The sequence below is a fragment of the Dama dama genome, chromosome 3 (genome assembly GCF_033118175.1).
Source record: "Dama dama isolate Ldn47 chromosome 3, ASM3311817v1, whole genome shotgun sequence".
Taxonomy (NCBI): domain Eukaryota; kingdom Metazoa; phylum Chordata; class Mammalia; order Artiodactyla; family Cervidae; genus Dama; species Dama dama.
The window spans coordinates 67,368,735-67,440,823 of NC_083683.1; positions in this window are offsets into that span (position 1 = coordinate 67,368,735).

The following is a 72,089-nucleotide window of genomic DNA, read 5'->3' on the forward strand; positions in this document are numbered from 1 at the left end:
TATTTCTCAGGAGAACCCCTATATATACATTGTATATACATGTATAAAGAGAAAAAAGTTATAATGATAGTGTAAGGACTCTGACAGAGAGAAAATGCCCATACAAAGTGTGCAGACACACTCAAACCTTTATGATTCTTGACAAGTAGAAGTGTAGGCCTAAGAGGATAAACAGTTTCATGATAGTCACCAAATCTGATTTTTTACATAAAATGTTCTGTCTTAAAATGTTTACAGATTTTTAAAAAAATTTGTGCCAAACTTAGATTTGGCATATCGATCATAGGCTTATGATCTGTGTAATTATTTGTTTCAAGCTAATGTCTAATTTTTATATTTAGGTGCTTCCCCATGATTCAAGGAATATGCATTGCATTCTGGAGGATTCCCTTATTGATTACCATCAATGTCAAGGAGAGCTTGAAAGATAAGCTCTGATGTGATTACTAGCTGCTCTGGCAACATACAAAGGTCTGATGTGAGGGAGGGGCAAAGAGATGAATTGTCAGTAATTAGTCATCGTTTATCTCATCTGAGAAATCAAGGTCAGCCCAGCATGAAATCATGAAGGTATTTCCAATGTACTGGAGACCTCTTTTTATATTCTGGGAATGGATATGGACACCCTATATTTATGATCAGGTCATCAGAACTGGTCTCCTTAAGGTGCAAGGGTTCTTTCTTACTCAGGGGCCCAAAGTTCCTATATCAGAATTTTGAAAAAATGATTAGAGTGTACAAGTGCTATTTGAAGCAGGTAGGTCATAGAAAAGCAGGTAGGTCATAGATAAGTACCCACTCCAGTATTCTTGCCTGGAGAATCCCAGGGACGGGGGAGCCTGGTGGGCTGCCGTCTGTGGGGTCGCACAGAGTCGGACACGACTAAAGCGACTTAGCAGCAGCAGCAGCATAGATGAGTAAAACTCTCCAAGGAGTTATTTGCTTTTAACAAGTAGGGAAGCTTAACTTGTGATACATTCAGACATCATCTGAGATATTACTAAATTAGTCAAAAATAGTCATTAAAAAGGAGCAGAGAGAGGAGGTGACTCAAAGGCAGGTAGTTTAACCTATGATCATTTAAACTAAAAACTGTGCTGTCTCATTCACATCCATGTGTCTCTCCTTTGACCAGTTGAATTGACTCTGTTGTTAGTTACTGAGAAAGGGGGCCGTAGAGTGGGTTTCCTCTCATTTCTTCTATTTATCACTCGAAAGTCACTGTTTCTGATCTATATATTGCTGAGCAACTCTGATTGTGGAAATTATAAACCATAGTTACAAGTCCAATGTGTAACTGATTTGATAACTGAAAGAATGCACAATGCTTGATAGTAATTAAAACCAGTCCTATTTTAACAAATACTCAAGAAAAGATTTACAAAAAAGTTTCTAATAAAGCTAATGTATATGTAAAATGGGTACAAAGTATGGATACATAAAAGTTATGCCAAAGTTAGGCTTTCCACAGTTCCGACAAGGTCAAACATATATGGGTCCTGGGTGTTAACAATGACCACCACTTTGTACTGCCGAAACTATTTCTTAGAGATTTTGCTCTGGAACTTTTCAACCAAAAAAGTTTTCAACAAAACTATGTAAATTAGACTTTTTTTTCCCCCTAGAAAATGGAATTTAAGGATAAGCTGAAATCTGTCAAACCCTGATGAGCACTGGGTTCATAAAACCGTTTAGTTCTGAGACAAAAGTCTACCTAATGGCAATCCCAAACAACGCGTGAAAAAACCAAAGACTTGAACCTTACAGAGGAAGGAGGATAATCTGCAGAAAAGTGAATGGGGCAGCCTCAGAAAAGAGGAGACTGAGAGCCTTCTTGCTGTATGGATTTCTAAATCCTGTGAAATCTAAATGTGCTTTTAACAGGTTTGATACTCTTAAACTAAGTCTGCCTTTTCCTAAGTAAGTTTGAGTATGTTTATCACACTAGTATATCCTGTAACATTGCAAAAGATAATTAAAACAGGAAATTGAGAAGATAGTTAAGGAATTAGAGATGCAGTCTTCATGGATTTTATGTAAAAGAATAATAAAATTGGTTTCATAAGAATATTCTCACCAAAGCCCCCATTCAATAAGACTTCTTCACTCCCACTCTCTCTCCTCTGAATAGATTTTGATAACTGAGCACACTGCATTTGATGATACATGTATAATTATTTGAGATAAAATGTTACTTTAAAATCATAAGAAAAGGTTGAATATTCTGTACATTAGTGCTTTGACCCTAAGAAAATTCCATAAGGCTTTACATTTTTTGAGAGAAAAATCACCCTTTGTAATTTGACCTTTAGTATGTTACATTTTGTTTAACTCTGAGTTAAAACTGGTTTATGGAATAAAGTCATGCTAATACACTTGGTATTTGAGGCCTATGTAAAATACTCTTGGGTCATTTTTAAAATTCATAATGAAACTTATATATTTGGATGTGTTCTATCTGTATGCTATCAATCATTTTATGTACAGTCATGTGATTTAACACAATGTGACTGATGAAATCTCTCAGGAGCAGATGTAACTGACAGAACCTAAATTGATGTTTTATGAAAATGTACTCTGGATATGCCTGAAAAGATGTCTTTGATATAGCATCAGGCATTAGCATGCTATCTTTATAACTTATGACTTAAAAGGTTAAAAAGTTAAAATATATCTCTAGAGAAGGCAAGATCTCAAAGTAACAGGAATGATTTAATTTTTTTTTTCTGATGCTTCCATCTAGACTCTTATTAAATTCTTTCTTTCTATGGAGGAAATGTTCCTCTATAAAACCAATCATTTGAATTTACCCAATCCTTATTAGTAATTATTGTTTTTTTTCCTTTCTACTCCCATTATTTATAAGATGTTCTAGATATTTGACACCTCAAACCTGTATAAGTATTTGAATATCCTAATTGATCTTCTGACTCCAGCATATATCCTCTGTTACATATTCCATATAGCAAATATATACATTTAGTGAAACCCTGATCACACCTTCTATCACAAAACCTAGAGAGAGACTTTTACCAAAAGTTTCCATGAATAAAAATAAAGGAATCAATCTTCTTGAGAAGATATGCATGTGCTTTAGGTGATGGCAAAGATGACAGGGAGGGAAGGATATATCTCTGTATATTTTGAAGCTGAATTAAGCCGTGATGATATAACAAATAGGTAACTGCTCTCTGAGAAAGGTGGATGTCATCCAACAAAGGAATTTTTTTTTTTCCCCTTGAGAATTCTCTATGCGCTTGGATAAGGAATTAACTGTGGTCCTGGATATGAGTGTGAGAACTGAGGAACTGAATTGTTCTGTATGTTAGATTTGGAAGAAGTCAGAGTTCAAAAAACGCCTTAGAAAGCAAGTCATGAGGCTGAGCCTGAGAAGCATGTCAGGAGGCTATGATTTAAGGAGCAGAAACAAAAAACAGGGACATGAAAATTAACAGGTGTAAGGAATATTTTATAAATTCACACATGCTGTAAAATGGCTCATTTGTTTTCATTGTGTAGTATCATAATGTGTATTATCCCTTTTATGACTCTGTCACAAATTATCTTCACTCATTCTGCTGCTGATAGATATTTGACTTATTTCTAGATTGAAATTGCTATTCATGAAACTGCTATGAACATTCTTGTACATATATATTTATGGACATTTCTACTCAGTATTTTTGGAAATATATTTGTAATAGTACTCTGAAGGTACCTCCTAACACCTATCCTAAGTGATTGTAGCAAGTTTTGCTCCCACTGACAATGTAAGTTTTACCTGTTTCGTGTCCTCATCAGAACTTAGTAATATCAGACTTTTCAGATGGAGCTATTCCGTGGCTGCCTTTCTCACATGAATAATGATGTGAACCATTTTTGTTTGCTTTCTGGCCATATTGAAACTCACTTTTGCCAAGCGCCTGTTCAAACCTTCTGTTTGTTTGATGAGGTTAATGCTATTTAAAAGAATAATAATTTCATTAGAATTTTAAATATATTTTGGGTATGAGATCTTTTTCAGATATATGTACTGCTAATATCTTCCACCAGTATGTAGTTTACATTTATCTTAACTTCTTTAATGGCAATTTTGGTGGATAGATTGCTTAATTTTACTGAAGGCTAATTTATCATAATTCTTTTGTTATTGAATTTCATGTCTTGTTTAAGAAATCTTTGTCTGTATCAAAGACGTAAAGGTATTCTAATGTATAGTCATTTAAAAGTTTTTTGTCTTATCTCTTAGATTGGATCTATCAGACAAGTCAAGGCGGGTTTTTTGTTGTTGTTGCTCGTGTAAAGAGTAGTAAATATACAATTTGCTCTGCACTAGTTTTGGGGAAGATCAGCTTTCCACGTTGACTTGCAGTCATAAATCAGGTGATAATATGTGTGTGTGGATCTGTCTCTGTGCACACTATTATGTTTCATGGCTCTATTTTGTCTGAATTTGTATTTTGTAATTAATAACAGTAACTACCCCTTATTGGAAAGATTTGCAGATTTTCAAGGTAGGAAAATAATAATGTTTATATGCACATAGGAATGGTCCAGCAGAGTCTTAAATATTAATGATTCAGGAGACAGTAAAAATTTTCTGGAGCAAACTATTTGAATAAGTGGGAAATGTATAGGTAAAGTGATTGGCTTTAGCTATGAGAAGGAAAGTTCAAATTGAGTAAATGGACTGAAAGTAGATATATGTGTGGTGAGAGATTCAGTGAAATAGGCAGCAATGTCATCAGTTTGATGTGATGATGGGAAAGGAAGCAATGATGTTTGATTTAAGAGGATAAATTAAGAAATAATTAACTAAGAAAGTGGAAAATGTGAATGCCTAAATTCGGTACAGTCTAATTGCTAGCACATTAAGGGCTTGATTGAGGTTTTTGATCATGAACTTAAGATGAAAGCAGTCCACATGTTTTTCTCATTTATGTTCACCTGTGTAAATGTATTTTTAGATTTAATTACGATTGTGATTTAAGCCAGTGAGTACTATGAAGCTAGGAAGAATTTGAGAGCCTATGTGAGGGATGACTATGGTGATTTTCCTTGTGATGTAGGTAAAGAGGGAAGTAACAGTATGGAGCAAGTCATAGACAATGAAAACCAGAAAGGATCTAAGGATTGAAGAAGGTCCAGATTTATTTTGAGGATTGTTTGAGTGGGGCTATTAGAGGAAATGAGCTGGAAAATAGGAGGTAATGATCAGAATATGGAACTTTAAATTGAGATAATACACACTCTGCATCTTTCCTTGTCTCCTAATGTTCCCTGCAGTGTCCTGTGTAGACAGTTAACTTAAACACTGTTGTGTATGAGTGTGTGCCTGTGTATGTGTGTGTCCACAGAAATTAAAGGGCAGAGTTTTATCGCTGGGCAAACATGGAGGGCACAGACAGCTCAAATGTAATGGCATATGATTGCTAAATTGAACTAATTTAGCAGAAGCAGGATTTATGAACCATACAAGATTATAAGAACATATGCCTCTTGAGAATGTTCAGAAAGTCTGTGGAGGCAATATATTTTTCAATATTGCTGCAATAAAAGTTTAAGGACATTTTTTCTTCCTATCTCAGAAAATCAGTTTTGCTGATATCTGGGGTACATTTCGAATTTCCAACTGATCCATCAAAGTAAGTCAGTGTCTTTTTAACAGTAAAGCCCAAATGAAAAAAACATAGATAAAATTAAAATAGTGCTTTACACATAGTAATTATATTATCTGTCAAATGATGTTTTCTAAAAACTCACAGAGAAGGTAGCTTAACTTTATCTGGTACTTTGCATATGTGTATCTTCACTAACTTGAAAGATAGGGTCAAGGTTGAATAATATTGGAGAGAGTTGTCTTCCTGAACATTTTTGCTTGATTAAATATTTTTCAAAATTTCATAATTTAATAAGTTTTCATGGTGTTTTAGGTTAATTTTCTTTGTTGTAATAATAATGGGATATTATTTATGTAACATTTGGAAGATAGAGAAATATATAGACATATTTGCTACATTAAATATGAGAACTCAATCATATTGGCCACCAAAAATCTAAAATGTAAGAAACAATGAAAAACAAAAGGACAAATAGTACATCAGAAAAATACTTACAACACATGTAGCTGGCAAAAGGGAACATTCCTAATATACAATGAGTTTCTGCAAATTGATGAGACAAAGGTATACCGTTTTATAAAAGTGAGTAACTTGATATTATAGAATGTATTTTGTGTGTAAATTTTGAGATTTTGACTTAATTTTTATGAACCACAGGGAGCTTTAGCATTGCTTTATGTCTTTCCTTTGGAAAGTGTTCAATCATGTCCCATACCCTTGGTGCTTTTGAGTTGTTTGTTCTCTTCTCTTATTGTTTCTGCTTTGCTGCTTTCCACTATTTTGTAGGGTGTACTTTTGTATAGGTTGATATTTTTTTCAATTTTGTATCATGAGAATTTACTCCCAGTAGTAATTCATCTTTTAGTTTTCTTTGGTGTATTTTTCTTAAGATAGAAAGTTGAAATTTAATACATCTTTCTTCATATGAATAATACTTTCCATGTCCATTTATTGAAAGTCCTTACTTGCCCAACCTATCTGACATGTTATTAAAATATACATTTATCATAGACTCTCATTTCTATTCTGTGGTTAAGTTTATCTATCCCTGTGCCTTCTCATGCTATGCATTTTTTTTAAATAAATAAAACAACCCAACTTTATTATAGATCAGAAATTTGACTCTAGTCTCTTTGGACTGAATTAGGATAGGTTTATAACAGATCTTGACATGTATATAAGGCAAGTCCTAACTCCTTATTCTTCACTTGAGAAGTGTACTAATTAGCCAAGAAAAATGGAAATACCTATTAAAGATCTCACATATGACAGTATCTATGGAGACAACTATGCATAAGAGCAAAAAACACGAAATACTCTAAATGCACTAAACTTGAAGAATAAGCTGGGAGATTCAGTCAGTGGCCTGTCACACAGTGGTCCGAATGAATGAATGAGAGACACGCAAGCACAATGGGTAATGTTTTCTATCACCTTGCCCTGGCCACGTCACCCAGTTCTGTCAGACACCATGCTTGACGCTACCATGAGGTATTTTGCGGGTATGATTAGCATTTACAGTCAATTTACTTTAAGCAGTGCATGTTACCTTCCTCATCCAGTCAGTTAAAGTCCTTAAAAACAGAAACCGGGGTTTCCCAAAGAAGGAAATATACCTTAAGATTGTAAGTAGAAAGCCCGCCTGAGCTTCTAGTGTGCTGGTTACCTTATGAATCTCAACTCAGTACTGCAGATTTGAACAGAATCTCAGTTAACAACCAGTAGACCTGCCTTATAAATTTCAGACTTACCTGTCCTCATCATCACATGAGCCCATTCCTTAAGATAAATCTCTGCTTCTTTATATATATAAACCTCCCATTTGCTCTATTTCTCTGGAGAATACTGAAAAATGTATGATAAATTTTAGAAATGTAACATAATAAAAGCAAAGAAAACAGAATTTGATGAGTCACAAAAGAAGAAATGCAAATGATCAATAAATTTAAAACCGATACCTCAGTGACCAAAATGAATTATTTTCTTATATTGAAAGGATAAAACAAAACAAAATATGATAATCAATTCCATCTACTAGTGTTAGGAAATCAGGAAAACGGGCAAAATAAGTGTTTTCCTATATTGCTGGGAATACCGTGAGTTACTACAATTTTATTGGAAATGATTCTGGAATGATCTGTTAACATTAGAAGTCAACTTATTTTTGAACCAACAACTCAACTCTTGAAAATAATTGTGAAAAAAAAAATAAACAATGGGACAATTATTGAATAAATTATATTTACTCTGTCTACTCTGTTATATTATGTGGCTGTTAAAGACACAAAAAAAGTAGTGATTACTTTTATTAATATTATTATAATGTTTCTATTATACTATATACATATACTATATATATACTATATATATTATTATGTTTTTATTATTTATTTATTTATATATAAATATAATTTATTTATTGTTATAGTTAATATATACACATATATAATATATTATATATATAATGTTTATGTTATACTATATATATATACTATATATATTAGCTATATGTTAAATATACCAATATATTATATATATATGTTAAAGATACCAAAAAGTGGTGATGTGGAAGGTGGTAGTGAGATTATTTCTTTTTAGATAAATAGCATTAAAGATTATATGAAATTAAATGTAATAAGAATTACCTACAGAACTATTAAAATATTTAAAATTCACATTTAAGGTAATTTGTCTAATTAATTTATTGTTAAAGAATACTTTGTTCAAATAATTTTGATTGCTTTCCCTAGCAATAAAACCTGTAGGAAATATTGCCATCTTGAATGTGTTTTTATCTTTTCTCCTTTTATTTCTCTTTTAAATTTTTTATTTTATATTGGAGTATAGCCAGTTAACAATGTTGTGATAATTTCAGGTGTACAACAGAGGAACTCAGCCATACATACACAAACTAAACTCCCCTCCTATTTTATTTCTTTCTTATTTCCCTTATTTATTTCTTACATTATTTAAAAGTTGTTAGTTTCTTTTGAACATTCCATTTTTGTTTTTATTGTCATTTTTAGAATGAAAGTCATAAACTGAGGAGAAAGTAGCAGAAATAAAATGAAAAATATAGGTTGCTCAGATCAGATAACATAGCTCCAAATAGGCACTGTGTCATTCAGATGTGTTCTTTTCTCTAAATCAACACAAAACATTCTAAACTTCCATGACACTGTGGCTTCATTGCTTGTTTATCTAAAGCTGAATTCTTTTGTCTTGTGCCTTTTTGCATAATATTTAGTAAAATATTTTTTAAGTATCTGAATTTAGATAGTAATTTGATCAGAAAATAATTTAATTAGGTGCTTTGTTTTCAAAAAGTTATTCAGATGTTTTTCCTTTAAATAACTTCCATTGATGTTATTTTTATGTTTTAATTTATAAATACTCTATTTCTGTTGGGAAAATATATCTCTAGGTTTTTATGTTAAAACCATCATAACATTGACCTTTACTTTTAGTGACTAAAAGAAAAATCTCAAAAAAAAAAAATTAGTTTTTGATGTAAAAACCTGTTTGAAAATGGAAATGTGAACAATATCCTTATATTTGTCTAAGCCCTGAAAGTTACAGAAGCACATTGTATATGATGAGATAAGCAAAGTTAAGTATACATGCTTTAAACAATTGTTGACAACTGTGATTTAATATTGTTAAACAAAAAGCCTGATTATCTAATTAATAGCAGATTAAAAAATATATTTGTGATATCTACCTACATCATTGTTTTAATCAAGCATGCTTTTCACTATTAAAATTTTCATTATTATAAGGCAATCTATAGGTGAGTAGATGTTCCAAATAAGTAAATACATGATGGATTTTTAATGTCAATTTTAAGTTTGATAAGGAAAATATTGAATTATGACTAGTGTAAATAGCTAAATCTTTAACAACTACAAATGAGCACAATACAATAGGAACCTTTTGCTTAGAGCTGAAACATTGCTCATTTCAATTAGTAGCCAGAGACTGGATAGAACCCATGATTCTGCACTAGAATTTATGGGAAATGGCTCTTATCTGATCCAGTTATCTGATGGACAATTTGCTGAACATAACTATGCTACCTTTCCCCCAAATGTCTATAGATTCTTCTTCAGTACTTTAAAATCATACTAACAATAATATGTGTTTTTACGTTAAGAAGTTTAACTTTATAATGGTTATAAAATGATTTAGAATAGGAGACTTTTGGGGTAAGGGCTATATAAACACAAAGCAATATGAACAATTACAAGCTTCATTTTCCTTTCTTCTCACACATTTTCCCCCTCTAGAGATAGTCAGTTTAGGAAATTGAACAATTAGATTCATATATTGATAAATAGATGGCTGAATTTTTTTACAGAAAAAAATTGTTCTTGTGCTCTGTTTCATTTTGATAAACCAGAGTCAGTGGCGTGAAATGCATGAAATTTTATCCTGAAGGTCACTCACCAACCTTTTATGAAGTTAAACCAATTGTTCAAACGGAGAAAAGTAGGTTTGTGAACAAATAGCTTTGTCTTCCTGCAAACCTCCTGAGAATTCGTTCCTGCTGACTCCTTATCTTAACATGTAACACAATCACCAATTAGTGTCAAAGTTACTGGAGCCATCACATTCTCAACTGCATTAACCTTATGTACTGGTTCAAGGAAAATGTAATTATTCTTCTTCTAAACTAATCAGTAATTTCAAAGTTATTATTAACTAATTTAATCTTTAAATCGGCATAACCTATCAGATTTATTGCTGAAAGAAAAGGAAGACTATTTAGATGGAAAACCAAAGCAAGTGGAAAATAGCATTTTTTAAAATTCAGTTGCAGAGAAACCATGCTTTTAACCTTGTCCAGGTCAGAACCATTGGAAGGGAGAAAAAAAAAAGACATTATTCATGTCACTGAAGACTAGGGGTAATTTTTCTAATTCCCTGGCATATTAATAACCAACAATGAGTGAGCCCCTTAAGTACCTCATTTATTGTCTTAAATATGAAAATGTTTTAGAGATTAGAGAGGAAATTGTTTGAATTAATTAACTGAACTGGCGCTCAAGGGATCTAGTACAAGATTTTCAGACAAAAGCTGGAAATTTACAATAATGACATTTCTTTCATGGTTAGAAAATATAGCACCAGTGGGATTTGGAGGCACTCTTAACATTTTAGCTGATGTCTGTTGAGGGCTTAAGAACCCTCTGAAACCATTTATTTTATTCATTGGAGACTTCTCTCAATTACATTATAAAAGGCGTCATATTAAAATAGCCATGAGGCCCACAAATTTCACCATATAAGTGGAATTGGATAACTGGCACAATGAAAATTCAAAATGCAAATGGAAGCTATTAAAGTAATAGCATCATTTAAAAAAATTTCTTTTGCAGGAAAGGTAATGTGTAGATAGATAAAAGCAGAATGGTGTTGTACATGGTTGGCTTAATCACATTTCTTCCCAATTCTCTTGTGGGTTATCAGTTGCAAATGAGACTCCTCTGTGCTTAAGAATCCATCCATATGGTATGGTGATTCTTCAGAGCAATTTGAAAAAGCGTTTGGTTTAACCTGGATTATATAAATACCCAAAATATACAAACTTCAAGATTAGATTAAAATGTGCATTTACTGATTTACATATCTATCTATATTTCTCTATTCCCCCATTCATCTATTCAATTTATCTATCTGTCCCCATCCATCCATCCACTCACCCATCCATTCATCACCTATCTACACTATGTCATGTAAAACCACATCTGATATTTTCATTCTTTCTAACAAATGAACTATTTAAAAGTGCTAAATGTTAAAGCAGAATCTGCCTTGCATGCATACATTCTCAGTCATGTTTAACTCTTTTGCAGTACTATGGTTTGTAACCCACCAGGCTCCTCTGTACATGGGATTTTCTTGGCAAGCATACCAGAGTGGGTTGCCAAGCCCTCCTCCAGGGGATCTTCCTGACCCAGGGATCGAACACAAGTCTCCTGTGTATTCTGCATTGTCAGGCAGACTCTTTACCACTGAGCCACCAGGAAAGCCCAGAATCTGCCTTACTGAACCCAATTTGGTAAGCAATAGTCAAGCATTTACAGGTGTCATTTCCTACCCTGTAATGATAATTTTATTATCTATCTTTATATACAAAAATCTAAAGTTTAAAAACTGTTAAGTCTCCAAACATCATTTATTCCAGTTTTAATAGTTTATGAGCATATACTTTATATAAATTCTGCATACTTAAAATGTAAAATTTTTAAATATTGATATGTGTACATATCCATGAAAGCATCACCACCATCAAGATAACATATTAGTCACCTCAAAGTTTCCTCATGAACTTTCATAATTCCTCTCCTTCCCTTCACTAGAATCTTACCTCACCCTATCCCTAGGCAACTTTTGATTTGTTTTCCATCACTATGGATTATTTTACAAAATTTATTCAAATAGAATCCTATGCATTCTTTTGTCTTGTGTCTTTCATTTTCTTGAGATAGATTTGTGTTGTAGTTTGTATCAGTAGTTCATTGTTTTTATTATTGTGTGCATAAATAACAGTTCACTTATCCATTCTTACACAGATAGGAGGCTGAAGTTTTATAAGGGTATATGCTTTTCTTTTTCTTTTATAATTTAAGGTTTTCCATAAGATTTGTTTTGACTTGTCTTTGAATATGGTGCCAGGCATAAATCAAATATTGTGGATTTTTTTCTTTGCATGTACAATTTTGCATAAGCCAATTCTTCAGTGAAATACCATGGGGCTTCCTAGGTGACTCAGTGGTAAACTCCTGGGTCTGAAAGATCCCCTGGAGTAGGAAATACCAACTCACTCCACCATTCTTGCCTGGAAAATTCCATGGACAGTGGAACCTGGTGACCCACAGTTCATAGGGTCACAAAGAGTTGGGTGATTTAACCTGTAGGAATTGCTTCAGCAACATTTTTTTTTTTTAACCTGTCCTTTCTCCACTGAATTGCCTTTGACCTTTGCTTAAAATCATTTCGTCATACATGTATAATCTGATTCTGTTCCATTTGTTTGTTTACCAACATCATGCCATTATACATAAGTTTAAGATTAGTTGCTCAGTCGTGTCCGACTCTGAGACCCCATAGACTGTAGCCTACCAGGCTCCTCCATCCATGGGATTTTCCAGGCAAGAGTACTGGAGTGGGGTGCCATTGCCTTCTCCAGAGGATCTTCCCAACCCAGGGATCAAACCCAGGTCTCCCACATTATAGGCAGATGCTTTACCCTCTGAGCCACCAGGAAAGCCCTGAAATATAAAATTTCCTATTATAAAGCTGTTATACATAGTACAGTTTTATAATAAATCTCAAAGGTGGATATTTCTAGTTATTTTTAATTTTCAAAATTGCTTTAGTTATGTATACTTTGCTTTTCTATGTACTTTTAGAATCAGTTTGAAAATTTCTACCAAAAATGTCTTCTGGCAATTTAAGTAAAACTGCATTGACTCTGTAGTTCAATTTGAGGAGAATTTACATCTTAAAGTTACTGAGTCCTCTAGTTCATGACCATTTATTTAGGTGTTCTTTTATTTTAGCAGTGTTTTGTAATTTTCAGCATTCAGGGCTTTCATATCCTTTGTCAAAATAGATTCCTAAATATCCCATATTTTTTGGTACTTACAAAAGTAGTTCTCTTTAATTTGAATTGTTGGTCATTGCCAATAGAGCTATAATTAATACTATATGTTTATTCCTACAACTTTACCAAATTCCTTTGTTAATGTTAGTAATGATTTTATAGATTCCAACAGATTTTCTCTATAATGATTATTTTTCCTGTGAATAAAGACAAGTTTATTTTTTACTTTACAAAACGGATATTTTAAAACTATATTTCTTATCCAGTAGCACTGACAAGGGCTTTCCTGGAAGCTCATTGGCAAGCTCCACCTGCCAATGCAGGAGATGCAGGTTTGATCTCTCATTCTGGATGATCCCCTAGAGAAGGAAATGACATCCCATTCCAGTATTCTGGCCTGGAAATCCCACGGACAGAGAAGCCTGGCAGGCTGCAGTCCATGGGGTCGCCAAGGAGTAGGACATGACTTAGTGACTAAAAATAACAACAAAGCTGACAAACAGCAAAAGCTGACAACAATAGGCAGTAAGATGTTGAATGGAAGCGATAAAAACAGACATTCTTGGCCATTTAATCTTTGTGATGCTAACTTCAGATTTGTTCACAAAAGTCCTTTAGTAGACTATGGAAGTCCCCCTTTATTCTAACTTTGCTGAGAGGATTTGTTTGTTTTAAACCGGCAAGAGTTTTTTTTTCCCTGCTAAATTGACTTGATTATATGGCTTTCCTCTTGTAATCTGCTAATGTGTCAAATTAAATATATTCATTTTTGGACATCAGATCAAACCTGCATTTGTGGAATAAACCACTTGATCGTGTTTTTTTTTGTTCAGTCACTCAGTTGTGTCCGACTCTTTACGACCACATGGACTGCAGCACTCCAGGCTTCCCTGTCTTTCACTATCTCCGAGTTTGCTTGAACTCGTGTCCATTGAGTCAGTGATGCCATCCAACCATCTCATCCTCTGTCGTCCCCTTCTCCTCTTGCTCTCAATCTTACCCAGCATCAGGGTCTTTTCCAATGAGCTGGCCCTTTGCATCAGGTGGCCAAAGTATTGCAGCTTTAGCACCAGTCCTCCCAATGAATATTCAGGGTTGATTTCTTCTAGGACTGATTAGTTTGATCTTCTTGTTGTCCAAGGGACTCTGAAGAGTCTTCTCCAGCGCCACAGTTCAAAAACCTCAGTTCTTCACCACTCAGCCTTCATTATGCTCAAACTTTCACATCCATATATGACTACTAGTAAAACTATAGCTCTGACTATAGGGACCTGTCTATACAGAGATGTTTTTGTTTTTTAATACACTGTCTACCTTTATATATGATGGTAAACTCAATTTGCTAAAATTTTGATTAGGCTTTATTCTCTAAATTTAAGAGAAATAGTTTCTTATATTTATTTGGTTTTGGTAACAGGATAATGTTGGCCTAATACAATAAGTTGAGAATTATTCTCTCTTCAATTTCTTGAAAATTATTGTAGAAACCACCTGTACCTATATTTTTTTCTTTTGGGAAAGTTTTTAAATACAGATGAATTATTTGATAGATATTAAGCCAAGTGGATGATCTACTTCTGTTTAAGTGACTGCTGATAGTTTGTGTTTTGGTGGGTATTTACTGATTTCATCAAAGTATAGGCATGAAGTTGTTCTCAATAGCTACTTATTATGTTTTAATATCTATAGAATTTGCAAACCTGCAATGATATTACTGCTCTAATTATTGATATTGGTAATTTGTGTTTTGTCTATTTTTCCTTGATCTATCTGCCTACATATATTAATTTTATTGATATTCTCAAACCACCAACTTTGAATTTAATTGGATTTTCATACTCAAGTCAGTTCCCCTTCCTCCCTTTGTTTTCTGTCTTTAAGGTTTTAAATATTTTGCATATTTCATGTAAATATAATCTTGTCCTATATAGCCTTTTCTGTCTGTTTATTTCATTTAGCATAATGTTTTCAAGGTTCATCTGTGTTGTAACTTGTATCTGTAATCCAGTCTTCTTAATGGCTGAATAATATTCCATTATATGAATAGACCTTGTTTTGCTTATCCATTCCTCCAAAAATGAAGATCTGTGTTCTTTCCACTTTTTCACTGTTTTAAATAGTGCTTCTCTTGTCATTTGTACACAAGTACTTGTTTGAATACCTTTTCTTTTAGGTATATACCAATGAGTAGAATTTCTGAGTCATAAATTTACTCTATGTTTAGCTGTCAGAGGAACCATCAACCTGTTTCCACATGGCTGCACCATTATACATCTTCACCAGCAATATATGAGAGTTCAGATTTCTCCACAGTGTTGTTAATACTTGTTATTATTCATTTCTTAAAACTATAGCCGTCCTCAGTTCAGTTCACTCTCACTCATGTCTGACTCTTTTTGGCCTCTTGGGCTGCAGCCTGCCAGGCTTTCCTGTCCATCACCAGCTCCCAGAGTTTGATCAAACTCATATCCATCAAGTCAGTGATGCCATCCAACCATCTCATCATCTGTTGTCCCCTTCTCCTCCTGCCTTCAAACTTTCCCAGCATCAGGGTCTTTTCCAATGAGTCAGTACTTCACATCAGGTGGCCACATTTTGGAGCTTCAGCTTCAGTATCAGTCCTTCCAGTGAATATCCAGGACTGATTTCCTTTAGGACTGACTGGTTTGAACTCCTTGCAGTCCAAGGGACTCTCCAGAGTCTTCTCTAACACCACAGTTCACAGTTCACAAGTTCCCACGTTTAGACACTCTGTAAAGAATGTAGAAATAAAGATATGTAGATGGCATTTATTACAGTAAAATTTGGGATAGGACAATAAGAGATGGAGGCTCTATGAGTGGTGAATATAGTGGAGTAAAGTGCACTAATTTTTTTAAAAAAACAGTATAATTTTCAAATGGAATTCATAGAATTAAAATGGAAATATGTCAAGAATTATTGACAAGTTAAGAAAAAAAATGCACAACTATTCTCAGAAATTATAAAACTAAATTTAAAATCTTCTTATGCCAAAAATCTTTCATGTCAAAACATGACAAAATTTTGGATAAGGCATAAAAGCTTAATTTTTAAAATGTTTCATTGAGTTAACAATAATGTAAAGCTCTCTGAGAATCAGAACATGGTGAAGGCACTTCCATGGTGGCCCAGTGGTTAAGATGTCACTTTCCAATGCAAAGGGCGCAGGTTCGAACTTTGGTTAAGTAGCTAAGACCCCACATGCCTCATGGACAAAAACACAAGACATAAAACAGAAGCAATATTGTGACAAATTCAATAAAGATTTAATAAATGGTCTGCATGAGTTCAGTTCAGTCACTCAGTTGAATCCAGCTCTTTGCAACCCAGTCCATCACCAACTCCTGGAGTTTTCTCAAACTCATGTCCATTGAGTCAGTGATACCATCCAGCCATCCTGTCAGCTCCTTCTCCTCCTGCCTTAAATCTTTACCAACATAAGGGTCTTTTCCAGTGAATCAGTTCTTTGCATTAGGTGGCCAAAGTATTAGAGCTTCTGCATCAGTCCTTCCAATGAATTTTCAGGGTTGATTTCCTTTAGGATTGACTGGTTTGATATCCTTGCTGTCCAAGGGACTCTCAAAAGTCTTTTCCAGCACCAATGTTCAAAAGCATCAATTCTTTGGTGCTCAGCTTTCTTTATAGTCCAACTCTCACATCTATATGTGACTACTGGAAAATCCATAGCTTTGACTATATGAACCTTTGTTGGTAATGTCTCTGCTTTTTAATATGCTATCTAGGTTTATCATAGCTTTAAAAGATGCTGTCTTTTAATTTCATGGCTGCAGTCACCATCTGCAGTGATTTTGGAGCTGAAGAAATAAAGTTTCTCACTGTTACCATTGTTTCCCCATCAGTTTTCCATGAAATGATGGGACTGGATGCCATGATCTTAGTTTTTTGAATGTTGAGTTCTAAGCCAGCTTTTTCACTCTCCTCTTTCATCTTCATAAGAAGCTCTTTAGTTCTTTGCTTTCTGCCCTTAGGATGGTGTCATCTGCATATCTGAGGTTAATGATATTTCTCTCAGCAGTCTTGATTCTAGCTTGTGCTTCATCCAGCCCGGCATTTCGCATGATGTACTCTGCATATAAATTTAAATAAGCGGGGTGACGATATACAGCCTTGATGTACTCCTTTCCCAATTTGGAACCATGTTGTTCCATGTCCGGTTCCCACTGTTGCCTCTTGACCTGCATACAGATTTCTCAGGAGGCAGGTGAGGTGGTCTGGTATTCTCATCTCTAAGAATTTTGTGATCCACACAGTCAAAGGCTTTAGCGTAGTCAGTGCAGCAGAAGTAGATTATTTTAGTAAAGTTTTGTGTATTTATTTGACAATAGAAATCTAGATGGTGTATTTTTAGCATGTCTGTAATAGGTATTATATAGAGAGTGAAAAGGTAGAATAGAAATATTATTTACAAAGTTGATAGCAGATACAGTCTAAGCATTTTTGAAAGACATGAACGCTTAGATTCAAGAAACAAATGAACCACTGGGTAGCACATAACTAAAGGAGAGTACATAAAGTTTTGAAGTGAAACTTCAGGGAAAGAAAAGACAAGAATATGTTTTTAAAAAGTCAAAGAGTATGCAGACTGCCAATAAAACAATATGTATTAACAGATTCATCAAACTTAGCAATAAAATCTTAAATGAAATAAAATTACAAATGCAAAAGTTCCTTAATTTCTATATTCTTTACTCACTCAAGCTTCTTTCAGGCCCAAGCTTCAACTGATATCACTCTACTTAAATGGAACCATTTAAAATTATAAGATTCTGGGACTTCCCTGGAGGTCCAGTGATTAAAAGTCAGACTTCCACAGCAGAGGGCACAGCTTCACTTCCTGGTTCACAAATTCCCACAAGCATGGCATGGCCAAAAAATTGAAAAATTTTAACCCTGGAAGGGACTTTACAGTCATCTAGTCTTACTTTCTCATTTTAGGACTTAGCCTAGAGCTGAAAATATTGGCGCATAATCCCAGAGTTAATTTGCTGAATAGTGAAGTCTGCAGTAAACACAAGTCATCTGACCCCCACTCCTGTTCTCTTCCAACCACACCACATTGTCTCCATTCATATGGAATTTGTCCTATTTACCATTCTTGCTGAAAAAAAGAAAAGTAACCATTAGCATATTATTATATGAAGAGAGACCTGAAAATTTTAGATGAACAAAATATGAAGCTGCCACCCAGTTATAATTAATTGAAGATTAACTTTAAGAAGAAGGCTATTGAACTCTGGATGGACTGTAACAGTAAATGTTGGAATGAAAGATAAATCAGTCAGTTAGTCTGGAAAATATTTAATGTTAGCTGGTGAGAAGCACTGTGGAAGAAAATAAAGCACAAGAGGAAGATATAAAAGGGGTGTTTTTCGATTTTAAGTAAAATGAGCAGGTAAGGTGCTTACTTTGAAGGTAATGCTTAAGCAAAGAAAAAATACAATAAACTATATGGATAATTGAAGAAAGAACATTCCAAGAAGGAAGTGCTGTGCAGATCAAGAGGAAGGCCCTAAAGCAGGAGAACCTCTGGTGTGTCCCTGAAACTTCCATGAAGGCAGATAGTCTGGGAAAACTGGGAGAGCAATACTAGGGAACAAAATGGGAGAATGAAAGGCACACCAGATCTTGTCGGCACTTACGGATCAAAGTAAAGATTCGTTTTTCACTAAGGCCAGAACGGGAAGAGGCTTTAACAGTGAATGACAGTGTCCCACTCTTCAGAATATAAAGGACCAGGACTGAAGAAGGAGACTGATTAAGGGGCACCTGTCACATTCCAGGCAGGAGATAATGATGGCTCAGAATCAGGTGGTGGCAGTGATGGAGGTAAGAGGTTGAATACATACTGTATATCTGTTTTTAAGCGGTGTTGATGGTATCTGCTGAAAGAGTGTATGTGAGGTATAAAGGATAATTCCATGAGTTTGGTCCTGGGGAACAGGAAAGAAGAGATGAAGTTGACACAAGCTGAAATGGAGAACCCATAGGAAGAGCAATTTGTGGGCTAAATATCGGAAGCTCCGTTTGGAGCATTTTAGTATTGAGATATATGATAGACATTCAAGGTAGTGATTTCATACAGGCAAAATGATTTTTAGACAAGTCACTAAAGAGGAAACCCAATTAAAATATCAATGAGGTAGTATTTGGACTTGTTGCTCAGTCGCTTAGTCGTGTAAGACTCTTTGTGATCCCGTGGACATGCCAGGCTTCCCTGGCACAATCTCCCAAGTTTGCTCAAACTCAAGTCTATTGAGTCAACGATGCCATCCTGCCATCTCATCCTCTGTCACCCTCTTTTCCTCCTGCCCTCAGTCTTTCCTAGAATCAGGGTCTTTTCCAATGAGTTGGGTCTTCTCATCAGGTGGCCAAAGTATTGGAGTTTAGCATCAGTCCTTCCAATGAATATTCAGAGTTGATTTCCTTTAAGATTGACTGATTTGATCTCCTTGCTCTCCAAAGGACTCTCAAGAGTCTTCTCCAACAGCACCACAGTTCAAAAGCAGCGATTCTTCGGCCCTTAGCCTTCTTTATGCTCCAGCTCTAACATTGGTACTTGACTACTGGAAAAACCATAGCTTTGACTATATGGGCCTTTGTTGCCAATGTGATGTCTCTGCCTTTTAATATGATGTCTAGGTTTGTCATAGCTTTTCTTTGAAGGAGCAAGTGTCTTTTAATTTCATGGCTGTAGTCACTGTCTGCAGTGATATTAGAGCCCAAGAAAATAAAATCTCTTGACTGTTTTCATGTTTTCCCCACCTGTTTGCCATGGAGTGATGAGACTGGATGCCATGATCCTAGTTTTTTGAATGTTGAGTTTAAGCCAGCTTTTTCACTCTCCTCTTTCCCTTCATCAAGAGGCTCTTTAGTTCTCCTTCACTTTCTTCCTTTAGGGTGGGTGTTGTCACCTGCATATCTAAGATTTCCACTGTAGGTAATGAAAAAAAAAAATCTGAATCACACACATTACAAAGAATGCAAACAAGAGATTATTTTTACTTATTTGGAATATAAATTGTTACACCTTCACTTAAGTATTTGGCAGAATCCAGAAAGCTGCAGATTTTTCCTCATGATCCAATATTTCATTCTTTTGTCTGAGATATTTTATAATGATATAAAATTAAACAGGGGCAAGCTTGGGAAGAAACAAGTTTTAGAATGTGGACATAATTAAACCTCTCTTAATTACATGGAATTAGTGGATACCAATTGTTATAAAGAGAACCATAAAAGTGTGTTTTCAAGTACTATATTTACTGCAACAAAGATAAATGTTTGAGAGGATACATGTGAAATGTTTATTATTGGTTAGTTCAAGATGATAGGATTACAGAATTGGAGATTATAAGACTGAATTTTTATCTATCACTCTACTAATAGAAAAGTTGTTAATCATTTAGAAATATTTTGGAATGGAAGGTATATTTTAATACACTGTATTTGCAACATAATCATTTGCATTTTTATAATTAAAAATAAAACACAATTTTAAAAATTGTATTTATTATGCTCCCCTTCATAAAAATATAGCTGAAATTAAACTATAAACAAAACAAAAGGAAATATTATTTGTAAATCTGCTAAATTTATTTGATATGATTAGCACACTCAATTCCAAAAATATGTTAATTATTAGAAGCTGGATAAATTGTTTATTGATATTTGATGTATTTATATGATGAAAATTATGCTTATATTCCTAAAGACCTATTAAGACTTCCATCTTGTGTTGTTTTCCCAAGAATTCAACTTTAGATTTTGTTGACTAATGCTGATTGAGCACCTAGGTCCCAAGGGATGTTTTTGTAAAGAATCCTTTCTATTTAATGTGTTAGCAGAACTAAATTAGTTGTGAGACAAATTCAATAATGTTACATATTAAATTTTTAAAGGAAACAGATTTTAACTGTCTTTTTCTTTACCCAAAGCTGGGTAAATTCAGAGTTGATAGAGATTCACTACAATGCTACAAGGAAAAATTTTGGTCCGTAGCACTTAGAATTGAATAAAACATCATAGTCTGAGCAGTATCTATACATGAAAGGATATGCCAGAAAGACTTCACCACCTACTTTGGGGGAGTCTGCCAATCAACCACAAACGCACACCAGGTAAGACTGCATGCCTGAAGCTCAGTGAAGTGATGTCCTATTTTTAGCTTAGCTTTTTTCTCAGTTAAAGAGGCATGCCTGAGCTTTGTGTTCATGTTTTCATGAAGTGATAGCTAAATAGCACCAGCTAGAGCCAAGAACAGAGAAGGCAAGCTTTCCTGTGTCCCTGTGTGTTTCTGCCAGCAGTGCCTCTGGTATTCCCATCTTGGACCTATTTTTAATAATTCTTGCCAAATATTCAGAACTGTGCCAGACTAGATAGAGGCTCTTCTATGAACCATTGACCTCCCAGACTCAGGATTATGTCCATGAATGACTAGATCTCTAAGGCAATATCTCTTCTAGCATTGTGGTTAGTGAAAAGAAATACTGTCATGTCTAGGAATCAACAAATTGGAAAGAATTTTTAAAAGTCACTCATTTGAATCACACTCTATATGTGGTCTTTAAATGAAGGAAAATATCACTCTAGTGCCCAATTTGCTTGGCTATATTCTTTTGCCCTATAAATAGTCATTCTGAGTTCTTAAAAATAAGAGAAACTTTTAAAAATCTTGGTCAAGAAATTGTTATAGACAATCTTCTTAATTATGATCTATTTATCCCAATTAATCAATATTGTAGGATTTGATCTTTGATCAAATCAATTTTCTAAATGAGTCTCCTAAAGCTATGGACCAATTCATAAATGTTTGTAGTTTATTAAAAAACAAAATCCATCAATAGCATAGTTCACACTTAATTACTGTGTAGTGATTTTTAAAGAATAGTAACATTTTATTTTAAACACATTGAAATATTTTGTTTTTCATCAATTTCATTGGTATAATGCATCACCATTGGTTTTGTTACATTTATGGAAGTTTGATCTTTTACAGTATTTTCATTCCTTTGTAAATTCTTAAATGTGATTCTCACAGTTAAACATGAGCATTTCCTTCAGTAGCAATTTTATTGAGTGACTACATTTTGTTATGCAGTGGAGTATGCAAAAAGGTTGCAACCATTAATATTAATGTTTTGATCATTGTGTTTCAGAGAAGCATAGTTTGATTGGAGAGAAAAATATGTAGCAAAATGTCAAAGTCTCAATTGCTCTTGTGAACAGTTCAGTTCAGTTCAGTTCAGTTCAGTCGCTCAGTCATGTCCGACTCTTTGTGACCCCATGAATCGCAGCACGCCAGGCCTCGCTGTCTATCACCAACTCCCGGAGTCCACCCAGACCCATGTCCATCGAGTTGGTGATGCCATCCAGCCATCTCATCCTCTGTCATCCCCTTCTCCTCCTGCCCCCAATCCCTCCCAGCATCAGGGTCTTTTCCATGGAGTCAACTCTTCACATGAGGTGGCCAAAGTATTGGAGTTTCAGCTTTAGCATCAGTCCTGCCAATGAACACCCAGGACTGATCTCCCTTAGTATGGACTGGTTGCATCTCCTTGGAGTCCAAGGGACTCTCAAGAGTCTTCTCCAACACCACAGTTCAAAAGCATCAATTCTTCAGTGCTCAGCTTTCTTCACAGTCCAACTCTCACATCCATACATGACCACTGGAAAAACCATAGCCTAAGACTGACCTTTGTTGGCAAAGTAATGTCTCTGCTTTTTAATATGCTATCTAGGTTGGTCATAACTTTCCTTACAAGGAGTAAACGTCTTTTAATTTCATGGCTACAGTCACCATCTGCAGTGATTTTGGAGCCCAAAATAATAAAGTCAGCCACTGCTTCCACTGTTTCCCCATCTATATCCCATGAAGTGATGGGACCAGATGCCATGATCTTAGTTTTCTGAATGTTGAGCTTTAAGCCAACTTTTTCACTCTCCTCTTTCACTTTCATCAAGAGGCTTTTTAGTGCCTCTTCACTTTCTGCCATAAGGGTGGTGTCATCTGCATATCTGAGGTTATTCATATTTCTCCCAGCAATCTTGATTCCAGCTTGTGCTTCATCCAGCCTGGCATTTCTCATGATGTACTGTGCAGATAAGTTAAATAAGCATGGTGACAAGATACAGCCTTGACATAGTCCTCTCCCAATTTGGAACCAGTCTATTGTTCTATGTCCAGTTCTAACTGTTGCTTCCTGACCTGCATATAGGTTTCTCAAGAGGTGGGTGAATAGTTAGGAATCATCAAATGAGTAGAATATACCACTTCTTCCAGCTGCTTGAGGAATTTCTTGTGGGTTAAATACATTCCTATTTTCTTCCTTTAGAATAAAGAAACTTATTGACTTTTTCCTCTTTTTTCATGTCATTATAATAATTGAATTTTGTTTTAAAGAAATCAAATGGGACTTTTCAGTATTATTCAAATTAAAACACTACTTAGATCTCAGGATGGTTGGCGATGGCAATTGTATGAGCCAAATATAAAAATGCTCAGACGTGTTAAAAGCATCATCATGAGTATTCATGGATGAGCTCATCAAGAGAAGTAGGTGGGTTTTAGATTGATACGTGTATGTAGCCACATCATTCCTATATGTGACCTGCTGAGACATGACAGGATGTGTAGAGGGTAACAATAAGAGTACAGTTGCATTATACTGAAAATTTGAAAGCGGTTACTTAAGGGGAAATAAAGGTGGACTGGGCTTACTCTAGCAAATCATCATTTTTTTTTTAACAGTGGTGTTATCCAAAATATCCTCTGTTGCCAACAAAAGTTAAGAGATGTCGCAAAAATGTTACCAACATGTAATTTCATGGTCAAGTAACTTCAACCTGTGTTAAACAATTGTGAATTGTTTTCTTTAAAACAAGATTTTAATAGATTATTTGTTATAATAATTTGAAAGAGAGTATATAGGCTCTCTCTTTCAAAGTACAGCCAAACCTTCTACAGGTCAAGAAGAAAGATTATTATTACCGGAGTTGCTCCAGCTTGCTGAGAAGAAGCAAAACTTTGTAGCAAGAGCTAGCCACACCATCAGAAGGGTAACCACGTACACACATCGTCCCCAGGGTGGGTACAGGAGAACCAGTGAAGCTAGCAGAAGGCAAATCCTGGAAGACATCAGTCAGTAGTGAAGATTGTATTGAAAGGGACCCAGACAGAGAGCAATGACTAAGCCTTCCGAACACATGTATTTAAGTAACATTTTCCCTTTGTGCCTTGTAACACCTACACTAACACCATTGGCGTGTATTGATTTATCCTTTTCTTCTATTCTCAAGAAGGTGCTGTGTCATGGGCTACAAATATGAAGTCTCTGTTAACCTTTTCAGTCTCGCCTGCAAGCTCCCCTCACTCCCTCCACCCAAACACATTCACTTGGTAAAGAATTCAAGTTCCTTCACAGACATACTCCAACTTTGCTACAGTTAACAGGGAGGGGTAATTTATAATTTATATTCACTTTGTCAAAGAGAAAGATGAGCTACTTAAGTTTAATTTACATGAAATTATAGAAAATTAAATATTATATAATAGATAAGTATATAATATAATAATTATGATTAATATGATAACTATACAATATAATAATTATATATAATATGATAATATATGTAATATAATAATTATATATCCTTGGCTTTGGGTATCATGAAAATTCATTTCCTTGAGTAATGATTGTGTGGTCTAAATTTTATCCATATAATGTATGTGAAAATGCAAAGATGACAAAAGATTTCTGTTAAATCAGATAACAGTTTTATTTCATGATGCAGAAAACAAAAATTAGCATTTTATATGTCTCTTCTATGGATGCTTATGTTATGTCAAGGAAGCTCAATGCTAAAGCAGTAGTGCGTTCTGTAAATGCTGGGATTTTGTTCATTTCTGGACTGTTACAAGTATGAGGCTATTTAACTTGGAGAACCATCCTTCAGGCTGTGTTCCCAAGTGTAATAACTATATTTACACTTTGTCGTTGTTGTTGTACTTTTGCTAAGTCATGTCCGACTCTTTGCGACCCCATGGACTGCAGGACTCCAGGCTCCTCAGTCCTCCACTATCTTCCAGACTTTCTTCAAACTCATGTCCATTAAGTCAGTGATGTCATCTAACCATCTCATCCTCCGCCGCCCCTTCTCCTTTTGCCTTCAATAAGTATTTATACTTACAAAACAACAAATATTTTAGTTAATCTGAACGGAAGGATATCAGAATGCCCAGGATCTGGCTATCTCCCAGAATGGAAAACACAATTCATGTCGTATTTTTTATTCCTTTCTTACAAATATGGAATTTATAATATATTATCTTGGAGGTTATCAACATTTTTCTAATATCTGCCTTTATTAGAAATTATAATTTCCTAGCCTTTTTCATTAATAGGGAAATTTCAAAGCATAATTTGTTAGACAGTTAGAGAAATAAGCACCTGTTTGTTGAAATAGTAAATACAAAATAATAAAGAGGCAAAAGAGCACTCTGAAAAAAACTTTGCTCTGTCAACTCATGGCCATATTTTTTGCCATTTGGATCTTCTTTCTTTCTGAAAGAAGTTGCTCTGAAAGTGAGTGAAACATAAGATGCTATGAGATGCTAATGTATGAGATATCCCCTCTGATTTAGTATTATAAGACTCTTTTCTGAGGGCTGGCATAATGATTTGTCAACCACTTTATTCTCTATAGATTTCAAATACTTCTCCCACGAAAGATAAGTTCCTTTACTTTTTCAAAGTTGGTAGGGCTGTTGTTTTGAATGACAAGATTTAAAGGAAAAAAAATAGATAATGATTTGAGAGAAAATACAAACTCAGAACTTCTTGGACAGTCTGCTTGCATTAATCATATCTATATAAGGGACAAATGTGAATTTTCATATCTTTAATGAGATGTTTTTCTTTTCTCTCTCTCTCTTCATAACTCTGTACCATAAAGGATATTTTAAGAGTGATCCTTGAAGCAGTTATTCATGTCTGAATGCACCTCTTTGCCTTCCCTTCTCCCCACCATAGATTACAGCACTTTTGAACAATGTGAAAAGCACATGCAAGTATGTGACTGTGGAAACAAATTCCTTTTTTATCCTTTTTTTAATGCTAGTGGTTCTCTTAAGTTTTGAATTAAGAGAAATGTTTTATACATTCTTGCATCTGAATCCTATTAAATTCATATGATCAGGCTAAGCCTGCACATGCAATCATGACAGTAACCTTGAGTGCTTGGGATAGAGCAAAATTTCCAGAAAATGAGGATATTTAATATCATTGAAATTGTTGTTTGTCATACTTAGGCATTCACTTGTTAGGATAGTAATAATCAATCCTATTGTTCCTTCCAGATAAGAGGTTGGCTCCTTATCTTTCAAAATGCATTAAGCATTTTGAAATATTTTTAAACTTTTCAGATATTTATGGGACAACGACTTCTTAGTTTGGCCCTAAATGACAAGGATAGAATCAGTATAGATATAAAATTATTACCTTTTGTGCCTTTCCAGACAGCCTGAATACCGAGTTATCCACCCGTGACATGGTAGAAAGAACCATGTAATACCATGAGAAGTATACACTTTTGCTTTGTGACACTGGGTGCATTACTTGCATATTTGTAGGTCTTGTTCCCTTATTTTGTACTAATAACAAAATGATGGCCTCACATGGATATTGTGAAGATTGAGTCAGAAAATATACGTGAAGGAAACGCTTCAAATAGCTAATATGTATTAATAGAGGCCATCGGGGCTTCCCTGGTGGCTCAGATGGTGAAGAATCCGCCTGTAGTGCAGGAGACCTGGGTTCGATTCCTGGGTCGGGAAGATCCCCTCGAGGAGGGCATGGCAGCCCACTCTAGTACTCTTGCCTGGAGAATCCCCGTGGACAGAGGAGCCTGGCGGGCTCCCGTCGCTGGGGTCACAAAGAGTCAGACACGACTGAGCAGTGAGCACAACACATTAATAGAAGACAATAAACACACTGTGCCTTATGAACATCAAATGAGTGCCTTACTGTGTTTTTTACTTTCTCTTCACTGTCACAAGGGCAGTAGCTGATATAACACATATTATGCAGGGTACTTTTACATTCTTAAAGTCATGTGTGATTAAATAGATAAGCTGTACGATGTGCTTAAATTTGTACCTATAATATAGTACAGGGTACTATATACATTTAGTATATACAGTATACTATATAAAGTACAGTGTACTAAATACACTCAAACATTAATTTATTGATTGAACAAATATTTCTTGAGCACCTGCCCTGTGTTATGTTTTCTAGTCACTGGACCTACAAAGTCATTAAACTTAACACTTAGAGTGAAGATTGGATAATAAATAATCAAATGAGTATAATAATTTCAGTGCATGCCATTAGGTAATATGTGGTGAGAGAGAGGCCAATGAACTAGACAGAAACTAGAAATGGTAGGACAACTTAGAAGTAGCCTTAGAAGTCGTCTGTGACAAAGTGGCTTTAATGATGATGTTAAGATTTGTGGCATTACTACAGTTACTAGATTTTTTTTTTTTATTGCAGATGGTTATTCATTGAGATGGAACGGAATGGAAATTTTATCCTGGGCTTTTAAGTTAACCCCAAAGAGATGGTGAGTCATATTTTAGAATAAGCACTGTTTTGTGACAAGAGTGTTCTGGCAAAGTGGGCATTACTTTCTGACAAGTAATTCGATTTGTTTCAGATCTCTGCAATTATGTTTTAATGACCCTGGTTCCCTAATTTCAGTTTTCCTGGAATAGAATCTTTGGTTGTTGTTTCTTTTGTATCATTTTATGCACTTTGTATACAGTTTTACTCTCAAGAAACTCTTGCAGAACCTGGAAGCTTACAGAAGGGAATTATCCTCAGGGGACATAGCAGTTATTTCTGCATCCAGCACTGCTCAAGTCTCAGATTGCATTACTGAGTACCTAATTTTTTTCCTTAACATCTATGCTTTTCAAAATAACCATTCCAATGCACTGGTTGTAATATTTATAATTTTGATGGCTTTCACTGACTGTTTAATGTAGGGCATGCCATATGAGAATCATAGATGAAACTGCCATTAGGCATCAATTCAAGTTCAGATAGCAAACTGCTAATGGTGAGGCATCTCTCGCCTGCAGATCTCTTCTCAGCCCTAGACAGGTGGATTCATGATAAAGCATCCTGTTTAGTAGCCTTGTCAAGGGTGTATTAGCTCTCTAGGTATTATTTTATATGTTTTCTTACTGTAACACATAATTCAACAGCATGTTGTGGAGTCAGGGCAATCCATTTACAGTTTTAAACCTTGTATTTGGAGTGATAATTATAAAGGTTACTGCAGGTTGAAAAAAGTTGACTTATCATAAATAAATAAGTACTCATGCTAACTATTAACTGAAAATAATCTTCCTTTTATAGTCATATCTTCATTATTCTATACAATGTGTTTTACTGTAACAATAAATGAATCCAGATATTATGTAGTACTTCTGTCATATTCTAACTTATTCATGTATAGTCCAAAATATTTTTACATTTTTGCAATTTGAAATATATAAACTTCTTAATAGTTTCTCTCTACCCTCCTCTCCTCATCCTTCTATTTCTCATCCTTGTCCTCCATTCCTTCTTCTCTGCTTTACATTTAACATTTAGATTCTTCCTATCCACTTTCACTAATTACTGGCCTAATATTTATATAGTTTAAAACACAAAGTAAAGAAATCTAAATGAACAGAAACATGTGAGCAGAAGCTTCCTTTACCTGGACATTTTTATTTTCATCTTTATAGTCTTGGTTGTAGTAATACTTACATACTATATATACATATATTGCACATGTATATAAGGAGTCGATGTATTTTAATAATGTGTCTACAACTCCTTATTTATATAAACATGTATTGTTTGGAAGTGATACAAAATTACTTAGAGTAATAATTCCATATATTATGTAATCAAAGGCACATGCTACAGAGAAAAATTGCTTGTAAAATTTTCATATAAATTTCCAGTTTTTCCTTACAAGGGAAACTGAAAAAACTCCCAGAATAAGAGAATAGTATTTTTTCTTGATAGTTTCTTTTATTATCTGCTTTCTGTTAATCTTTTGCTATATGTCACAGGCATTCTTGTCCTACACTCTTTTCAACTGGAATTGTGTGTTTATTGTTAGGCCACTTTTTACTTTGTTTTTAGTCTTTGTGTCTGCAAATACTCAAAGTTTTCTTTAAATATGTCTTAAACAATGAACTCTCTAGAAAAGTTTCTTCCTGCAGCTCTATACCTTAAAATATTTGCAGTTATTCCTTGAGTAAGTCAGTTACCATCCCTATCAGTTCTCTCATCTATATTATAAAGACAGCATATTTAACCAGGGGTGAGGATTAGAGAAAATTCATATAAAGCCCTAGAATAAAGAAGGCATTCAATAAATAGTGTCTCAATTATTAAAAGAAGCAAAGGATGTGGAAAATGAAAGTTGAGTTTTACATAAGTGACTTTGTGGTAAGTTAACTTGCCTTATAAATGAAGAGGGTTTTTAGTATGCAGATTCTGAAGTAAACATCTGTAGTTTCTTAGGCTGCAACAAAGGCGAACTATTTCAAGATGAAAAATCTCTGCTGTTCAAAGATGACTTTTAAAACATTTAAATATTGACATTAGTTCAGGAGCACTGGATAGAAGCATTCCTCTGGAGACATCAGTGGTGCCTGCATTTCCTCCAAAGAGTCTAAGCTTTAAATATTTAAATGCAGTTAAAGGATTTAAAACTTGAAGAAGAAAGAATTTTATTTTTTAATGATGTGCACCACTTAGCTTACCCTATTTTTGTATTCGTGCCTATTGCAAATTCCCCAAACACTTAGTTATCATTCCTAAATCTTTCCTCTAGTGATTTATGCAAGTAATTTCCAAGAAATCTCTGGAGATAACTTAATTTCCCATGAGGTACAGGGTATATGCCTATGCCTACACACACACACGTACGTGTATATATACATTTGTATGCGTGTATATGCACCGGGGTGATTTTCAGCAGGCAGTATTTTTATGTCTCTTTTGCAATGCAGGGAACATTCACTGTGGAGCTGTCTGAGGTCTGGTCGTTGTATGAGCTCCCCTGGATCCGTGGTCATTTATCGAGTACCTGTTGTGTGCTAGCTCTATGTTTGGTCTCACTGTACAGTAACATAGTAAGTGTTTAGAGAAAAATTTGCACAGCATGTTATGAGAAACTATAGGAAAATAATGAATCAAGATTGAGGGAATATCTGAGGGAAGGTGGGCATGAAAGTCTTTATGTAAATAATCCTCAGGTATATCTTAAAGAATGAATAGAGTTCAGGGAACTGACAGGGGATTTATTGAGGCAGTGGAAACAAAATAATCTGATAGTGCTGAATAATTATGTATAAATAGAAAACAGTGATAAAAAAGAATATCAGAGTAAGCAAAGCCTAAATTTAAGCAAAGCCTAAATTAAGAAAGATTTTAGAGTCCATGCCAAGAGCATCTATTTTATTTTGTTGCAGGTGATGGTAAATCACATTGTAATATTTTAAAAAAAGGTTGAATATATAAATGTCTCTTTCCCATTCCTATCCCCAAATGCATGGCTACCCATATTAATACTCAGGCACATTCTTTGGGGAAATAACTTCTTAAACTATTACATTGTTTGTTGTTCAGTTACTAAAGCATGTTGGACTCTTTGCAGCCCCTGGACCCTAGCACACCATGCTTCTCTGCTCTTCACTATCTGCTACAGTTTGCTCAAATTCATGTCCATTGAGTTGGTAATGCTGTCCATCTCATTCTCTGCTCCCCCTTTTCTCCTTTTGCCTTCAATCTTTCCCAGAATCATGTCTTTTCCAGTGAGTCAGCTCTTGGCATCAGGTGGCCTAAGTATTGGAGCTTCAGCATCAGTCTTTCCAGTGAATATTCAGAGTTGATTTCCTTTAAGATGGACTGGTTTGATCTCCTTGAAGTTGCTAATGGCATAGTTCTTTTTTTAGGGTATTTTAATAGGAGGTTCCCAGAAGTACCTTGTCTTTGCTCAAAGAAACAATTTCAATTGGTAGATAATAAATGTACCATAAAGAAATGTAGGATTGTTATTTGAAATAAGACACACTCTCATTTCATTCCTCTACTAAAACCCATCCCATTTTGTGTCTACTTTTCTGATCTATATGAAACTTAAATGATTTTACTCTGGTAACTTCCAGGAGTCTTTCAATGACTGCAGAAGATGGTATGTTCTGTGTGCATCAACCCCTGACTTCTTCCCAAGCTACATCCCAACACGTGCTTAGCTGGTGATGTGTCAGTGCTGGGAGGTGGAGGGCAAGCAGCTCCAAGATAATGCCACTGCAAAGCCATATTCTCCATTTGAGTAATCAGGCAGAGCAAGTTGAAAATAGATGACAGTTGCATTACTGTCGCATTCAGAGAGGCCCTAAAAGCCAAGATGGAGAAGTTTCCTAGTGGGCAGAGCTGTAAACAATATATCTGGTAATCCATTTTGTGTGCAAAGAGAAATGGGCTAAGATAATAGTATGTCCAGATTCCTGGATACTGGTTAAAGGCAGGAGGCTGAAACAAAAAGTGGCTGGAGGCTTAGAGATAAGGGAATTAGGATATAGGCATGTGAGCAGACATGTGGACACAAACTATGGAGATGCCGTATTTACATGTAAATGTCTCCCAAAATGCACCTATCAGATAATAGACAGTCAACATTCAAGAAGAATTAGCGTCAGCTTATCTTCATTGGCTGTCTCAGATCGGGTATGGTACAAAGTGGCATGGTGGCAAATATAGAGGATATGAGTGGGGTCAATAGAATCCTTCCCCATTTACTCAGACGGATATGGCTAATGTTTGTGAACAATCACCCTGCAAGGTATAGAAACATGTGGTGATCCCCTAACACAGCATCATTTCTTGAGGCTAGACTAATTACCTGTTGGCTATTACACCCGTTCTGTTTGAGAAGGGCCACTGGTTTCTCTTCAGAGAGATAGATGCCTTTTCCAGATATGGATTTGCCTTCTCATCCCATAGAACTAAAGTTAAACTGTTGTTCAGTTAATAATAAAATTTTTATTTAAAATTTTGCAGTATGTATATTTTATTTTTTAATTAATTTTTGTTGGAGTGTAGTTGCTCTACAATTTGTGTGAGTTTCCACTATACAGCAAAATGAATCGACTCCAAGTATACATATACTCCCTATCTCTTGAACCGCCCTCCCACGCCCCTTCCGTCCCCCTCTAGGTCATCACAGAGCACCCAGCTGAGCTCCCAGTTATACGACAGCCCCCCACCAGCTGTTTACACATGAGAGTGTGTATATGTCAATGCTACTCTCTCAGTTTATCCTTAGGAGTCAAGACAAATCATCACAAAAGTCAGAATGGTGATTAACTCAGAGACAGTGAGAATGATGTGGCTGCAGTCACCTAGGTGTTCACTTCATAAATATTCTTTGACTAAGCCTCCACACATATGCACTTTCTGTGTGATCAATTCTCAATAAAAACTACATTAGAATTGCATTACAGTTAATGACACAAAATGTGATAGCACTGTTTCTCAGCCATGTTAAGAATGCTTGAAATGTGATACTGAAGGGAAATACATGATTTACAAAAACTGAGTTTTAGAAAGCACTTTATTGCAGAGTTTGTTATATGAAAGTGATCATACTTAATCACTTTTTACTGGGAAAATATCCAAAACTATATATTATATACAGAATAATACATTTACAAAACAAGCTGAAAGGGATTAAATGGAAATATAATCTCAACAACAAAAAATTCAAAACAAGAATGGCACAAAAGAGTAAAAGAGCAGTTGGGGATTTCCTTCTCTTTCCCTAAAAAACAACATATTACATACATTTTTTCCCTTGTTTTGTTTTCTAATGATAATCACACTCTATTTACGTGTTAGATACTGACTCAGTATATGTTCATTGCCATAACTTTCACAAACCAAGATTGTGTAATAGTCACTGATATCAGTCATGGTCTCAGCGTGGTTCATGTGATTATTTCCTGGGCCAGGTAGCTGAAACATGGACCTCGGGAGTTGGATCTTTTGATGTGATAGTTGTGCAAATTTGAGGTAATCCCCTCAGAGAACAGTTACGGGAAAATTTTCTCTGTGGATAAAATGAGTTGATGGACTCCCTGGAGGTGAGAGGAGATAGGAAGGAAGGATTCAGGTTTTTTAAAAGTGTAATAAAACCCAACTTTATCCATTGCCTAGTTTTGCTAGAAACCGACTTCTATTGACCATTTGACTTCTGAATCAGGGAGAGGAATTAAAATCTACCTTAACTCTTTTTGATATATTCATCATATTCCTTAACTAGAATGAGAACCTTGAAATGTTGGGTTAAAAAAAATGAAACAAGCAGCAATAATGAAGGAACCATGTTGATTGGGTCTCTGGATAAAGAAAGTAACAAAATAAATGATGTGAAGCATTAATCTGGTATAATTCTTCTCATGTCTGGACCCAAAGAAGGTTGACTCAGATATTCTTTCCTTGAGAAGGATGTGTGTGAGAGCAGATATGGAATCAAAGGTCTATTTTGACCAAGACTATGACCTGACTTCTGCTTGCTTCTTCTGTACATTTCTTAGGAAATTTATGGAGTTCTATTCATCACTGTGGAAGATGTGCAAGATATTATCCATGAGCTCCACCAGTGCTCCATCTCTTTATTATGCTTCTGCTTCTACCCTTCTCCCTGAAAATTTCCATTTCTAAGAACACAGAGCCACAGTAACTTATTTCTCCAAGATGAATTCAGAGAAAAATAATTTATTTTGTGTTAGCTTATTTTCTCTAAGACCTGCTAAAAAATATAAACAGCAATAATAATAAATGAGATTCTCCCTTCTTTTTTTTAGTACCTGCCATGCATGGATGTGTGACAATCATATCTATGGTAGATAACACAGCATAATCTTCTCATTACTTCTGCCAGGGGCTCTCGCCTAGACATAGATGATTGATCCAGTGATGTATATCAGGTCTAGGGTTGTACATCCTTTCCAATCCCAGTAATTAGATTATATTTCTCAGAATTTGAAATTGAGAGATCCTGCAGTTGAGTCAGTCTAAGGCCGGTATTTTTGGGGATGTCAGGATCAGGTAATGGCAATCCTAGGAGCCAGTCTTAGAGTGACTCCAACCTTGACGTAGTCCTGAAAGTATTACAGACCCCTTTACTAGGTAACTTAGCTTGGAGACTTTCCAACAGACTCACTGAGACATTCTCAGAACTCTGAATAAATCGAGACTGGTTCTAATTCAGATATTCTACTGGGATATCACAATAGCTAACATATAAAATACTTTGTACAAAGCTTTCTAAGGGCTTTATATAAAAATTATTTAATTTTCAAAAAGTACTCTATCAGCTGGACACAGCAATTCATATTTTATAGATGAAAACATTAAGATACTGAGATATTGATTTTTCCAAAGCTTGTAAGTTAGTAAATGCTGAAGCAGGAAGTTAAACCTGTATATACATCAGGCTGTAGAGTCTGTGTTGCTTGGCCGTAGCGACAGTCACGCTCTAACCTGCGTTTCTTGATCCCTCTACATAAATGGCTTGTGTCCTTTTTTGCCTACTTAATTCCAGTGTGGGAAAACTCAATTCTCAGTTCTGTCTGTTGAGATCTGGTAGTTGTGGGCTGGTAAGCAGTAAAAGAGAATAAGCTATCTTTGCTCTTTAAGTATTAGGAATTCAGCTTAGGAATCTCTGACCTCTGCATTGAGGTCTATAGGGAATGAAATGTCTATATTCTGAGGAAAGAAGAGAGGAAGATTTCTCAGCAGAAATTACAATCACATCCAATCCTGCCAGCCTTGGTAGGAACCGTATAGGACCACATGAACAGTTTAGCAGTGGCAGTCTAGTTCCATTCATGGGCATTAATGAACATCATCTGAATGATTCTTCTGAACCCTACTCCTAACAGAAGGATCAGTGGTATACCCACCCAGCTCCATTCTAAATCCTAGTCCCTGTTAAGAATTATTGCTTCTCCCTCTGACCTGATTTGAAGAACTGACTCCTTTGAAAAGACCCGCATGCTGGGAAAGATTGAAGGCGGGAGGAGAAGGGGACGACAGAGGATGAGATGGTTGGATGGCATCACCGACTCAATGGACATGAGTTTGAGTAAGCTCTGGGAGTTGGTGATGGACAGGGAGGCCTGGCGTGCTGCGATTCATGGGGTCACAAAGAACTGGACACGACTGAGCGACTGAATTGAACTGAACTGGCCTGTTTACAACGCAGGGGACCCAGGTTTGATCCCTGGGTCAGGAAGATCCCCTGGCGAAGGGGATGGCCACCCACTCCAGTATTCTTGCCTGTGAAATCCCATGGACAGAGGAGCCTGCTGGGCTACAGTTCAAGGTTTCCCAAAAGTCAGACACAACTTAGCTACTAAACCACCTGGCCTATCTACCCCGTCATCCACAATTCTCCCTCACGCCAGCATTTGTCACCTAGAGTCACGATTGCAGAATATCATGGGTTTCTTCAGATTCCACCAATAGTTCTCTATAGTATTAGTATTTTTGCCTCCAGCAGAATAAGGGAAGAGGGGCAAGTTAGGTTCATGCATTCCTCCCAGAATCCTCCATCACGCATCAGTTTTCACATATAGTTTAGAAGTAACAGCTTTGACTTCTCTAAATTTGCATAATGCTTTGTAACTTATTTTGCAGGAACATTTTTTTACTGTATGCTGGCTATAAAGACTAAGCCCCAAGCATTGTATTACACTTCTAAGAAGTAATATAGTTTCCCCATTAAAATAAAGTTATTCATTTTGTAAAAATTTACTGCAAATAGAGGCTGTATAAATCCAAGGCAACAGAAAAAAGTACAATCTCAAAATATTCTCTAGTTCTAGGTGCATAATATTTCCACTTGATTGTAAAAGGTGTATTTTTATTTACTTTCATCGTCTGTGTCTCAGGAGGCCCTATTCTTCCCTGAGGTTATTTTTAGTATCATAAGGAAAGAAAAATGTTCTTCCTATCCAAGCATGTAGCTTGTTGTGCCTGATTATTTATCAGTCCCAGGAACTTTAGTGCTGGAGCTTCATTAGCATGATTCTGAGGTTTTCAGTGGCTTCCCATAACTTCGCTACATCCGACTTTGTGATGTATCTGATATTTTAACGGTACTTTAGAGGAAAAAAAAATCCTTCCCTTGTGGAGCACTATAGATTTTACTTTTTTCATTCTCTACTGAAGGATGCTTTTAAAATTTCTTTCTTCTAGCTTTAAACAAATATTTTGATATCAAGAATCATCTGTTGTTTGGGTTTAACACAAAGGTCTCAGAGGCTTCAGTATAGAGTGAGTGAATAGCTATGGTAATCCTGGCAGTTTCTGTGTTGTTACTTCTGTGCTTATTCATGTTCAGTTTGTTGCCAAGCATGATTCTGACCAGCATTGATGACTAGTTTTAACATAGAAGGTACCAGATGGATTCATTTTTTCCCCTCCATATTTAGTACTTCCAATTCTATTTTGGCCTCAGATTTTTCATCTGAGTAAGAAAAAATTCACTTAATTTACTGTTTTCTACACCTCAACTGAAGAAATTAGGGAAAACCACTAGACCATTCAGGTATGACCTAAATCAAATCCCTTATGATTATACAGTGGAAGTGAAAAATAGACTCAAGGGATTATATTTGATAGACAGAGTGCCTGATGAACTATGGATGGGGATTCGTGACACTGTACAGGAGACAGGGATCAAGACCATCCCCAAGAAAAAGAAATGCAAAAAAGCAAAATGGCTGTCTGGGGAGGCTTTACAAATAGCTGTGAAATGAAAACAATCGAAAAACAAAGAAGAAGAGGAAAGATACCCACCTGAATGCAGAGTTCCAAAGAATAGAAAGGAGAGATTAGGAAGGCTTCCTCAGTGATCAATGCAAAGAAATAGAGGAAAACAATAGAATGGGAAAGACGAGAGATCTCATCATGAAAATTAGAGATACCAAGGGAATATTTCATGCAAAGATGGGCTCAATAAAGGACAGAAATGGTATGGTCCTAACAGAAGCAGAAGGTGTTAAGAAGAGGTGGCAAGAATACACAGAACTATACAAAAAAGATAATCATGATACTACGATTACTCACCTAGATCCAGACATGTGGGAATGCGAAGTCAAATGGGCTTTAGTTCATCACTATGAACAAAGCTAATGGAGGTGGTGGAATTCTACTTGAACTATTTCAAATCCTAAAAGATGATGCTGTGAAAATGTTGCACTCACTATGTCAGCAAATTTGGAAAACTCAGCAGTGGCCACAGGACTGGAAAAGGTCAGTTTTCATTCCAACCCCAAAGAAAGGCAATGCCAAAGAATGCTCAAAGTACCACATAATAGCACTCATCTCACATGCTAGTAAAGTAATGCTCAAAATTCTCCAAGCCAGGCTTCAACAGTATGTGAACCATGTTGATCCAGATGTTCAAGCTGGTTTTAGAAAAGGCAGAGGAACCAGAGATCAAATTGCCAACATTCGTTGGATCATCAAAAAGCAAGAGAGTTCCAGAAAAACATCTATTTCTGCTGTATTGACTATTCCAAAGCCTTTGACTGTGTGGATCACAATAAACTGTGGAAAATTCTTCAAGAGATGGGAATACCAGACCACCTGACCTTCCTTTTGAGAAATCTGTATGCAGGTCAGGAAGCAACAGTTAGAACTGGACATGGAACAGCAGACTGGTTCCAAATAGGAAAAGGAGTACATCAAGGCTGTATATTGTTACCCTGCTTATTTAACTTATATGCAGAGTACATCATGCAAAATACCAGGCTGGATGAAGCACAATCTGGAATCAAGATTGCCAGAAGAAATGTCAATAACCTCAGATATGCAGGTGACACCACCCTTATGGCAGAAAGTGAGGAAGAACTAAAGAGCCTCTTGAGGAAACTGAAAGAGGAGTGTCAAAAAGTTGGCTTAATGTTCAACATTCAGAAAACTAAGATCATGGCATCCAGTCCCATCACTTCATGGCAAATAGATGGGGAAACAGTGAGAGACTTTATTTTTGAAGGCTCCAAAATCACTGCAGATGGTGACTATAGCCATGAAATTAAAAGACTCTCACTCCTTGGAAGAAAAACTATGACCAATCTAGACAGCATATTAAAAAGCAGAAACATTACTTTACCAACAAAGGTCCATCTAGTCAAGGCTATGGTTTTTCCAGTAGTCATGTATGGATGTGAAAGTTGGCCTATAAAGAAAGCTGAGTGCTGAAGAATTCATGCTTTTGAACTGTGGTGTTGGAGAAGAGTCTTGAGAGTCCCTCGGACTGCAAGGAGATCCAGCCACTCCATCCTGAAGGAAATCAGCCCTGAATATTCATTGGAAGGACTGATGCTGAAGCTGAAACTCCAATACTTTGGCCACCTGATGCAAAGAAGATGCAAAGACTCACTGGAAAAGACCCTGATACTGGGAAAGATTGAAGGTGGGAGGAGAAGGGGATGCCAGAGGATGAGATGATTGCATGCCATCGCCAACTCAATGGACATGACTGTGAGTAGGTTCCGGGAGTTGGTGATGGACAGGGAGGCCTGGCGTGCTGCAGTCCATGGGGTCACAAAGAGCCAGACACAACTGAGTGACTGAACTGACTGACTGACTATTTTCCATGCTGAAGTCTTCTGTTTCTCTTGTTTACTTTCTGCATGGTGTTTGCTTAGTGTTTATTTATGATTTTATCTAAATATTGCTCAGTCACTTCAGTTGTGTCCAACTCTTTGCGACCCCATGGACTGTAGCCCACCAGGCTCCTCTGTCTATGGAATTCTCCAGGCAAGAATACTGGAGTGAGTTGCCATTTCCTTCTCCAGAGGAATCTTCCTGACCCAAGGATTGAACCTGCATCTTTTATATCTCCTGCATTGGCAGATAGGTTCTTTACCACTAGCTCCACCTGGGAAGCCCGTGTAAATATTAGGGTGTTCTATTAAATCAATGTAGATTTAATAAACATTGGTTCTGGAAAGCAAAGTCAAAATGATGTAGCCTTAACAATTAGGAAAAGAACTACCACTCAAATATTGGAGAAAGATTAGTTCATATTTGCATAAGAGTTACATGCTCATTTAAGTATATATAATATATGCCACATGATATTTTTATGTCAAATGTGTACCATAAATATAGAAGCATCATATAATGATATATATTGCATGTGTTTGGAGAAGGGAATGGCAACCCACTGTAGTATTCTTGCCTGGAGAATTCCATGGACAGAGGAGCGTCACACAGTACAGCCCATGGGGTTGCAAAGAGTCGGACACACCTGAGCAACTAACACACATTGTATATGTTACATGTTGAACATATAAATATACTGATGCTAGAAACTTGAAATAATATATAGATCTTCTAAAGAACAGAAATGTACAGAGTAGGTGGAGGCCAAGTGTATATGGGAGAGCAGAATTGACAGAGAAAAAGAAAAATAATTGGGGTTTTCGTAGAACTTTTGAGATGAATGGACTTGGAGACGGGTGCCAGAGAAGGGAATATTCCAAAAGAAAACTAGCAAATTCAAAGCACAGTTGTGAAGCCGTATCAGTTAGACTTCTGGTGTGATGTCATCAAAGTAGACTCTGATTAAGCTGGGCCATTATACAACTGGCTGTTTCTATTTCATATTCTACAGAGGATGCACCCTGTGATAGGAACCTGGATGTGATAGATGGTTTGCTCAGGTTAGGTCATTCCAGCTGCTTGTGAGACTAGGTATTTTTAAGTGACAGTGTTATGAAAAAATATTTTTTCTGGTAATAAATGAATTTTACTGATTGGAAACTGTATTTAACTACCTTAAGTTTAATTTAAAACTACTTTAAATTTCACTATCTGAAATTAAAAACTATGTGCCTGTTTTTAATACTACAGCTAGGGATTTTGTTACAAAATCTTGAGTGGCTCAGTTCAGTCCCTCAGTTGTGTCCAACTCCTTGTGACCCCATGGACTGTGAAACACCAGGCTCCCCTGTCCATCACCAACTCCTGGAGTTTACTCAAACTCATGTCCATTGAGTTTGATGCCATCCAACCATCTCATCCTCTGGCATCCCTTTCTCCTCCCACCTTCAATCTTTCCTGGCATCAGGGTCTTTTCCAGTGAGTCAGTTCTTCACATCAGGTGACCAAAGTATTGGAGTTTCAGCTTCAGCATCAGTCCTTCCAGTGAATATTCAGGACTGATTTCCTTCAGGATGGACTGGTTGGATCTCCTTGCAGTCCAAGGGACTCTCAAGACTCTTCTCCAACACCACATTTCAAAAGCATGAGTTCTTTGGTGCTCAGCTTTCTTTATAGTCCAACTCTCACATCCATACATGACCACTGGAAAAACCATAGCTTTGACTAGATGGACCTTTGTGGGCTTTTTAATATGCTGGTTGGTTGGTCATAGCTTTTCTTCCAAAGGAGTGAGAGTCTTTTAATTTCATGGCTACAGTCACCATCTACCGTGATTTTGGAGCCCCAAACAATATAGTCTGTTACTGTTTCCATTGTTTCCCCATCTATTTGCCATGAAGTGATGAGACCAGATGCCATGATCTTAGTTTTCTGAATATTGAGTTTTAAGCCAACTTTTTCACTCTCCTCTTTTACTTTCCTCAAGAGGCTCTTTAGTTCTTCCTTGCTTTCTGCCATAAGGGTGGTGTCATATGCATATCTGAGGTTATTGATATTTCTCCTGGCAATCTTGATTCCAGCTTGTGCTTTATCCAGCCCAGCCTTTCTCATGATATACTCTGAGATAAGTTAAATAAGCAGGGTGGCAATATACAGCCTTGATGTACTCCTTTCCCAATTTTGAGCCAGTCTTTTTTCCCACGTCCATTTCTAACTATCGCTTCCTGACCTGCATACAGATTTCTCAAAAGGAAGATCAGGTCGTCTGGTATTCCCATCTCTTGAAGAATTTTCCACAGTATTGTGATCTACACAGTCAAAGGCTTTAGAATAGTCAATAAGGCAGAAGTAGATGTTTTTCTGGAACTCTCTTGCTTTTTTGATGTTCCAGCTTGAAGATTTGGAAGTTCACGGTTCACGCGTACTGTTGAAGCCTGGCTTGGAGAATTTTTAGCATTACTTTGCTAGCATGTGAGATCTGTGCAATTGTGCGGTAGTTTGAGCATTCTTTGGCATTGCCTTTCTTTGGTATTGGAATGAAAACTGACCTTTTCCAGTCCTGTGGCCACTGCTGAGTTTTCCAAATTTTTGGCATATTGAGTGCAGCACTTCCAAAGCGTTGTCAATTAGGATTTGAAATAGCTCAAGTAGAATTCCATCACCTCCACTAGCCTTGTTTGTAGTGATGCTTCCTAAGGCCTACTTGACTTCCCATTCCAGGATGTCTGGCTCTAGGTGAGTGATCACACCATCATGATGATCTGGGTCATGAAGATCTTTTTTGTATAGTTCTTCTGTGTATTCTTGCCACCTCCTCTTAATATCTTCTGCTTCTGTTAGGTCCATACCATTTCTGTCCTTTACTGAGCCCATCTATGCATGAAATGTTCCCTTGGTATCTCTAATTTTCTTGAAGAGATCTCTGGTCTTTCCCATGCTATTGTTCTGCTCTATTTCTTCTCATTGATCACTGAGGAAGGCTTTCTTACCTCTCCTTGCTATTTTTCACTTCATTGCCACATTGTTAAGTAAGTACTTAATTTCCTCTTAATGATTGGCAAAATTAATCACTTAATCCCAAAAGCCAAGATATAATTCTTAACACAATAAGGAGTTTCCAATATTTATACTATAGTGGTTGACCCCTCAGTAGAAAAGATATGGGTAAATTAACTTGAGATATCTCCAAATAGAGAGGAGTCACTCTTTCCATGGGCATAATGGCACAGTGAAAAGGCAAAAATAACCAAAAAGACAATCTAAGAGTACCAAGTAAAAGATATTACTTATCTTACAGTAAAATAAGTGTGTTCATATTTAGCATTTATTATCTGTATGCTTTTGTTCTTTAAAATAGAATGTGAAGTTTCTGTCTGTGTAGGAATATGCTATTGAGTGACTCCTGCCACCATATTTTTTTCCCCCAAGGTTGAGAATACACTAGGCACTCAAGACACTTTGACTGATTGTGTCCCACGTGATAGCTCTGTTTGAAGTTCATTTTTTGCTAAATTTCTTACCATTGTGTTTCATAACATCTTCCTTTCATTATCACTTTGCCATTTATAATGAAATATATAAATTTATCTGTGCTCTTGTGCTATGTAAAACTTATCCTATTATTTCTCTCTACAGCTGTTGCATATCAGAGGGTCCTAGATGTGTGTTATTGTTGCACAGTAAAGGCTCACATTTTAGGATTATACCTTCCGTTCAGAGTTAGAGTGCTTCTTCCCCTGTTCTGGCAGGATAGCTGATTCAGGATGTCCAATGGAAAATTATAGCCATTCATCAGTGAAGGCGAGGGAGTCATCTTTTATTGTAAAACCTTAGGCTTCTGGATGATTGTAAACTATCACAGACAGAATTACTCCCATTGTACTCCTCGGGGGCTTTTCCCTTCTCAGAAAAGGAAAACAGAAGTAGTAAAGTTTGTTTTTCTCTTAACCACTGTCTGTCTACCTGGAGACTCCAGATATGTCCTTGCCTCAGACTTCTTCTGTTAGGTCCTTCTCTCTCAGAAAGTATTAAATTGTGGGATTCAAATCAGTGTAACTTATAACGTGGTTTAGTCTATGGTTTATGCCCAGGGAAGGCATTTGTTTATGAACAGACGTGGCTGTTCCCTTCTGGGAGATGAAAGAGGCAACAAAGAGGGTTTTGTTTTTGTATTATTTTCTTCTTTTCTCAGTAGGTGGATTCAGCTAGGGGCAACTTTTCTGGTAAGCTACCTGAGGACCATAATGAAGCACATAGTTAACTCCACTCATGACATAGAAGATACTCTCCATCTTCTATACAGCCTCTTATGTGACAACCCATCCCTTTTATTCCTTTAATTTGTCTGGTAAAGTAGAAGTTAAAGTTAATGATTTTGCTAAGAATGATTGATGCACTGTAACCTAGTGTTTGACATTTCTTATCGTAATGCCCTTCCTCATCCCATCTATTTTTATTCCCAGACTTTTGCAAGTCTATATTTTAGGATTTGTAGGGAAAAAACCATTTGCGCCATCATAGCTTATGGTAAAGGTCATTTATAAATAAGTAAACATTTTATGCCTGGAAAGTGTGTGACCATTTTGACAGTAATTTTTGAAAATTTTGTGTTTGTCTTAGGTTAGAGAATCCTTAAATTCAACTAATTTTATTATTAAACTAATGGCATGTAATTTTTCACTGCTAACAACAATATAATCATAGTGATAGATGATATCTTAAATTTTAAGTCAACACATTTTTCTACTTTCTTCACATGGGTAAGTAAAGTATGTGTTTCTTCCATGTGTAAGGGAACAAATCTCAGATGTGTTAGGTGAGCTTTTTCACACATAATGTAGCTGAAATATGGCAACTGTATTTGAGAAAATCCAAATTGATAAGCAATCATCATGGTATTTAAAATCCTATGGAAAAGAGATTTCAAATCTCTGCTAGTAATATATGAACCAGGAAATAAAACTCTTTATTAGAAAAAGCTTAAGTGTCAGTAAGGATTTCAGTTTTGTATAATTAATTTTTAATAAAATTTTAGAATGTTTGAGCTGGAGGAATATTTGAAGATAATCTCAGTCAGTTCTGTGATTTTACATATGAGGATGCAGAGGCATGGGAATTATATACATGAACTTTAGTTTTTCAATTTGTGATTTTGCAAATAACTTTCCACATTCAAAAACCTACTTTTCCTTAGCATCCTGTATTTGTTTACATGCTACCATCAGGTTGTACAGAGATCTACAACCCCAGACTCACAAGTGGCACCTCTGCACATGGATTTAGCCTGATTATAGAATCAAATGCTAAAGGAAAGTGTGAACCTGAATTCTACCAGAGAATGCTATTAATATGATTTATTATGAACATGATTTATAATATCATCACTAAGATGGAAACAACAACCTGTATTACAAGGGCTACATGGCCTCCACTTCTCACACTATATCTTAGAAACCTTAAGCCCAGAGTGTGACAGGTATGTATAAAGAGAATTGATTTAAACTCCCTTAAAATGCAAATGCATTCATAACATTAAATCTGCACATATATTCTAACACTGCCTTGAACTTCTAAATAGTTTCAATTTTCTTACAAACCTTTTTAAAATGAAATTTCCATACTTATTTTTTATCACGGATTCAGTTTTAGAGACACAAGTGCCTCCTAAGGAAGCTCACATGTGTGGCAGGAGGACTTAGTAAACCACCTTCAACAGAGTAAAAAATCTTTATAGAATGACAATGAGAAGATAGATAGTTATCAACATACATTTCTTGGTCTTAGTCTTCCTCATAGCACCAATAACAAATCCAAAGCACATCATTTATTCTTTCCTCCAGTTTAGATGTGTAATGAGTACTGAGGAAAGTTAGGGCATGACAGTCTAATTCTAGGTTTCCTGAACTTCCTTATTGTTACCATTAATTAAAGGAGGTATTTGACATAAAGCTGAACTGAAATTAAGCTCTGAATCACTTCCACATTCATAACTGCAACACTTTTTGAGAGAATTGAGTCAGGGAAGACACAATGATAATTGAGTTTCAAAGCCTGTGGTTTATGGTCACAGTTGTAGATGATGGTATATAAGTAAATATGATTGCCTATTTGACACAGTATTTCTCTTGAAAAGAAGTCCTGTTGTTTTTTTTTTTTTAATTAATCACAGTGATTTATGATTTATAGATGCTGTGAATTATATCTGCAAGTGAATTAGGGACTTTATACTGACATTAGATATTTCCTAAAGTCTGCGAGGTAGTCCATAAATCAATTAGGAGGGGCAAAATTAAGTTTACAATCAAAACCCATACCCATCAGAGATGCTCAGAGGGCTCAAACAAAACCTTGTGCACACTAGGAGACCCACTGAGACTGAGCCAGACCTGCCTTTGAGTATTTGAGTGTTTCCTGCAGAGGTGTGGGTCAGCAGTGACCTGCCGCAGGGGCAGTGGCTCTGGGTGCAGCAGACCTGGGTGTGACATAAGCCCTCTTAGAGGAAGTCGCCATTAACCCCATGACAGAGCCACCAAGCAGATGACACACAGACTGCAAACAATTATACCAAATAAATCCTCACGCTGCTAAGGAAGTTCTAGGACCCACAACTGATTTCCCAACCTGGGGATCTAGAAAAGGGAATGATAACACCCAGAGAATTTGACTTTGGAGGGCAGTGGAATTTGGTTCAGAACTCACCCAGGACTGGGGAAACAGACTCTTGGAGGGCACAAACAAAAGCTTGTGAACACCAAGACCCAGGAGAAAGGAGCATTGACCCACAAAAGACTGACCCAGACTTGCCTGTGAGTGTCCAGGAGCCTCCAGCAGAGGCGTGGGTCAGTGGTGGCCTGCTGCAGGGCTGGGGACGCTGAGTGCAGCAGTGTGTGCCTGGATCCTTTGGAAGGAGGTCACCTTTATCTTCATTACCTCCATGATAGTTTGGTCTTAGGTCGCATGTCAAACAACAGGGAAGGAACACAGCCCCACCCATCAACAGAAAATTGGATTAAATATTTACTGAGCATGGCCATGCCCATCAGAACAAGAGCCACTTTCCCCCACAGTCAGTCTCTCCCATTAGGAAGCTTCCATAGCCTCTTATCCTTATCCCTCAGAGGGCAGATAGAATGAAAACCACAATCACAGAAAACTAATCAAACTGATCACATGGACCACAGCCTTGTCTAACTCGATGAAACTATGAGCCATGCCAAGACGGACAGGTCATGATGGAGAGCTCTGACAAAACATGGTCCATGGGACAAAGCAATGGTAAACCATTTCAGTATTCTTTCCTTGAGAACCCCATGAACAGTATGAAAAGGCAGAAAGATATGACACTAAAACATGAGCCCCTAAGTCAATAGGTGCCCTATTGCTACAAAGGGGAGAGTGGAGAAATAACTCCAGAAAGAAGGAAGAGACAGAGCCAGAGCAAAAATGACTCCCAGTTGTTGATGTGTCTGGTGGTTAAAGTAATGTCTGATGCTGTAAAGAACAATATTGCATAGGAACCTGGAATGTGAGGTCCATGAATCAAGGTAAATTGGAAGTGGTCAAACAGGAGGTGGCAAGAGTGAACATTGACATTTTAGGAATCAGTGAATTAAAATGGACTGGAATGGGTGAATTTAATTTAGATGACCATTATGTCTACTACTGTGGGAAAGAATCCCTTAGAAGAAATGGAGTAGCCATTGCAGTCAACAAAAGAGTCCAAAATGCAGTACTTGGATGCAATCTAAAAAACAACAGAATGATCTCTGTTCATTTTGAAGGCAAACCATTCAATATCACAGAAATCCAAGTCTATGACCCAATCAGTAATGCTGAAGAAGCTGAAGTTGAGTGGTTCTATGAAGACCTACAAGAACTTCTAGAGCCAACACCCAAAAAAGGTGTCCTTTTCATTATAGAGATCTGGAATGCAAAAGTAGGAAGTCAAGAGATACTTGGAGTAATAGGCAAATTTGGCCTTGGAGTACAAAATGAAGCAGGGCAAAGGCCAACAGAGTTTGCCAAGAGAACTCACTGGTCATAGCAAACACCCTCTTCCAACAACACAAGAGAAGACTCTACACATGGACATCACCACGTGGTCAAAACCAAAATGACATTGATTATATTCTATGCCGCCAAAGATGGAGAAGCTCTATACAGTCAGCAAAAACAAGACCAGGAGCTGACTGTGGCTAGCATCATAAACTCTTTGCCAAATTCAGACTTAAATTGAAGAAAGTAGGTAAAACCACTAGACCATTCAGGTATCACCTAAATCAAATCCCTTACACATTATACAGGGGAAGTGACAAATAGATTCAGGGGATTAGATCTAATAGACAGAGTGCCTGGAGAACTATAGATGGAGGTTCATGACATTGTACAGGCGGCAGTGATCAAGACCAGCCTGTAGAAAAAGAAATGCAAAAGGGCAAAATGGTTGTCTGAGGAGGCCTTATAAATAGCTGAGAAAAGAAGAGAAATGAAAGAAGAAAAGGAAAGATATACCCATTTGAGTGCAGTGTTCTGAAGAATAGCAAGTAGAGATAAGAAAGACTTCCTCAGTATCAATGCAAAGAAATAGAGGAAAACAATAGCATGGGAAAGACTAGAGATCTCTTCAAGAAAATTAGAGATACCACAGGAACATTTCATGCAAAGATGGATACAACAAACTACAGAAATGATATGGACGTAACAGAAGCAGAAGATAATAAGAGGAGATGGCAAGAATACACAGAAGAACTATACTGAAAAAATCTTAATGACCCAGATAACCACGATGGTGTGATCACTCACCTAGAGCCAACATTCTGGAATCTGAAGTCAAGTGGGCCTTAGGAAGCAACACTACAAACAAAGCTAGTGGAGGTGATGGAATTCCAGTTGAGCTATTTCAAATCCTAAAGGATGATGCTGTTAAGGTGTTGCACTCAATATGCCAGCAAATTTGAAAAACTCAGCAGTGGTCACAGGACTGGAAAAGGTCAGTTATCATTCCATCCCAAAGAAAGGCAACGCCAACAATGTTCAAACTACTGCACAATTGCACTCATCTCACACACTGGCCGAATAATGCTCAAAATTCTCCAAGCCAGACTTCAACAGTACCTGAACCATGAACGTCCAGATAGTCAAGCTAGATTTAGAAAAGGCGGAGGAACCAGAGATCAAATTGCCAACATCTGCTGGATCTTGGTAAAAAAACAAGAGTTCCAGAAAAACATTTACTTCAGGTTTATTGACTATGCCAAAGCCTTTGACTGTGTGGATCACAACAAACTGTGGATTATTCTTCAATAAATGGGAATACCAGACCACCTGACCTGCCTCCTAGAAATCTGTATGCAGGTCATGATTCAACAGGTAGAACTGGACATGGAACAACAGACTGGTTCCAAATCAGGAAAGGAATACATCAAGGTTGTATATTGTCACCCTACTCATTTAACTTATATGCAGAGTACATCATGTGAAATGCTGGTCTGGATACAGCACAAGCTGGAATTAAGATTGCTAGGAGAAATATCAATAACTTCACATATGCAGATGACACCACCCTTATGGCATAAAGTAAAGAAGAACTAAAGAGCCTGTTGATGAAAGTGAAAGAGGAGAGGAAAAAGGTTCACTTAAAACTCAGCATTCCAAAAATGAATATTATTGCGTATGGTCCCATCACTTCATGGCATATCGATGGGAAACAATGGAATCTTTGAGAGGCTTTATTTTGGGGGGCTCTAACATCACTTCAGATTGTGATTGCAGACATGAAATTAAAAGGTGCTTGCTCTTTGGAAGTAAAGCTATGACCAATCTAGACAGCATATTAAAAAGCAGAGATGTTACTTTGCCAACAAAGATTCCTCTAGTCAAAGCTATGGTTTTTCCAGTAGTCATGTATGGATGTGAGAGTTGGACTATAAAGAAAGCTGAGCACTGAAGAACTAATGCTTTTGAAGTGTGACGTTGGAGAAGACTCTTGAAAGTCCCTTGGACTGCAAGGAGATCCTACCAGTCCATCCTAAAGGAAATCAGTCCTGAATATTCATTGGAAGGACTGATGCTGTAGTTCAAACTCCAATACTTTGGCCACCTGATGCGAAGAATTGACTCATTGGAAAAGACTCTGGAAGGCAGGAGGAGAAGGGGATAACAGAGGATGAGATGGTTGGATGGCATCACTGACTCCATGGATGTGAGTTTGAGTAAGCTTCGGGAGTTGGTGATGGACAGGGAAGCCTGTCATGCTGCAGTCCATAGGGTCACAAACAGTCAGACACAACTGAGCGACTGAACTGATAAATCAATTAACCTTGTAAATGGGTGGCACTTAGAGTCACAGTATTATTAAAACTATACTGTAGAACTTATTTATTTATTTCTGTGTTTTTTTTTTTTTTTTGGTATGGTCAACTAGTGGTCAAAGTGTTTTTCTTGAAGAGAGACTCAGTTTATTCCAAAAGAGGTCTGTCATTGAATCTGTCATCTATGAATTACAGAGATGAATCAGGAAATGAACTAAAAAGCAATTTGCAGCTTAAGATATTTTGATGTTGCTAGTGATTGTGGTGTCATAATGATGACGGCAATGATGATTACAGCAGTAGCAAGTGATTATGTAATGCTTGTGTAAGGCCAGGTTTTCCCATACTTTAATCTCATTTGATAGAGAATTTAGCAATGGCTATTAAAGGATTGATATTGGTTACTAAACTAAAACTACAAAAAAATTTGAGACAATACAAATGCTACAAATAACCCTTGAAAGGAACTTTATTGATTAAAAAAAAAAAACTTTGTTAATAGTAGTTTTGTTTCTGATTCCATTATGCAAAAATTTGTTAATATGTTTTTTCTTCCTGTGTTAATGGTTTTGTTCCTAAAATTCAAAGTCATTGGTGAAGAGGAAAAAATTAAATCATGTTAAAACTTTTATCTGAACTGAAAGTAATCAGGAGTAATGTGGGAAATCATGGTGATAAATCTTAGGTTTTAACCAATGATAGGAAAGCAGGCATATTTTTCAGGTTATTGCTAAAGAGGAAAATTTGAGGAGGATAAAAGAAAGCAAAGAGGCATGAAAAGTAGACAGGAACTTTGGATGGAGCCTTGACATCATAGCAGCTATTGGTTGTTTACTGCCTTGACCAACTAAGAAACAAAGACTTGATAAGCACCCATGAAGCACCTTTTTATCAGGCATCAGACAGCCCAGGGCTGTGATGCTTGAGAGGAAGGACATAAGTGACCTCTGCATCTTCACTTGCGTTCTGTGGGATCACTGCCCACATTGGGACAAACAGAATAGGAGCCTTAAGAACAGTCACCTAATTAAAAGACCCACGGAGAGGTTTGGAGGCTGGGGCTCCTGAACGGTTGGAATCTGTAGGACAAGAAATCGGGGATGAAGACTTTGTCCGAGAAGCAGATCTGGAGCTCTGCATAGGGCTCTCTGTGAGGTTTTGCCTGAAGATGAAGCTGTGTGTACACTGAGATAGACACTATCAGGTCAGGAAGAGGACAGCTGATGGGGAACAGTGAAGATACCTAACAACATCTGGGTGTTTTCTTATAATCCAAGAAAGATATTTTAGAGGTACAGTATCTCTAGCCCTTCAGTGAGGAGTAGTCTGTATCCTGGGTAATGATTGACACCAAGCTTTGACAGAATCAAGCTGATTTGCCTGTTTGCCAGAACAAAACTTAATAAAACTTAATTGGATGAAACAAAGTAAAAATACAGGATCCTATCTTGCTCAGAATAGAATTAAAATGACCAGACACTGCGTCTTATGAAAACAGATGCCAAAAGAGACCCATGTGAGAGAGAGAGAGACCCACTGGCAAATACGGCAGATGTATCGATAATGTATCAAGAACCCACAGAAGAATCAAAGTACAAACCTGTCTCTGTAGCCACACTCTCTTTCTATATAGACAGATAGAAAGATAGATAAGATAGATGTAGATATACGAGTAATTTTGACTATTATGAATTACCCTGAAGTTTTATAGTGACATTTGTAGCTGGTGATTCAAAATACAAACATCTATCTTTGTTGTTTTAAGGCCTAAATTCATAAATGATCTGGAATATAAAAGACTTTTGAATGTTCTTATTTAAATCACTCCCTTTTTGAAATACTTAGAGAGCTGTACAAAAAATAGCAATTTACTAAAAACCTAATAGTGGTGGTGGTTTAGTCACTAAGTTGTGTCCGACTCTTTCTTTTTTTTAAATTTATTTATTTTAGTTGGAGGCTAATTACTTTACAGTATTGTAGTGGTTTTTGCCATACACTGACATGAATCAGCCATGGATTTACATGTGTTCCCCATCCTGATCCCCCCTCCTGCCTCCCTCCCCATCCCATCCCTCTGGGTCATCCCAGTGCACCAGCTCTGAGCACCCTGTCTCATGCATCCAACCTGGACTGGCGATCTGTTTCACATATGATAGTATACATGTTTCAGTGTTATTCTCTCAGATCTTCCCACCCTCACCTTCTGCCAGGCTCCTACTGGAGTGGGTTGCCATTTCCTTCTCCAGAGGATCTTCCCGACCTACGAATCTTAACTCAGGTCTCCAGCATTGCAGGCAGATTCTTTACCAACTGAGCTATGATGGAAGTCCTAAGAGAAAAAAAAGCCCAGTAGTACTTTTTCCTTTTTGGTTTGGGTTCTTTTGCTTTTCTGAATTTTAATTTTGTGATAAAAATTAAACTTCCCTTATTATATATTTTTATTTTCTCAGGTTATAGTTTACATTGACTAACATAATTTATCTAACATATATGAAAGTTTCCTGGGAACTTTACATAGAGATGAGAGGTACTGTAGAGAAAATATATGTCCCTGTCTGATCAAGTATAAAATGACTGGGCTCTTGCACTTACTCTCTTTAACTGATCATTTTGAAGCTAAGCAGAAAGCAAGATTTTCACATGAAGATATGGATTTAAACATGATATCTGTCAAAGGATAAATATTGAAATTTATTCCTTTTAATACCTTATTACTTTGTTCTTGTAGGATGTATGCTGATGAACTGATTTGGCTAGATAGTGAAGAAAGAATCAACGTGTATGTGGTATCCCTTTGAATATATCACTGGAAATGCTCTTTCTTTGAGTTGAACCTGAGATGATGCAGTTTAAATAGACTTGTCAAAGATACTGTGAACCAGAACCTAGGGAGGATCAAATGATACATAAATATGTGTGAGTATTGCATTTATATGCATGTGTGCATGTGTGTGATTGTAGTTAAACGGCTAGAGAAACAAAGGAAGATTGTAAATTAACACTTATAAGAACTATTCAATATATGAAACAGGCAAACATTTCTTACCAAAATATCTGATTATTCTCTGTGTTTAAAATAGTCAACTTCTTTATAAACGGGTTAAACATTCAGAGGATTCATTAATTGAATAATCGTAGTCTGATTACTTCTTACATGTGCTTTGTTTAAACACATTTAGAAATCCATCAAGTGCAAAGATGATGTATCTTGAAGTATGATAGAAGATATATTCTGAAGCTCAAAGACTTTATGCCCTGTGGGGTTCATTTGGAAAGTGCATGCCTGCCTCCTTACTCTTGCCAATAACTCTCCTGCATGGATGTCCCCAAGTAGAAACAACAAGGAAGGAAGCCAACAGAGGAAGAACTGGCAGAGTAAATTCACTAAGGTCTCCACTGTGCATTTGAAATAAAAACAGCAACTTGGTGACTTCTTCACACTTGTATTAAACTTGTCTACATCACTGGGTTGGCCGAAAATGTTTCTTTCTGGTTTTCCCCAACATCTTATGGAAAAACATGAATTAAGTTTTTGGCCAACCCGTTATTTTGGACTTAGTAAACAAGTCCAAAGTTAGGTGAAATAAAAATGCTTCCTGCTTTTATTTTAAACTTCAAAATAGAGAGGAGCCAAGATGGCGGAGGAGTAGGACGGGGAGACCACTTTCTCTCCTACAAATTCATCAAAAGAATAACTGAACGCAGAACAAACTTCACAAAACAACTTCTGATCGCTAGCTGAGGTCATCAGGCGCCCAGAAAAGCAGCCCATTGTCTTCGAAAGGAGGTAGGACAAAATATAAAAGATAAAAAGTGAGACAAAAGAGCTAAGGACGGAGATCCGTCCTGGGAGCGGAGTCTTAGGCGGCATTGCTTGGGGTAGGGTCCGGGCCTGAGTGCCCTGAGGACAATCGGAGGGAGCTTCAGTGAGTTGCCAACTTGAACTGTGGGAGACCAAAAGAGAGAGAGTAAATTAACCGGCCCGAACACACTGCCGGCCGTTCGCAGAACAAAGAGACCGAGAAAGTCCAGGGAAGAGCTCGCAGGCTGCGGACCGGCCCAGCCCCGCCGGAGGCAGGAGGCAAGGGGGAGGGGAAGGTCGCGGCGAGACACAGGGCGCAGGCACCCGACCGGCGCGGGCGGGGACTGGGGCTGGGGACGCGGAGGGCAGAAGGCGCACGCACCCGACCGGCGCCAGCGGAAACTGAGACTGGGTCCGCGGAAGGGAGGGGGCGCGCCACACCTGGGGAGAGTGCGCCCACCGAGCCCCTGGCTGCCTGGACCGCTCTGACGGGGAAGGCACAGAGAGCAGGCGCAGCTTTTCCTTCCGCGCTTTTGTGGAACACCCGAGGGCTGGAACCTCGCGCAGCGCGGGGCGCGCTCCATATAGAACAGCCGGGAGCCTGAGCGGCGCAGACGGAGAGAGCAGCGTCAGCCCCTCCCGGAAGCGCCAGCCCGTCCCCGTGGCGCAAGCCCCGCGGCGCAAGCCCCGCCCCGCAGAGCGACGGAACTAGCTACCTGAATAAGAGTCCACCTCCGCCCGCCTGTGTCAGGGCAGAAATGAGGCTCTGAAGAGACCGGCAAACAGAAGCCAAATAAACAAAGGGAACCGCTTCAGAAGGGACTGGTGCAACAGATTAAAATCCCTCTAGGAAACATTGACTACACCGGAGGAGCCTGTAGATATCGAGAAGCGTAAGCTGGAACGAGGAGCTATCTGAAACTGAGCCGAACCCACACTGACCGCAACAGCTCCAGAGAAACTCCTAGATATAATTTTACTTTTTTTCTCTTTTTTTTTTTTTTCTCTTTTATTTTCCTTTAAAATCCCCTATTACTCCCCCATTACTCCTTAACTTTCATTTCCATAGATTTTTACGATTTTTTTAATTAGGGAAAAAAATTTTTTTTTTCTTTTTCTTTCTTTTTTTTTTTTTTTTCTTGTTTTTTCTTTCCTTTTTCTCTTCTATTTTCTATTTTTCTTTTTCTCTTATTTCTTTTAAAGTCCTCTAGTACTCCTCTACTACTCCTTAATTTTCATTTTCAATACACTATAACCTTACAAAAAAAAAAAAAGAAGAGAAGCCCTATTTTTAAACCGAAGATTATTCTCTCCCAATCTTGACTCTCTGTTTTCTACCTCAGAACACCTCTATTTCCTCCTTTCCCCTTCTCTTCCCAGTCCAATTCTGTGAATCTTTGTGGGTGACTGGGCTACGGAGAACACTCTGGGAACAGACAGCTGCGTAGATCTGTCTCTCTCCTCTTGAGTCCCCCTTTTTCTCCTCCTGCTCATCTCTATCTCCCTCCTCCCTCTCCTCTTCTTCATGTAACTCTGTGAACCTCTCTGGGTGTCCCTAACGGGGGAGAATCTTTTAGCCATTAACCTAGAAGTTTTCTTATCAGGGCTGTATAGTTGGAGAAGTTCTGAGACTACAGGAAGAATAAAACTGAAATCCAGAGGCAGGAGACTTAAGCCCAAAACCTGAGAACACCAGAAAACTCCTGACTACATGGAACTTTAAGTAATAAGTGACTGTCCAAAAGCCTTCATACCTGCACTGAAACCAACCACCACCCAAGAGCCAATAAGTTTTAGAGCAAGACATACCACGCAAATTCTCCAGCAACGCAGGAACATAGCCCTGAACGTCAACATACAGGCTGCCCAAGGTCACACCTAACACATAGACCCATCTCAAAACTCATTACTGGGCACTCCATTGTTCTCCAAAGAGTAGAAATCAAGTTCCACGCACCAGAACACTGATGCAAGCTTCCCTAACCAGGAAACCTTGACAAGCCAATCGTCTAACCCCACCCACTGGGTTAATCCTCCACAATAAAAAGGAACCACACACCTCCAGAATACAGAAAGCCCACTCCAGATACAGCAATCTAAACAAGATGAAAAGGCAAAGAAATACCCAACAGGTAAAGGAACATGAAAAATGCCCACCAAGTCAAACAAAAGAGGAGGAGATAGGGAATCTACCTGAAAAAGAATTTAGAATAATGATAATAAAAATGATCCAAAATCCTGTAAACTTCAAAATAAATGTTTTTACTTGTTAACACAGATTTGTATTCCTTTAAATTATATGTGGGTTTAAATACTGAACATTTTTTATTTTGCTGTAGTTGGAAATAAAATATGCAATATCCAACATTACTGAACTACCATAGAAAATACATCCAACAATGATATAACTGACAGTTTTTATAGCTGTAAGTAAATCATCTTTAAAATACACCAAATATATTGTGCAATATTAAATAGTTGAATTTTATTCAAATATATATTCATATATAGTATAAATATAGCCCTTTTCATAGAAAAGACTAAAGACATTTGAATTGAACAATATTAATACAGTTTAAATCATTGCTAACTTTAGCTTTATAATGTTTCAAAGTGACAGGTAAAAATATAGCATATTGATACTTGTTTTTGAGCCCTAAGGAGTAATAAGCAGATATAGAGTGTTTTTACCATACTGTTTTATTAATATGATATATAATTACTTGATGGCTATCTATACCTTTAGAAAAATAGACCCTGACCTAATATTTTAGCAAAAAGATCATTTAAAGATTGCTCTTCTTCTAGCTTAGTTCTAATTAAAGGCAGTTATCCTTTTCAAAACAAACAAACAAATGGGCAGATTAGAAATATAGACCAATTATGAAGGGAAAAAGGAGAAAATATTTCCTATGAAAATTTAGTAAATTGAGTTACTTCAACATTAACCATTCATACTTAACCTAACTTGCTTGTTTGCCGAATGCCAGTGAACTGAGAGGTGCCCCAAGTTACCACTGATCAATAGTTTGAAATTACAGCATTTGAGCTTTAACCATTCATTCTGCTGTTATACTCTGGGTTCCATCATTAGATTTTGTGAAATATTCTTCTAGAAGTAGACCCAATATTGTTCAGACTCTTGCAGAATTTTAAAAGTGAACCATTTTTATTTATAGGGATTTTAAAAATGGAAGGGAACTGTGTTTTGGGTTACAGTAAGCAAATGCCCCTTTATACTATATGGTGAGGAACACTGAGGGAACCAACAAAATTAAAGAGTGTGGACTGTTTGGATCCTTGAATACTTAATACTTCATTATGATGAAATAGGACAGGAGCCAAACTAAGACTTTATGTCAGCTACACTTCACTGAGGGCAGTCTTCTATAGTGGAAAGAGCACTGGATGTGCCCTGTCAAGATTAGTACACCTTCTAAAAGTGCTTTCACCAATTTTTTGTCTCGATTTGGTGAAAAATATAACTGATTCATACTTTAGTTTGCTTAATTATAAGTTAAGAATATTGGCCTTTCTCTAAGTCACTGTGGAATTCTAGACCCCTTGCTAGCAATTGATCATAAAGACCTGAAACTACTGACTTGAATTGTTTTTCCCTATATAGATCATCTTTCAAGTGCATATTATTTAGATGACATTTCAGTGCAAATGCATATGAGCTTCCGCTTAGTCAGTTCCAAAATAGTTGTGTATTACGAAGTGGTAAAATAATCCTGCTCTGCTCCTATAGTAACACATGGGATGTTGTATGGAACATGAATTTCGTTTTCCTCTGAAATTTACAATGTAGGACTTGAAGTCTAATTTTTGGAACCATGCTGGGAATTCTTAAATGGATTTATCATTACGATGCACAGATTATGATGAAAAAAATGTTTACAGAAATATGAGATCCCCGGTGTAGTGTATACTCATGTGTACATGCTAAGTCACTTCAGTTGTGTCCAACTCTTTGTGCCTCATGGAGTATGGCCCACCCGGCTCCTCTATCTTTGGGATTCTCCGGGCAAGAATATTGGAGTGGGTTGCCATGCGCTCCTCCAGAGGATCTTCCCGACCCAGGGATCAAACCCGTGTCTTTTATGCCTCCTGCATTAGCAGGTGGGTCCTTTACAAACAGCGCCATGTAGTTCATAGACTCCAGAGACAGGCATCTTCCTAAGTAGGATGACAGAGGTTTTGGTCTACTCATCTCACTGCATACCTGTGGCCCCAGTGTAATTCTTAATAGTGCCTCTTTGCATTCTCACAAGTATCCTTTTTAGTTGATTTTAAAAAAAGTATTTCTAGTATCTCTGTGTAATCTGAGGGAAGTTATTTCTATCATATATTTAATAAGCCATTTCTTAATATGCAAAATAACACATATAAAGCCATTTTATAATATGCAAAACAATCTCTTTTATGTCATACTTACATCTCAAAGATATAATTGAAACTTCCAGGTGCCGTGTTTCTTTGTTTAGTTTTATGTTAATTCTTTATGATTGTACTGTTACAGCATTGGTGTTTCTTTGCATCATCCTCTCATTTTCTTTTTTGGCAATAACAAAAAAAATGAAATGTCTAGTCTATTCCTTGAACAATGTTAAATCTAGAAACTGCATCACAACCTACAAGATACATGGAGTCAAGCTTGATTGAGAGTTTTATTAATCCTTGTAACATAACCTTGCAAAAGAGGTATGTTTCCACCTAAATTATGTTTATTGAATTTTCTAAAAAAACTGGGTGAAAAAGCCATTAGCTTCATTCTATAGTTTGTTCTCCCAACACTGTCAATTCAGTATATTTTAAACAAATAAAACATATTTAGAAAAATAACTGAATAGAAAAGTTATGAAAGGTATGTTACTTAAATATAACGTAACAGAATTTGGCAAATATATGAACTGTTAGCTAGACTGAGTTAGAGATACTCTAGGAAAACTTAAAATGACGAGCTCTCATAAAGACAGAGTGCTCCTGACAGGTGGAAAGCGATCCATTAGCAAATTCCCTGTGTCTCCTAACTTCAGAGATGAGTGCTGTGACAACTACTATGACATCAGAGTTGTCCCCCACCAACTGGACAAAATTAACGTCCCTAATGTGACTTGGCATGGAAGTAGGTGTGGTGGCTGAATCTTAGAGTAGAGACAGTTAATTCATATCTTGCTTCAGTCACTTTTAAACCACTTGGTTTTGTGCATGTGATAAAAAAAAAAAAGAAACTTCATATGGCTCAGTTTTCTCATTTTTAAAATTTAAGTGATAAAGATGATAATGATAATAGTAATAGCACTCAGTTTCACAGAGATATAGTAAAAAATAAGATAATACATGTAATTCACTGAGCAGGTTGCCTGAGACAAATTATTAGTTAATAAATAAGAGTCATATTGTTAATACAAATTGTTTTTAAAGGCAGGTTCTTGCAGAGGGGAAATTAATAGGTAGAGCAGAATTTTTTTGAGCAGAGAAATACTCTGCATGAATCCACAATGATGAATGTATGACACGGTGTTGTTACTGTTTCGTCGCTAAGTCATGTCTGACTTCTGCAACCCAGTGGACTTTACACCACCAGGCTCCCTGTCAGTGGGATTTCCCAACCAAGAATACTGGAGGGGATTGTTGTTTCCTTCTCCAGGGCATTTTCCCAACCAAGAGATAGAACCTGTGTGTCCTGCATTGCCGGCAGATTCTTCTAACACAGAGCTGGGGAAGCCACACATAACACTATACACTTGTCCAAACCCACAGAATGTCAATACTGAGCGTGAACCCTGATGTAAACTATGGACTTTGGGTGATTATGTTTGGTCTATGTAGGCTTATTCAACTTACCACTTTTGTGTGGGATGTTGGTAATGTGAGAAAGTGCATTATAGGGGCAGGGGTAATATGGGAAATCTCTCCCTCCCTTTCAGTTTGGCTTTAAACTTCAAAGCTCTAAAAAAGTAGTCTAAATATTAAGAAAAAGGCAAGTATTGAATAAAAAACAACAGTTGCATAATATGTTTTAGTCAAGTGGCAAGTAAAGTGCAGGTGGAAAGTGAATTTATGGAGTGGTTTTATAAACAAAGAAGGTCATAAATTTTATTTAAAAAATAGTACCTTTTAAAATAATTGTGACTATTATAAATCTAATTATGCTTCTTTCCCTATATTGGGAAGAATATGTTCTTTTTAAATGGTCACCCAGCAAAATATTTAGAACATAATCATAGTATCTTTTTTGTTGCTTACTTGAATAGTATAGGTATGTATATAATTTTTAAATTTAAATTTTAAGTATTTTTACAGACTTCTGTATTTTAACATGTATATTTATTATATATTTAGTACATTGCATTGGTATGCATTTATTACTATTCCTACTAACATCCACATTTTTGCAAATATTGGCCTCGAAGTTTGCTCTCTATGGACTTCAAATGTGACATTGCTTGAAATATTATATCAAAATTTTCTAAGAAATAGAAACAATAAAATCCTCTGTGTAAATTTATCCAAAGTATATATATTAAAATTAGCTGTATCAATACACACTTTGATATATCATCAAGTAGATACACTGTTTACATTTTTAATGTATTTTATTGTTTTATAAAAACGTACTTTAAATTGAGAGCAGCTACATATCTCTCTATATCTGTCTATAAAATTGGAAACAGATTTACTATTGGACTTCTTCACATGAGACTTGAAACTCTATTTGAAAATGTAATACTGAATCTCTAGCCAACAAATGCTACAGGGAAGTTGTTCTGATTAGTCCTGGGCTTTTGACTCAACTGATTTGTTCTGTGAAGGAAGGAAAACGCAGTACAAGGCAGGGTCACGAGAGCCAGAATGAAAATCAGAACGGAAGTGATTAATGGTGCCAGCCACTGAGTCATCAGTTTAGTTCGTCCTAGCCTACAGCCTCAAAGTACCCATATTTCATACAAATTAACATGCTTACAAAATAACATGATTGGGAAAATGCGTACCCCCAAAGAGAAAATATTTCCTTTTCCTCTACAAAACTGTATTTATCAAATGTTATAATGGGGACAATAATTAGGTAGAGCTAGCTGGTTTAAAGGAGAAGGCAATGGCACCGCACTCCAGTGCTCTTGCCTGGAAAATCCCATGGACGGAGGAGACTGGTAGGACCCATGCAGTCCATGGGGTCGCTAAGAGTTGGACACGACTGAGCAACTTCACTTTCATTTTTCGCGTTCATACACTGGAGAAGGAAATGGCAACCCACTCCAGTGTTCTTGCCTGGAGAATCCCAGGGACGGCGGAGCCTGGTGGGCTGCCGTCTATGGGGTCGCACAGAGTTGGACATGACTGAAGTGATTTGGCAGTAGCAGTAGCAGCTGGTTTAAAAGTGAAATTTTCCAAACATATTCAACAACATATAATAAATAGCTAAATTTAAAAACTTAGAGCTATATCAAACAAATTAGGAAACATAAATTCTATATATCTTTAATAGTTGCTTAGATGCTCAGTTGGGTAGGACTCTTTGCAACCCCATGGACTGCAGCATGCCAGGCTTCACAGTCTTTCAACATCTCCCAGAATTTGCTCAAACTCATATCCATTGAGTAGATGGATGATGCCATCCAACCATCTCATCCTCTGTGGTCCCCTTCTCTACCTGCCCTCAACTTTCCCAGCTCAGAGTCTCTTCCAAAGAGTCGGCTCTTCACATCAGGTGGCCAAAGTATTGGAGCTTAAGCTTCAGCATCAGTCTTTCCAATGAATACTCAGAGTTGATTTCCTTTAGAATTGACTGGTTTGATCTCCTTGCTGTCCAGGGGACTCTCAAGAGTCTTCTCCAACATCTCAGTTCAAAAGCTTTCTTTATAGTTCAGCTTTCACATCCATACATGACCACTGGGAAGACCATAGATTTGACTATATGGACCTTTGTTGCAAAGTGATGTCTCTGCTTTTTAATGTGCTGTTGATGTCTGTAATATCTTTTCTTCGAAGGAGCAAGATTCTTTTAATTTCATGGTCACAGTCACTGCTCACAGTGATTTGGAGCACAAGAAAATAAGATATGTCACCATATCCCTTTTTCCCCCAATCTATCAGCCATGAAGTGATGGGACTGGATGCTATGATCTTAGTTTTTGAATGTTGAGTTCTAAGCCAGTTTTTTCACTCTCCTCTTTCACATTCATCAAGAGGCTTTTTAGCTCCTCTTCACTTTCTGCCATTAGGTGGTGTCATCTGCATATCTGAGGTTATTGACAATTCTCCTGGCCATATTGTTTCCAGCTTGAGTTTCATCTGGTCTGGCATTTCCCATGATGTACTCTTCATATAACTTAATTAAGCAGGGTGACAGTATACAGCCTTGACATACTCTTTTCCCAATTTGGAAGCAGTCTGTTGTTCCATGTCCAGTTCTAATTGTTGCTTCTTGACCTGCATACAGGTTTCTCAGGAGGCAGGTAAGGTGGTCTGGTATTCCTATCTCTTGAACAATTTTCCACAGTTTTTTTGTGATCCACACAGTCAAAGGCTTTAGCATAGTCAGTGAAGCAGAAGTAGATGGTTTGTCTGGTATTCTCTTACTTTTCCTATGATCCAATGGATGTTGGCAATTTGATCTCTGGTTCCTCTGCCTTTTCTAAATCCAGCTTGTATATCTAGAAGTTCTCGGCTCATGTACTGTTGAAGCCTAGCATGAAGAATTTTGAACATTACTTTGATAGCATGTGAAATGAGTGCAATTGTGTGATAGTTTGCACATTCTTTGGCATTGCTTTTTCCAGTCTTGTGACCACTACTGAGTTTTCCAAATTTGCTGGCGTACTGAGTGCAGATGTTCATGGGGTTCTCAAGGCAAAAATGCTGAAGTGGTTTGCCATTTCCATCTCCAGTAACATTTTAGGAATCAGTGAACTAAAATGGACTGGAATGGGAAAATCTAATTCAGATGACCATTATGTCTACTAGTATTGTCAAGGATCCCTTAGAAGAAGTGGAGTATCCATCATAGTAAACAAAAGAGTCAGAAACGCAGTTCAATTCAGTTAAGTGCAGTCGCTCAGCCGTGTCCGACTCTTTGCGACCCCGTGAACTGTAGTATGCCAGGCCTCCCTGTCCATCACCAACTCCTGGAGTACATCCAAACTCATGTCCATTGAGTCAGTGATGCCATCCAACCATCTCATCCTCTGTCATCCCCTTCTCCTCCTGCCCTCAATCTTTCCCAGCATCTGGGTCTTTTCAAATGAGTCAGCTCTTCGCATCAGGTGGCCAAAGTATTGGAGTTTCAGCTTCAGCATCAGTCCTTCCAATGAATGTTCAGGACTGATTTCCTTTAGGATGGACTGGTTGGATCTCCTTGTAGTCCAAGGGACTCTCAAGAGTCTTCTCCAACACCACAATTCAAAAGCATCAATTCTTCTGTGCTCAGCTTTCTTTATAGTCCAACTCTCACATCCATACATGACTACTCGAAAAACCACAGTCTTGACTAGACAGATGCAGTACTTGAATGCAATCTCAAAAATGACAGAATGATCTCTGTTTCCAAGGCAAACTACTCAATATCACAGTAATCCAACCAGTAATGCTGAAGAAGCTGATGTTGTTCTATGAAGACCTACAAGAGCTTCTAGAACTAACACCCAAAAAAGACGTGCTTTTCATTATAGGGGACTGGAATGCAAAAGCAGAAAGTCAAGAGATACCTGGAGTAATAGCCAAATTTGACCTTGGAGTCCAAAACAAAGCATGTCAAGGGCTAACAGACTTTTTCTAAGAGAACACACTGGTCATAGTAAACACCCTCTTCCAACAACACAAGAGAAGACTCTATTCATGACCATCACAGAGAGTCAATACAAAAATAAGACTGATTATATTTTCTCCAGCCAAAGATGGAGAAGCTCTATACAGTCAGCAAAACAAGACCAGGAGCTGACTGTGGCTCAGATCATGAACTCCTTATTGCCAAATTCAGGCTTAAATTGAAAAAAGTGGGAAAACATTTTACTAGACCATTCAGGTATGACCTAAATTAAATTCCTTACACATTATACAGTGGAAGTGACAAATTGAATCAAGGGATTACATCTGATAGACAGAGTGCCTGATGAACTATGGATGGAGACTCGTGACTTGTACAAGAGGCAGTGATCAAGACTATTCCCAAGAAAAAGAAATGCAAAAAGGAGAAATGATTGTCTGAGGAGGACTTACAAATAGCTGAGAAAAGAGGAGAAGCTTAAGGCAAAGGAGAAAAGGAAAGAGATATGCATTTGAATGCAGAGTTCCAGAGAATAGCAAGGAGAAATAAGAAAGCCTTCCTCAGTGATCAATGCAAAGAAATAGAGGAAAACAATAGCATGGGAAAGACTAGAGATCTCTTCAAGAAAATTAGAGATATCAAGGGAACATTTCATGCAAAGATGGGCTCAATAAAGGACAGAAATGCTTTATTAACAGAAGCAGAAGATATTAAGAAGAGGTGGCAAGAATACACAGAAGAACTTTACAAAAAAGATCTTCACGACCCAGATAATCACGATGGTGTGATCACTCATCTAGAGCCAGACATCCTGGAATGTGAAGTCAAGTGGGTCTTAGGAAGCATCACTATGAACAAAGCTAGTGGAGGTGATGGAGTCCACTTAAGCTATTTCAAATCCTAAAAGATAATGCTGTCAAAATGGTGCACTCAATATGCCAGCAAATTTGGAAAACTCAGCAGTGGCCACAGGACTGGAAAAGGTCAGTTTTCATTGCAGTCCCAAAGAAACACAATGCCAAAGAATGTTTAAACTGCTGCATAATTGCACGGATCTCACACGCTGGCAAAGTAATGCTCAGAATTCTCCAAGCCAGGCTTCAAGAGTATGTGAGTCAAGAACTTCCAGATATTCAAGTTGGATTTAGTAAAGGCAGAAGAACCAGAGATCAAATTGTCAACATCCACTGGATCATCAAAAAAGCAAGAGAGTTCCAGAAAAACATCTCCATCTGGTTTATTGACTATGCCAAAGCCTTTGACTGTGTGGATCACAGCAAGCTATGGAAAATTCTTAAAAGGATAGGAATACCAGACCACCTGACCTGCCTCTTGAGAAATCTGTATGCAGGTCAAGAAGCAAAAGTTAGAACTGAATATGGAACAACAGACTGGTTCCAAACTGGGAAAGGAATAGGTCAAGCCTGTATATTGTTACCCTACTTATTTAACTTATAGGCAGAGTACATCATGAGTAACACTGGGCTGGATGAAGCACAACCTGGAATCAAGATTGCTGGGAGAAATACCAATAACCTCAAATATGCAGATGACACCACCCAATGGCAGAAAACAAAGAAGAACTATAGAACCTCTTGATGAAAGTGAAAGAGGAGAGTGAAAAAGTTGGCTTAATAGTCAACATTCAGAAAGCTAAGATGATGGCATCTGGTCACATCACTTCATGGCAAATAGATGGGGAAACAACAGAAACAGTGAGAGACTTTATTTTTTGGTGCTGCAAAATCACTGCAGATGGTGATTGCAGCCATGAAATAAAAAGACGCTTACTCCTTGGAAGAAAAGTTATGACCAACCTAGATAGCACATTAAAAAGCAGAGACATTACTTTGCCAACAAAGGTCCATCTAGTCAAAGTTATGATTTTTCCAGTAGCCATGTATGGTTGTGAGATTTGGACTATAAAGAAAGCTGAGCACTGAAGAACTGATGCTTTTGAAATGTGACATTGGAGAAGACTCTTGAAAGTCCCTTGGACTGCAAGGAGATCCAACCAGTCCATCCTAAAGGAAATCAGTCCTGAATATTCATTGGAAGGACTGATGCTGTAGTTCAAACTCCAATACTTTGGCCACCTGATGTGAAGAACTGACTCATTGGAAAAGATCCTGATGCTGGGAAAGATTGATTGTGGGAGAAGAAGGGGACAACAGAGGATGATATGGTTGGATGACATCACGGACTCGATGGACGTGAGTTTGAGTAAGCTTCGAGAGTTGATAATGGACAGGGAAGCTTGGCATGCTGTGGTCCATGGGGTCACAAAGAGTCGGCCAGGACTAAGCTACTGAAATGACTGAGTGCAGCACTTTAACAACATCATCTTTTAGGATTTGAAATAGCTCAGCTAGAATTCCATCACCTACACTAGCTTTGTTCGTAGTATTGCTTCCAAAGGCTCACTAAACTTCACACTTTATTGTGTCTGCTCTAGGTGAGTGATCATACCATCGTGATGATCTGGGTCATTAAGATCTTTTTTTTTTTTTTTTGGTGCAGTCTTCTGTGTATCCTGCCTCCTCTTTCTAATAAATCTGCTTCTATTAGGTCCTCACTGTCTCTGTCTTCATTGTGTACATCTTTGCATGAAATGTTCACTTGTATTTCCAGTTTTCTTGAGATCTCTTAGTCTTACCCATTTATTGTTTTCCTCTTTCTTTGCATTGTTCACTTAAGAAGGCTTTCTTATCTCTCCCCCTTGCTATTCTTTGAAAGTCTGCATCAGATGGGTATATACTTCCTTTTCTCCTTTGCCTTTCACTTCTCCTCTTTTCTTAGCTATTTGTAAGGCCTCCTCAGAAAACAGTTTTGCTTTGTTGCATTTTTTTTCCTTGCAGATGATTTTGATTACCACCTCCTGTACAGAGTTACAAACCTCGAACCATAGTTTTTCAGGCTCTCTATCAGATGTAATCCCTTGAATCTATTTGTCACTTCAACTGGATAATTGTAAGGGACTTGATTTAGGTCATAGCTGAGTGGCCTAGTGGTTTGCAAATAAGGAGCTCATGATCTGAGCCACAATTCAGCTCCCGGTCTTGTTTTTGTTGACTGTATAGAGCTTCTCCATCTTTGGCTGCAAAGAATATAATCAATCTGATTTCGGTATTGACCATCTGGTGATGTCAATGTGTAGAGTCTTCTCTTCTGTTTTTGGAAGAGGGTGTTTGCTCTGACCATTGCATTCTCTTGGCAAAACTCTAATAGCCTTTGCCCTGCTTCATTTTGTACTCTAAGGCCAAACTTGCCTATTACTCCAGGTATCTCTTGACTTCCTACTTGTCATTCCAGTCCCCTATAATTCTAGAAGGTCTTGTGCATCTTCATAGAACCATTCAACTTCAGCTTCTTCAGAATTCGTGGTTGGGGCAGAGAGTTGCATTAGTGTGATGTTGAATGGTTTGCCTTCGAAATGAACAGAGATCATTCTGTTGTTTTTGAGATTGCATCCAAGTACTGCATTTCAGATTCTTTTGTTGACTATGAGAGCTACTCCATTTCTTCTAAGGTATTCTTGCCATAGTAGTAGATACAATGGTCATCCGAATTCAATTTGCCCATTCCAGTCCATTTTAGGTCACTGATTCCTAAAATGTCGATATTCCCTCTTGCCATTTCTTGTTTGAGCACTTCCAATTTACCTTGATTTCATGGACCTCACATTCCAGGTTCCTATGCAATATTGTTCTTTACAGCTTCAGACATTACTTTCACCACCAGAAACATCAACAACTGGGAGTCATTTTTGCTCTGGCTCCGTCTCTTCCTTCTTTCTGGAGTTATATCTCCACTCTTCTCTTTGTAGCAACAGGGCACCTACTGACTTAGGGGCTCATCTTTCAGTGTCCTATCTTTCTGCCTTTTCATACTGTTCATGGGGTTCTCAAGGCAAGAATGCTGAAGTGGTTTGCCATTCCCTTCTCCAGTGGACCACGCTTTGTCAGAATTCTCCCTCACGACCCATTTGTCTTGGGTGGCCCTTCATAGCATAGCTCATAGTTTCATTGAGTTATGAAGCTGTGATCCATGTGATCATTTTGGTTATTTTTCTGTGATTGCGGTTTTCATTCTGTCTTCCCTCTTATGGATGAGAATAAGAAGCGTGTGCAAGCTTCCTGATGGGAGTGTCTGGCTGTGAGGAAAACTGGATGTTGCTCTGGTGGGCAGGGCCATGCTCAATAAATCTTTACTCCAGTTTTCTGCTGATGGGTGCGGCTGTCCACTCTCTCTGTAAATTGGCCTGAGGCTAAACTATGGTAAAGTTAATGGCAACTTTCTCCAAAAGGACTGTTGGCAGCAAGCAGGGCCTCCCAGGACTGCTGCCTCCAGTGACTGATACTCCTCTGCCGGAGACTCCCAAACACTCACAGGCTAGTCTGGCTCAATGTCTTGTGAGGTCACTGCTCCTTTCTCCTGGGTCCTGGTGTGCAAACAGTTTTGCGTGTGCTCTCTAGGAGTTTCTGTTTCCCCAGTCCTATGGACGTTCTGTAGTCAAATCCTGCTGACCTTCAAAGTCAGATTCCCTGGGGCTTCTCGATCCCTTTGCTGGATTCCCAGGTTGGGAAGTTTGTTGCGGAACCTAGAACTTTTCCAACAATGCAAGAATATTTTTAGAGTAATTGTCCTCCAGTTTGTGGATTGGCCACCTGGCTGCTCTATGGTGGGACTAATGGCGATATCCAAGAGGAGGAGGTTTCAAAATTGCAAATTCGTATTACATTATTTATATTATTGAAATAAAATTCTAGGCATCTTAAATCTTTGTTACATGTGCTAGGCAATCATATATGTATACAAATACCCTCTTGAGAGTAGGTATAACAATTATATTGCAGTGTACTTGAAAGGATTAGGTGACAAACACAGGGCTTACAGATAAATAATATTTTATTTGATTTAAAGTATCATTTATTTTGTAGTATAGTCTCATGTTCTGAGATCTGAGCTATTCCTCTTCTGCAGTGCACAGAGTGTTGTCATTGTTGTGTTTAGTCCTCTTTCTTATTTTATGCTTTGATTTTATTTTTTACTTCTTCCCATGCTCTTTTAACATATGGGATTACTTTAGTAGATTTGGAATCTGTCCCTGAATATGTAAATATATTTGCAACACATATATGCTACTTATCCCTGTGTTTTCCACTCAACTATTATCAAGATTTCTAATTGATTTCAAGTTATGTTTTCTCCTATCCATTACGATGCTTTATATTTTTATAGAATATATGGTTTATAAAGGTTTAAATGTATCCCTTTTCATTCTATATTTACTTTTGTCTTCTTCTTGTTTTACTCATTTTTCTCACAAAAAACATTGCCGAATTTCCTAATCTTTTTAAAGTCCCAATCACCTTCATTTTATTATTATTGATAACCAATTATATCATACTTATTCATATTTTGTTACTGACTCTATTATTCTACTGAAAACTAGTTCATTTGTGCTCAAATAAATTCAAACTTTGCTCAAATAAAATTTAAAGCTATATGTTCTCTTCTGTCTTCTGCTTTAAACAAAATTTAATATGCATTAGCTTGTTATTTATTTGTTTTATGAATTCCTGAGATAGATTTTTGTTACAGGGTTTCTAATTTTATTTTATTGTGATTAGAAAATGTACTGTATAAACACTGCAGGCCTCAGATCATTCAAGAAATGTAATTTTGGAAACATCATTTTATAATATACTACAAGAGAATTTAAATACATATTGACAATGAAAATATACACACATTCACATATGCTCAGAAAATACTAATATATATTGAATATATTGAGAACAAATATATTTCTAAATAACTTAAGGTTTTAGTACCTTAAAGATTCTAACATATTTTAGTATATTCAGTAAATTATCCATCATAACTCTGAAACTCATTCAGTCTGTGTCTTTATTACGTTGAAAAGGCCATGATGTTCTTTAGTAAGCCATGCTGTTTCATTTTTGGTTAATATGATGTTGTATCTAATACAGAAAATATAAATTAATTTACATACAATTTTGAGACTGATTAGGAGATAGACCAATTATGAAACTCAAAAGTAAGTCATTCTTTTTTCCTAGTGGTTTCTTGATTGGACAAGTTGGTATTAATGCTCTTTTTTTGTGGTAAACAAGGGTAAACTTGTGGTAAACTTTGTGCAATCTTAGAGAGTTTTTTAATCTCTGAAAATTTCAAAGAAATTGTATTCATTAAATATTTAGTTCTTCATTTTACTTATTACATTAATATCTAAAAGAACTTGCCAAATAGAACTAAGAAATAAATGTAAAAGTGGATACTTTTAAAGCATATATAGCTTGCGTTCTAGATTCCATATCTTTAATCATTTCACCACCAACATATCTTTTGAAATGCATACTTCCTCAAATAATGTTATTAACTAAGATATAGCATTGATTCAGCTTTTGATTAAGATGTTGTCAGACTGTTATGATATAATAATGTTTTGCAAGGATACTTGAGTTACTATATGCCAGATCATGTACTTATAGTAACCTTGGAGCATAAAATATTGTGTATTCATTAACAGCAATGTATTATATTTCTATCTATCTATATTATCATTATCAGCTATTTTCAGTAGGCTTAATAAAGCTTTGCATCTATTAGGACCTCATAAAGGTGATATTTATATAATTCAGCTTTTCATAAACATTTTGTCAGTTACTTCAGAAACTTTCTGTTGGGATATTTGCATAATTGCGCTTTCTGCATCAGGACATCTTTCTGCATCAGGACATCGTCAAGAGTATTTGTTGCAATACTGCCTTTTAAAATAATGATGTAGAATGTATAGTCTGTATGATATGCAAATGATTCAACTCATTTGTATTTCACAGAAATTCATGATACTTTATTAAAACCAGTTTACTTAAGTATGAACAGCTTATAAGATCTCTTAATATTTAATGTATACAACTTGAGTTTGGAGACACAAGTGATTTTTTAAATTCGGATTTTTACTTGATTTAGGTTATCCAACGTCTGTGCATAGTAAGAAGTCAAATTTGTTATAGTCTATAGTAGAACTGTTTTCTAGTTAATTTGGTTAGACCATTATGCTAATAAAGTCAAGGATAGTCTTATGGGGATTCCCTTATGACTGACTCTTTGCTTTTCTCTTACTGCTTTAAGAATCCTCTAATTTTCATCATTTTGATTGTGATTATGTCTTAGAGTAGGTCTTTTGGGAGTTCCTCTTGTTTGGAACCCTCTGTGCTTTCTGTAACTGGGTATGTGTTTCCTTTTTTTAAGTTTGGGGGTTGTACAGTTGTAATTTATTCAAATACATCTTCAGTTCCCCTTGTCTCTTTCATCTCCTGGGATTCCTACTATGCATTGATTGTCATGCTTTATATTATCCTGTAGCTCTTGTATGATACTCTTTTTTGGTCTTTCTGTCTGCTGTTCTGCTGGATGATTTCTGTTATATCTTTCACAAAACTTATTCATTCTTCTGCATTATTTAGTTTGCTATTCATTGCCCTTAGCTTAGTTTTTGTTTCAGCAATGAAGTTGTCTAATTTTGATTAGTTTCTCTATAGTTCTAGTTCCTTGTGATCTGCATTTATATCACTAATCTTTCTCAGTTCCTTCAGCATTTTTATTACTTTTTTTTTTAACTCAGCGTCTAGTTGACCAGAGAGTTTTGTTTCATTTTTGTTATTTCAGGGGATTTTTCTTATTCTTAAAATTGCAAGAGGTGTATCTGCTTTCTCATTTTACTTATATTTCTCTGACTCTATGAATTCAGGGAAAAGCAGGGATGGCTCAGTGGTAAAGAATCTGCCTACCAATTCAGGCAACACAGCTTCGATCCCTGGGTCAGAAAGATCCTCCGGAGTAGGAAAAGGCCACCCGTTCCAGCATTTTTGCCTGGGAAATCCCATGGACAGAGGAGTCTGGTGGGTTCTAGCCCATGATGTCGCAAAGAGTCAGTTCTGACTGAGCAAGCGCTGTGGTCTTGAAGGGCTGTTTCCATGTGGGAGAGACCTGTGTAAATTGTAAGAGTGCAATATTTTTGGTTCCTGTGTGTGTGTGTTCTGGTATGGATGCTTGCCACGTCTTTCCTCATGGTATCCTGGCCCTTGTTCCCTTGATAAGAGGTGTGTTTGCTATTGTGATAACTGCAGCCAGCACGGCATGTTTGACAGGGCTCCGCTTTGCTCTGAAGTTGTCACAGGCCTGTGACAAGCAGACAGACAGTGTATTTATTTCAGGTCAACCAAGTGTTTCATGATACTGCTGTCCTTTCAGTTTTATGGGGTCATAGCTCATGCTATAATCTGTGAGACACAAGGAGTACCTCAAGTCACCTGTCAGTGGGGTCAATGGAGAAAATGGGAAAGTATACGTAAGGTAAAATATGCCCATATTTTATATTCTGCAAAAATTAACTCACAAAGAAGCAAGTAGTCAAATAAAGAAGCCCAAATAAGAAAAAATATAAAATAAATTAGGAAGCTGTTTCCCAACCTGCACTTAACCGACTCAGAAAATTCACAAATTCACTCCTCTGTTGAAAGTTAGGAAAAAATATAAACTTCACAGCTCCCACAAATTGAGAAACATGCTTACCAGGGATCAGTTTTATTTGTACAAACCAATTTATGGTAGTAGTACTTATTTATGAAAATTAAATAAAAGTATTATTAAGAAATATGGATTTAACAATGAGTTCTTTATTTCAACACTGAATGAAATAATTGTAATGACATGTTATAAAAATGTATCACCAAGACAAATTTAAAAACCAGAGAAAATTATCATAAAATTATAAAGTTAACAATGAGTCTAAATTTTCACTCCATTAAAAAAAATGAAAAATAATAACCAATATCTTATGTGAGTAATTAATGCAAGAACGAATACAAAATTGTCGCACCTAAAACATTTTCAAAGACAGGCCTTAAGTGAAAAATTTCCAAATGTAGGTGCAGTGCTTACGTCATTTATTCTTCTAGCACTTTAAAGACAATATTACACGGGCTACATCAGACTAAAAAAGCTCCGCACATCAGAAGAGGCAATCTACAAAATGAAAAAGCAACCTGTGCTTCTTAATCATATACATTTGGAAGTATTTGTTTCAAAGATTCAGCTATAAAACCATTAGCATTTTGTATCTTTTGTTTCCATCCCCTCCTGCTGTGAACCAT